General features: G+C 37.4%; 1 protein-coding gene and 1 long non-coding RNA gene across 3 annotated transcripts; both read left to right on the top strand.

The window, feature by feature from the left end:
• The first annotated feature begins 37,902 nt into the window (after positions 1-37,902).
• Positions 37,903-41,023, top strand: LOC110915819. Of its 2 annotated transcripts, XR_004884475.1 has the most exons (6): positions 37,915-38,305; positions 38,393-38,467; positions 38,631-39,214; positions 39,740-39,862; positions 39,944-40,026; positions 40,198-40,914. It is a non-coding gene; the product is annotated as an uncharacterized LOC110915819 (long non-coding RNA). The 2 variants fall into 2 exon arrangements; XR_002579292.2 differs by having other exon boundaries at positions 37,903-38,305; positions 39,944-41,023.
• Positions 41,024-41,736: 713 nt separating this feature from the next.
• Positions 41,737-46,532, top strand: LOC110919895. Its single transcript, XM_035985614.1, has 4 exons — positions 41,737-41,844; positions 45,080-45,229; positions 45,308-45,511; positions 46,186-46,532. The coding sequence occupies exons 1-4, from the start codon at positions 41,737-41,739 to the stop codon at positions 46,330-46,332; spliced, it is 609 nt and encodes a 202-aa protein (XP_035841507.1). The 3' UTR covers positions 46,333-46,532.
• The last annotated feature ends 25,557 nt before the right edge of the window (positions 46,533-72,089 follow it).

Raw genomic sequence — 72,089 nt, 5'->3', positions numbered from 1 at the left:
GCTTAAGACGGTCTTGATTTTACATAATCGGGGACACTGCTTAGTATGTTTCATATTTATATGTAAAATTATTAGTAAGTGTTTGTTTAGGGAAAAAAAGATCAGAATTAGGGGTGTTTTGATGTAAGGCCCCCAAATCGGGCATCTTACTGTTGGGTTAGATCATAGTGTACTGTTTTATAAGTAATTCTCTCAGAAACACACAGCGGAAATAGATTAAAAATAGTACAAAATTATTTTTAAACTACATTTATTTATAAACCTCAAAATGCAGTGAACGTTTTCCACCAGTATCATGAGTAATTCCATACGCTAGCCAAGAGCAACACCGACTCGAATTATACATCTGCAAAACAATCTAAATACATGCAAAAGTTAGCTACGTTAAATGAGTTATAATAGTTTAAGTTAAAGCATTTAAAAACACATCGTAAACACTTAATTTTTAAACTAAAACACCATCGTTGTAACATCACCAACGTTGTATTAAATTATGCTAAAATCAATTTAAAGATTCACAACTCCAACCCCCACCCAAATGACCCGCAACTCCATCCACAACTTGAATCCAATAATTCTACAAGTAATCCTTTCTGATGTGGATCTGATCACCTAAACACCAAAGGACCACCCTCAATGCATCTTAATACGTAAGTCGATTAACCAAACCGACCCATATCCAGGACATAACAATTAATTGCCTAAAAGACTCGTTTCTCGTTAAGTATGTTTACCCGTTAAAACTCACCCCCCAAAAATACTAGATATTCCTTAGAATGAACTCAGTTGTTACTTAACCCCCTTCAACAACTACATAATTTGACATCATACGACAACTACATAATTAATAAACATCATTTGTCTACTGCATTAATTAATAAACATCATTTACCCACCATTTAACTACCGCGAAAACAAAAAAGCATACAAGGTGGGAACCTAACACATAGTTTTGTTACCCGTAGGACTTTCATTGTTACCCTCTTAAGGCACCCTCGTCATGGTTTCGTCAGCGTCAAATGACCTCGAAGGGTCCATCACTCGTTATAGTTCGTCGTGTTACTAGGAAAATGACTATTTGAACTCATCATACCCAATGAGTAATGATGGTTCGTATCTCGTTTAACTGGCATCAAGCACCTCAAGGATGCTAAATCTCATAAAAGCACATAGACACACATAAAAGGTCTAAGACCCGACAACTACTACCTTCATACTCCTGTCACCATTAAGGTTTGAAACCTAATGATAGAATCATAGGTCGTGCTATTAATACCGACACCTACAATGTCTCATAAGTCATACCTCTATGACCATATCACCAATAAAACGTCATACGTCTACACATGACTAAAAAACCCAATTAACCCATTTAATAAAAACTCGCTCACGATGGGAAAAACGTTTATAAAACATTTTGATTGCAAAGCTTGTTAATCTACAAAAGCTCGTAATACGTATGAAAACATGTAATGATAAAAGCATGCATGCCAGGCCCGAAAACATTTTGAAAGAGGATTAGAACTCACTGGTTGCGAAGCTTCCAATCCACAAGTTAACTGTCCTATAAACACATCCTCATGCAAACCTTTAACCGAATAATTCAAGGTTACTAACCAAATATATATACAACGTGACACCCCACCCTAGGTCCAACTTATCGGGTACTTAAGGTTTACCTCCCACATAATGCATACACACATGCACATGTAAATTAACCCATGCATATCACTTTATAACCGAACCCAATTTGGATACTATTCCGCACCAAATCAACCACCGACATTTTTTCAACAAACCCAAAACATACCAAAAACCCACAACATACCCGAAACCCAACCCACTTCATCAAGAGGTGGACGTGTAAGAAGGCACCATAAGATGGATGAGAATGACGAACATACTCCTAAAACGATCGAGAGGTGGACGCCTAACGAAGAACTAGCATTAGCATGAGCATGGCTCGACATGTCGGAGGATCATATTATTTGTAATTTTTTTCTCCATTATATATATATATATATATATATATATAAACTAGTTTTATTTTTATTTTTATTTTTATTTTGTTGGTACTAATTTCAATTACTTTTTCCAAATTATAGGAATTAGCGTCATCTTTTGGAGACGTAAACGTGATAAGTTTTTCACCACTATGGATCTTGGTGAATATCGTTCGCCCGATTAGTTTTGGGGCAAGAGGACTGCAATGCGCGAGAAGATCACCAACTTCAACAACATATACAATAACCACGCCAACAATCACTCAAGAAGAAGCGGTTCAAACGACGTGGACATCATAACCGCCGCCCACGCCGAATAGGGATCGTATCATGGCTCGGCGTTTACGATGATACTTTCTTGGGAGTTTCTTCGCAAATCTCCAAAATGACATCGTGTACCACCGTTTGACCCAACGACCCATAGCTCAAAACAATCAAAATCAACAACACCTAGCATACCATTGTCGTCTAATGCTCGTTCTACTATTAACTTAATTGACGAGTTTGATGAATTGAATTTTGAGGAACCCAAAAAGTTACCACGACCAATGGGTAGGGATAGAAGAAAGGCAGCAACACGAGCACGAGACATCTCCTCGATAACACCATCGGATGGTCCATCAAGATTGGACGAGTTCGACGTAGGCTCACTCGGCTTCTCTAAATCAAGGAAAAGGAACATGAAATTAAATTGGAGAACCAAATCGAGAAAGACTTTTCCCACCTACCGAAGGAGAACCGAGCCATTTTAGAAGCTCGTAAGACAAAAATCCGAGCAAAATATATGTAGCTTTTTAGTAGGTTTTTATTTTTATTTTTAAGTTGGGTAGTTTTTTTTTAATTAAGCATGTAGTTTTTTTTAAGTAACATGGTAGTTTTTCATTTTTAAGTAGTTTGCAGTTTCTATTAATTTTATTGAAATCATGTTTGTAATATTTGTTTAATTTTGTTTTAAATAAAAAGGTATATAAATTAAAAAACAAAATAAAAAAATAATTAGTTAATTATGATGATAGAGGCTTTATACCATTGTATTGTATGCAAGTTAAGATAAGTGGTTTTAAAGCCACTTATGTGACATGGATTCTAAGTGACGGTGATATGACATTATAAAGCTTTTAGTGGCTTTATACCACACCACACAACCTAATGACCAATAATAATATTAATAACAACTAGTAATTTATGCATATTAAAAGTTAAATAGAAAAGAATCAAATCATCTATCATCTATACGTAACAATAAATTACTAACTAGTTATGCTACAAGTCACAATTATGTGAGTTTAGGATGTTTATATCGTTTAGTATATTAATAATCTTCTATACCTATTTCTTTTTTTTCAGTATTTCTTTATTAATAATTTACCAACATGTATTTTACTAATTAACCATTTGATATACTTGTGTAAAACATATGCAACCAGTACTATCATCGAACCAAACCAATCCAGTATCATATTATATAGTACCGATATCGATATTTAGCTAAAACCAAAAAATGAATGTTGTATCGTATGTGTTCGGTTGATACCAATATGGTACATTATCTTTAAAAGTTTTGTACTAGTACTAGCATATACGTACCGATTAATTCAAAACCGAATATGACCCATATATGTTCGGTCAGTACAATATTACAGATACTTTATCGGTACGTTCGGTCAGTACATCACATATACTTTATCGGTACGGTGTCAGAATTGGATAGGAATTTTTATTTATTTAATTTCTTTGTAAAGTGGGTAGGAAATTTCTGACCACTAAATAGGGCCCTTCATGAACCGAGCCAGGGTAAGCTCGGGGCTCGGCTCGATTATAAACCGAGCTGGCTCGACTCGGATTTGAAACCGAGCTGAAAATCTAAGCTCGGGCTCAGCTTGGTTTTAAACCGAGCTGGCTCGGCTTGGCTTGGTTTGGCTCGATTTTAAAAAGAAAAATATAATATATAGTTCTCAAAATTCAGTAGCTTAAAATATTACTCAGTACTTCAAAAAAACATATTCAAAATAAGTTTATCCTAATACATTACAAGCCAAAATCATGTTCAACAACAAAAAATAAGTTTTAAAATTCAATGAAATACAATATTAGTTCATTAGCAAGGTAATTAAGATTCAAATATGTCATGGATATCAAATTACAAGCTTAAATACATATAAATAATAACAAGCTTTTTGTAATATATTGTAATGTATATAAAAATAAATATATTATAAAGAAAACAATCCGAAGTAAGCCGAGCTGAGCTACCAAGCGAGCCAAACCGAGCCAATTCAGCTCGTTACGAGCCGAGCCGAGCTGGCTCACTTTCTAACCGAGCTGAACAGGCTCACTTTCAAACCGAGCCATCTCGAGCGAGCTTTTTCCGAGCTTCGAGCGAGCTCCGAGAAGCTTTTTGAACAGCCCTACCAGTAAAACAGGTTTCTAACCTTGTACCTGATAAAAACAAAATAAATTAATTAGGTAAGTATAGGAAATCTTCTATACTACATAATAAAAGAAACCAATGAATGGACACATGTCATTCATTGGAGACATCTAATTTTTCTCTCCTAAATTAATTATAGATAATTAATATTAATTAAAAGATAATTATAAAATTAAATTTAATATAAATTTAAACAATTCGTTTTGAAGATAATGTAATATTAATATTAATTAAAAGATAATTATAAAATTAAATTTAATATAGATTTAAACAATTCGTATAGCAGATAATATAATATTTTGAAATACTTATTAGATTTTAAAATTATTTATCCTAAAATTAAAAAAAAAAGAGGTACACTAAATATAAATTAATATAATGTAAATGATTTGTTTATTTTATTAAACTAAAGTGGTTAGTGATAGAACTTATTTCAAAAATGTTTATAAAGGGTAAACAAAAACATTAATAAATGTTTATTGGTTCTATACTTTTATTTTCGTGTTCAACTCTCAACTCAAATACGATATTCACTATGTTTACGTGGCATTTATAAGAACCATCACCGCAATCACCCCATCCATCATATATCGAGTATATTCGTTCAGTTTTTTAAAAATATAATTTGTTATTATATTCATTTAATAAAAGAGGTTTTTTAAAGATATAATATTTTTATTATTTATTATACAAAATTGATTTATACAACTCGTGTAATACACCGGGTTTTAAAAAATATAACTTTTTTTATTATGTGGTATATAAAATTAGATTTATTCAATCCGTATAATACATAGGGTTTATAAAGATATATCAAGATAAAACTTTTGATTGATTGATATATAAAATTACATGTGCTCAACTCATACAATACACGAGTTTCTTAAAAATGTAACTTTTTCATTATTTAATATGTAAAATTAAATTTACTTATCCCGTACAATACACGGCGTTTTTAAAGATATAATTTTTTTATTATTTAATATATATAATTACATTTATTCAACCCATGTAATAGACGAGGTTTTAAAAGATATATTGTCTTATTATTTGATATATAAAATTACATTTCTTCAACCCGTGTATTACACGGGGTTCTAACATAGTGTAGATGTATATGTACGCCAGGGCCGGCTCAAGGGGGAGTGAAATAAAGCAAGAGCTTTAGACCTCCATTTTCCTAAGGCCTCAAGTTCTAAGAAAATATATTATATTTTGGTAATTTTGGCTTTGAAATTGTTAACATTAAGATTTGTGATCTATAATTATGCGTATACAAAGATGATATATGAATAATAGATTCATAGCAATTTTTTTCGTTTACAAAAAGGACCTCAATTTTGCTATTACTTTAGGCCTAGAAAAAATTAAAAATTTTTGAGCGGGCCCTTGATGTACGCTTGTACGAAGAAATAATAATGGTAGAGAAAAACAAAACAATAATAAATAAAAATCGTAGTGATAGAAAGATCTCATTGGCTACACATATTTGACCGAATCAAACCCTTCATCTAAAGTCTGAATACTCTTCATGCTTTAACCCCACTTCTTTATATGTGTCGACCATAACATCTCTCACTCTCTCATCTTGTCTCCATTGTTACCGACGAGACATTGAAGTTTTCGGCCACAGCAGTAATCAGCCCGAAACCCATGTTACGCAACCTAATGTTCCGACAACTGTTTACAATTTCAAACTGTTTAGGTAATGAAACAAACCCTAACGTTCTTATGCATTATATACAACTTAAATTGTTTGCATTTCCGATTTTGGATGTTTCGAAGTTGTGCGACTTTGTTTTTTTTAAGGCAAACTTCATTAGAAACACCAAACCCATGAAACGGGGCGGCCACACAAGAAACGCTACAAAATTACATAATTACAAAGTTACACCACTCAGTCCACGAAACACGAAACGAACCTCTTTTTCAATCTACTACTACCCAAAGATACCCCACAGCACTTGATCTCGTAATGTTGTTAAACTCGTATCTCAATACCTTTACCATGCAATAGATTTATTGATCATATACTGATGATTGTATGTTCTCATAAAGGATGAGATTTCGACGCTAATGTGATATGACTTCAGATGTATTAAGGTGGTTGTGTTATATCTCAGACTTTTGTATTATAGTATCCGTCTAATAGTCCAAAATAACATGGTTCTAACGTGCAAATGATCACAAGATGAAGAAATTAAAGATGAACACACACAAATCATGAATAAAGACTCTTGGATAAATATCAATAAAATTCGGTGTGTAACACGTGTTAGGCAAAAAAATGCTGAAACTTGTTTATTTTTTTTTTAAAATCCCTTCCGCGCTTTTTTGTTTTTTTGCCCAAAAGTGTTAAAAACATGTATATTACATATATAGGGTTAACCTAACCATATATATATATATATATATATATATATATAGGGGAGGGTTATCTTGAGAACGCTAAATATGGCGAGAACCGTGAGAACTAATGAAAAATCAATCAAAACCAATTTTTTTTAATACAAACCTCATTGTAATTAATATACAACATCAAAAAAAGAATTTACTACATCAAATAATTCATTTGTCCTTTCAAAATCACTCTTTTTAGATTTTTTACACATGTGTAAATATAACAGATTTACAAAAGTGTAAATCGCAAACTTACACATGTGTAAATTTTCTTTATTTACGAATTCACGTAAATTTAAACGTGTAAACTAAATTTCTAACATTGTATTCGAATAATAATGATAAGTGTAGATTTTTTTTTTGAATTTGAATTGTTTTTGACCAAGTTCTCGCGATTTTTTCATTTGTTCTCACGGTTCTCACAATATTTAGCGTTCTCATTTAAACCTTCCCCTATATATATATATATATATATATATATATAGGGTTAAGTTAACGTACCAATACCCTTATCGTACATTACGTACGCGATCATCGCAGCCGTCAGATCTTCATCCCACATTGAAATCGCATGTTGGTTTTTTGTAACAATTTCGCATGTTGGTTTTTTAAAATGCGATTTCATCAAATTTACCACATGCTAAATTGTTACAAAAAACAAATATGCGATTTCATCAAAATTATCACATGCGAAATTGTTACAAAAAACAAACATGCGATTTCATCAAAATTATCACATGCGATTTCATCCATGCTGTTTTATAACATGCGATTTCACTATATTGTAGGTAATGTATGTTAAGGGATATTGTACAGTACACTTTATATATATATATCTTATGTGTCATGTTAGATTTTCTTTGGTTAAATTTGTGTATCATCCACTTTCGGCATATTTGTTCACTGCAATTTGCTTAGCCATATTCTTTCTCCATGATAGGTTTTCCATGGTGTCTGAGTTACAAGCAATGTTGTAGAAGGCGCTAGGCGCTAGTCGGGCGGTGAGGTACCGCCTAGGGATTTATCGGATTGGACTTTTTAAGTATAATTTTACAAATTTATATATATATATATATATATATATATATATATATATATAACTTTATACTTTTTATTAATAAATTTACAAGTTTAGGAGATAATTTTATATTTTTATTAATAAATTTAAAAGTTTAGGAACGATATGTAAACTAGTGAAAGATAGAGGGGGTTAAATGTTAAAATACCTAAATTTAAATGTTAAAATAGGTTTATAACTAAAATTTGGGCTTTAAACCATGGGCCAGGTTTCAAAAATTGGGTTTTTTGGGTCAAAAACATGGGCCCGATTAGTCCGATTTTGTCCGACTTTTACCGACTTTGACCATAGCCGATTTTTTGACCGACTAGCTTAAATTTAGGCAGTAACCCACCGACTAGCACCTAGGCGCCGATTAATCGGCCGCCTAGGCCGATTTCTGCAACATTGGTTACAAGTGAAGAGTGCGCACCTTTGAAGATGTCAGAAGATATATTATATTTAAGGCAAAGTTAATTATTCTAATTGGTAGTGTATATCCAATAACTTATAGTTTACTTGTCTATGAATACTGTAAATGCGACACTTTTGCCAATTCCGGGCTGGAGTATTACAAACAAGGGGCTCAGTGGATGAAGCATCAATTAGGAGGATTTAACCGGCATCTACCTTTGCTCCAATCTTTCGAACTCATCAACAAGGAGCTTGAGGAACGAAGCCACATCGTTCTAAACATAACTGATATGATCCCTTTGTTACCCTCCTTGGGTACACCATCTACAAGACAACCCACTTGCACACCATCCATATACGCTCGACATGCCTTCACAATATCAACAACCCTATTTTGAAAATGACCAACCACGTAGTCCTCAAAGTTCTGTATGAATGCATCGTTTACAAAACAAGTAGACAAGCTAACAAACAGACAAAAAAAGTCAAAATATTACAGTAGGTGGTTTGTTCATGATAGTCACTAATGTTTTGACTGCCTTTATAAAGGTAAGCTCGTTGTAGAACAACGGATGAACTCCATCAACTTAACTAAGATCATTATACATGTAGTTGTTTAGCAAAGGCTCTGCGCAAAACAAGTTCATTAAGAAGCCTAGAAAGTGGAGCATATTCGAGGTGCCATGCACCAAAAAATTTTCATTCCTTTGCGGGCCGTCATTTCGTTTAGTTTGGTACAAGCACACAGAGCCACTCGTGTGCACGTTTTCATGGATAGAAAGACCATGTGAGTAATAATGCACCCACTGCAAGAAAAAAGGAAATCATTGACACCTTTTTTGAACACTCTCTACGACTTGATTTTGGTTTCTACACCAGTTTAAAGTACTTCCTGCTCCAGCTGATCTTGAACACTCTCTACGACTCGGTTTTGGTTTCTAAAAGAGGTTTTTTTGCCCATCTCCAACTTTATCATTGATTTAACATAGCGGGTTGCTTTGTGACAAGGCATCTATAAAGGGCAATCCAGAGAAAAGCTTTTAGACCATATTGTCCTCGTCACTGGGTTTGGCAAAACCCTAATGGGAGAATATTATTTTGAAATACAAAACTCATATGGAAACGTTTGGGGAATAAAGGGTGTGCCCGTATGCCCCAGTATCATATCCTTAATGAAGGATGTTTCAACCTCGCAACATATGCCTATTACCTAACCATGAAAGGAATTAAGTCCCCTTTTGATACCCTGAGACCAAAAGAGATTCCTATTGTTTGTGTCTTTGTGAGATTTGTCGGCCTGACCTCCATAAAGGCAAATGTAAATGTGTCTGATTACATTTTACTATGATAAACTTAACAGCTACATTTTGTTTTGCTGATATGGTAATTCATGGAATGAAGCCCACAAGTTGGTGATGTTGCTGCATTAGTTTATGCATGTGTTTTAAACGATTAGTTGCGTCTTAGTTTTTCCATTATTTTGCCATTGTTCACGTGAATAAAGAGAAGTGAGGTAGTATGCATGTTCTTGAAAATAGTGTGTAGTGGAGTAGTGACTAGTTCATGCCTATTCAATTATTCTTATGTCTTGTCAACTCCCTTTATCTCTCTCCTGACCATGTGTCTATTATCTTCCATGTCCTTTTTATGTTTTAATAACGTAAGGTTAAATGGTCAAACATGACCATAACATTTTTTTTGTATACCTCTAATTCATAAACCTTTTAGTTTCTACTCATAATTAATCTACACATTTGTTTACTATGGATGTTTAAACCCTTATCCACTTTGGAGAATGACACATTTTCTATCCACATTGATACTGACGTGGTATCGGAGTGAATATGATTCTTATTATGTTTTTAAGTACTTCTCACTCTTTTATCAAGTTTTAAATTTATAAAACACGATATAACACTATCAATCTCTACAACACGGTAGGGCAAGTGTACCCATCGTTGGTGTAGTATAGTGATGGTAAGATACCGAGGTCGTCCAAGGATACAAGGGCTTTTAATACCGGAATAGTGTTGACGTCTAATTTTTAGCAAAGATTTTTAATAAGTAAAATAAAGAAACAAATAGACAAGATAGAACCACTTGGTTCCGACTCATCATGTATGTATCTTTTGATAATTTCTGCACTTTGTGTTTTTAAGAGATTATCTTAGTTATACTGGCATATACCTATTTTGGAGGTAACGCTACCCTTAGCGTATTGGTCTGAGTCAGCAGGGATATAGTCCCACAAGGCCGGAATACTGAAAGATAATTAAGTAAGTTATTAATGCAAAATGTAGCATGTCCTTCTTTTGGAGGCAACGCTACCCTCGGCCATATTGGTCCGAGTCAGCAAGGATACACTCCCGCAAGGCCGGTTTAAAGTTTTAATAGTAGTTTATCTATAAGGGATTCAAGTCGTTCTTACTTCCCATGATTTGATGTTATCTGCCTCAAAGGAAGTCCTAATAAGCTTAAATCAAGTTCTCGCAGAATCTATACACTAAACGAGGAAAGAACTTTACCCATAACACCTTTCTAACCCCATTCCAGGCAGTTAACGTGCTTTATATAGACTGTAAAGACACGAATGAGTGAATCAACAAAACATGAAGAGATGATAGAAGAAAGTTCACTTTCAATATAAAAAAACTAGTTATTAAAGTCATTAATACATACCCAATTAAAAAGTTTACCAAAGCTTGGAAATCAAAAGTAATACATAAATGATTTGTCTTCAACAAGTGATGTAAGAGATTAGCCAAGCATGGTCTTTGTTTTGTTTGACAAAAACTCTTACGATCAATCTTGGATCCCGAGACTAACACACACACTCTAAGGATGGATGATGGATAAATGTGGTTGATGATGGTGGTATTGTGGTGGTGGGGTGGTGGCAGGTGTAAGAAAAGTGGTTTGTCAAGGGATGAGTTGCAAGTGAACCAAGCACCTCTATTAATAGATGAAAACAGAAGGGTTACACGGCTCCGTGCCTGGTAGGCACGGCCATGTGCCCTTCTCCTTCTATGTCTTCAATTAATGAGCTTGTCAGGCCAGATGCTCACATGAACCTGTGTGTCAACGACACTGCCCCTTGGCCATTGTACTTGCTGTACGATCCAACATTTGCAAATCTGAGAGTTGACCACGACCCATGTCCATGAGACATAACCCTGTGTTCCTTTTCTGCTTCTATTTGTGTCACACCCCGATTTCCACGTGTCTCACCGGTGGGCCCGGTGGGGGATTACCGTGACGATGTTGGCAACAATATAGTCAAACCACACAATTATATAATGCACAGCGGAAGCTTAAAGATAAATATATAAACTTCAACCTCTGGTTGTAATATCAAATGTATTACAGAAGTTGAATATATCCACAGCGGATCAAAATAAATAAATATTGTTCATTCAGATACGGCATCAAGTTTGCGAGACTATTCGTGATGCTTAGGCAGCTAATACCAGCCAATTTTCGTCTAGTACCTGCACTTAATCTTTTTGGGGAAAATACGTCAGTTTACACTGGTAAATACATTCAACTGACACATTTGAAAATGTTTATTAAAATTGATTTGAATGCACAAGGCACAAACTCTTTTATAACTTGGGAAAATTATAATAAAATCTTGTGAACGTTTTACATGTTCTTTTATGCGTTCAGTAGCCCGGGTCGTGCCGGGTTAAAGATTTATAGACACACCACGTTTGCGTAAAACCGTAGTATAAAAACCAACGGCTACGTCTTTTAATTTAATGTCGACACTTTATACCGGGTGTACGCCTACACCGGGATGTCGATGGTCGTGGCCATTTCGTAAAATGATGCCAAGGATATCCGGGACAACGGTCATTAAACCCCCCAAAGGCTTATAAGAAACAAAACTATTTAAATGAGCCGATCATATTATTTAATTAACCACCTAAGCGATGGAAGAATATAATGCTCAATCAAGCGGTATTAATATACCGTAACCCAAGCCCATATAGGGGAAATAAGTTAAAGTATTTACCTTTGCAAGTATTATTCCTTAGTTTGATTAAATCACCGATAGCTTTTACCGGGGCTCCTAATCTGGAACGAAGGTTTTAATTAACCTCTTAGAATCCTAACGGGTCTTTATATTGGCCGTAGCCTAGACCGGTTGGTTCCGGAATATAAATATGGTTTAATCGCGCGAAAAGGCGAAAACCGAGAATGGAGTGTGATTCTGACCCAACAAGTTCAGAGACTTGTTTTATATGGGTTAATGGTTCACACTCTGGATTTTGGGGTTCAAATAATATAATTTGACCCGTATCGGCTAATTTATGAAAACTAGTTTCATAAGCCGAACCGTGCGCGCAATAGGCGAAACGGTTAACCATGAGAGTCGTATGCTTATTTCCTAAGTCAATATGCCTTAAATGGGTTGTGGTATCAGTAGGATACCTTCCGTGACGCCCGTAACGAGTTTAAGTTAATATTATGCCCCGTAGGGGCTTTTCGGTCATTTTAAAGACTTTTAAAAAGCTTTTCGAGTTCTACAGGAAATCTGAGTTTCCCGAACAGCTTATAAAGCTTAAAATACTTTATTTATTATTTAAAACCACTAGCAACTGGAATCGGGTCAAAAGACCTTGTAGAACTCATGTTTTGGCCGAAAAGGGCATATTCGGTATTTACCGAACCGTAGCCATAACCGCAGGTTATGAGCGAGGTAAAAATTATTAAAAATCTTTAAAATTCCCAAAATATTATTTTAATACAGTGGGTAAAAGTTTTGGTGACGAAATCTTAGTTTAGATAGGTGTTATGTTAATTGCGCCGTTTATTACAAAAGTTTACTTTAAATGCGCTATTTAGCATAACTCTCATTCTAGACCTCGGATTGACGTGAAACTTTAAGGACATGCTTATAATTTAATAAGCAAGGTTTTGGTCCGTTCACGCGTCCGAAATACTCGTTTTAATTTCAAAAGGCCGTTACGGTCAACTTTTAGGCGAATGACGGAAATGCGCAAAAGACTCGGATAACTCATGAACCGATCACAGAGGTTTATACCAACATGTGACCTGGTCCTAAGAGAGTCCTAAGGCATATTCATACCTCACTAAAACGGGTCAGAACTGAAGTCAAAGCAAAAGTCAAACTTTTGCGACATTCGGCTCCGAACCGGTTCAATATAGCAAATGGTCGATTCAAACGAGCGCGAACAAGTTTATATACTTAATATCATATTTTATAAGTGTCAAAATAGGTTTCATAACATATACATTACAGATTATGCATAAATCGCTAAAATAGCTTTCTGTTGACTTTTTAACCGCACGTTTGACTCGATATTTGTCATAGTTAGAGTGGTGATCAGGGGGAACCCTTTTAGAGGTTTATTACCCACATAATTACCTACTCAAAACTACTTTTGATCCGTCATAAGACTGAACCATTTGCAAGTTATGGTAATGACAACCGTTAGTTACGACGGTTGTGTTTATAGGCTAAAACTATGGAAATGTAAGCCTAAAATGGTTGTGAACGACTTACAGAAGTGTGTTCTTGCTTATAGAGCAGAGAAGGATGCTAGAGAGCTCTTGGAATGATCAGATGAATGTGTTTTGTGTTGTGTGAATGTTATGCACATAATGTGGCTATTTATAGCCAAGGAAAGCTCTCTAGATCACTACACAACAACCTACACTGATCATGATGATGGGTAGATGTCTCCTGAGTGATATGGGTCAAGTGTAGGGTGCCCATGCCTCATTTATTGAGGTTTGATCGTTCACAATGCTCAAAAGGCAAGAAACTACAAAGTTTCTGCATCTGGGCACTTTACGCGACCCGCATGGAAGTTCCATGCTCCTTTAACGCGGGTCGCCTAAAGTTCAAATATCAGGCGTGTAATTTAGGAGGCTCGCGGCCCGCCTACACTTAAGCTTAACCTTCACGCGGGTCGCGAGAGGTCTGTTTCTCAGATTTTTAAAATCTTTTGTAATGATTATCAGAATCCGGTAATTAATAACGAAATCTTTCGTAATGATTTACCTGACCTTTCGGGTTTGAAGGGGTAACTTTGCGGTTTGGCCCTCGGTTATTTACCGATAGGGGCGTCGTGTTATATACCCGCATTATAAAGTCCCCGGTTAATTTATTAATTATTTTGGAAAGCCTTAACTTTCACTGTTGACGCTTTTAACCCTTCTCATACGAATTTGAGTATAACTCTCTTGTTTTAAGACGGAACTTCGCGGAATTTATACAGTATATTCTAGTGAGCTTATAATACTGTTACGAAGCCTTGGGAACGTTAAAGGGTCACTCAGAGGTATAATTAAACATGTTGACACAGTTAACCCCTGTAGCTCGTAATCTCTCACTTTCTTCCGCGTTTCGCTTCCGTACGATTTATGATTTATTCGTTTGAAGGTACAAGCATTTATTTAGGGTTATTATACAGTATATTTACCCTTGTTGACATTTATAACCCTCGAATTTATATACTTTCAAGGTTTGTCAAAATTAGTCCTTTATTTATTATGGATGCCACGTGTATTCAAATGACACGTGTTAACACATCATTGGACACAAAATTCGAGGTGTTACATCCTCACCCCCTTAAAATAAATCTCGACCCGAGATTTACTTAAATAAATAGGGGTACTTTTCTTTCATTGTAGCTTCGACTTCCCACGTATATTCAGGACCTCTACGAGCATCCCATTTGACTTTTACGATCGGTACGTGTTTTCTGCGAAGCTTCTTTACCTGTCGATCTTCAATCGACAAAGGTTTTTCTATAAACTTTAAGCTCTCATCTATATGCACATCTGTGTGTGGAATCACCAATGATTCATCGGCGAAGCACTTTTTGAGATTGCAGATGTGGAACACATTATGAATTCCATTGAGCTCTTCAGGCAAGTTCAACTTATAGGCGACTGACCCGACCCGTTCGATGACCTCAAAAGGTCCTATGTATCTCGGACTCAGTTTGCCTTTCTTGCCGAAACGCATCACCCCCTTCCAGGGTGATACCTTAAGCAACACTTTTTCACCTACTTCGAAGTGAAGATCCTTACGTTTTGGATCAGCGTAGCTTTTCTGCCTATCACGGGCAGCCTTGAGACGTTCCCGGATCTGGACAATCTTGTCCGTTGTCTGGAAAACAATCTCTGGTCCTGATAATTGGACCTCTCCTACTTCCGCCCAACAAACAGGCGATCTACATTTCCTACCGTATAATGCCTCGAAAGGCGCAGCCTTTACGCTGGTGTGGTAGCTATTATTGTAGGAGAATTCGATCAGGGGTAGGTTCTTATCCCAGTTACCACCTAAATCGATCGCACATGCACGAAGCATGTCTTCTAGCGTTTGGATAGTACGCTCACTTTGACCGTCCGTCTGTGGATGGTAAGCCGTACTAAAGTTTAAACGCGTGCCCAAAGATTGCTGGAAGCTTTTCCAGAAGTGAGATGTGTATCTAGTATCCCTGTCGGAGATAATAGACACAGGTATGCCGTGTAAGGCTACAATCTTATCTACATAAAGTTGGGCTAACATATCGGAGCTATACGTCTCCTTGATGGGCAGAAAATGAGCTGATTTAGTCAGCCTATCGACTATGACCCATATTGTATCGTTTCCTTTCCTGGTTTTGGGTAACTTGGTTATGAAGTCCATAGTTACGCATTCCCACTTCCACTCGGGAAGCTCAGGCTGTTGTAGCAAGCCAGACGGCTTTTGGTGCTCGGCTTTGACTTGAGCACAAGTCAAGCACTTTGCTACGTGGGCGGCCACAGACTTCTTTAAGCCTATCCACCAATAATTTGCCTTTAAGTCTTGGTACATTTTGTCTGTACCTGGATGGACTGAGTATTTGGAACTATGGGCTTCCTGGAGAACAACATCTCGTAGTCCTCCATAAATCGGAACCCATATATGTCCGTTCAGCCTCAAGATTCCATCCTTTCTAAGAGTCAACTGCTCCTCAGTTACTCCTAACTTTTCATTAGGATAATTAGCTTCCAACACAGCCTCTCGCTGTGCAGCCAAAATCCTTTCAATTAAATTGTTCTTGACCTCAATGCTTTTGGCATTGATTCGAATAGGTTTTACCCTTTCTTTTCTGCTCAAGGCATCGGCGACTACATTCGCCTTGCCGGGATGGTACTTGATTTCACAATCGTAGTCATTCAAGGTCTCCATCCAACGGCGCTGCCTCATGTTCAACTCCTTCTGGTTGAACAGGTGCTGGAGGCTTTTGTGATCAGAATAAATCACAAATTTAATACCATAAAGGTAATGCCTCCATAATTTCAGTGCAAATACAACGGCACCCAACTCCAAATCATGGGTGGTGTAATTCTTTTCGTGCACCTTTAATTGCCTTGAAGCATAGGCAATCACCTTGCCCTTCTGCATAAGTACACACCCCATGCCCGTGTGTGATGCATCGCAGTAAACTACGAATTCATCTGTACCTTCAGGTAGTGTCAACACAGGTGCGTTGCTTAGCTTTTGCTTCAGTATTTCGAAGGACTCTTGCTGCCTTGGGCCCCAAATGTACTTTTCTTTCTTCTTGGTCAAGGAAGTCAAGGGCGCAGCAATCCTTGAAAAATTTTCAATAAATCTCCGGTAGTATCCTGCTAACCCCAGGAAACTACGGATTTCGGTAGGCGTCTTTGGCTCTTGCCAGTTCATGACCGCTCCTACCTTAGCGGGATCCACTTGGATACCACGCTCGCTCACAACGTGACCTAAAAATTGGACCTCTCATAGCCAGAATTCACATTTCGAGAATTTGGCGTAGAGTTTCTCACGTTGTAGTAATTCGAGAATGCAACGGAGGTGCTTCTCGTGGTCAGCTTGGTTCTTGGAATAGATAAGGATATCGTCGATGAATACTATGACGAATTTGTCCAAGTACGGCTTGCAAACGCGATTCATGAGATCCATGAACGCAGCCGGTGCATTTGTGAGCCCAAAAGGCATCACTAGGAACTCGTAATGACCATAGCGAGTCCTAAATGATGTCTTATGTACATCTTCATCTCTGACCCTTAGTTGATGATAGCCCGACCTTAAGTCGATCTTTGAGAAGTAGCTTGCTCCTTGCAGCTCATCGAATAGATCATCGATCCTTGGTAAAGGATATCTATTCTTTATGGTAACTTTATTTAGCTCTCGGTAGTCGATGCACAACCGCATCGATCCGTCCTTCTTCTTTACAAATAGGACTGGTGCTCCCCAGGGAGATGAACTAGGTCTGATAAAACCTTTTGCCAGCAGTTCATCCAACTGGGTCCTCAGTTCTTTCATTTCCGTCGGAGCTAATCTGTAAGGTGCTCTTGCTATCGGAGCTGCTCCAGGAATGATGTCTATTCTGAACTCCACTTGTCTATCTGGTGGCAAACCAGGTAGTTCTTCAGGAAAAAGCTCGGGATATTCAGAAATGACAGGAAGATCCTCGATCTTCGGCTTAGGTTCTTCAATTATCACCTGAGCCATGTAAATTACACAGCCTCTGTTTAAACACCTTGAAGCTTTGAGCATAGATACGTCCTCGGGTAACCCGTACTGCGTATCTCCTCGAATGGTAAGCGATTCACCACTCGGAGTCTTTAAAACTATCTGTCTCTTGCCGCAAATGATTTGGGCCTGGTTATGGGATAACCAGTCCATGCCTAGCACAATGTCAAAACCCGCTAATTTGAAGGGAAGTAGAGATAAAGGAAAAGAATGGTTCCTAATGGACATTTCACATCCTTCTAAAACAGTAGAGACGGTTTCGATCGTGCCGTCTGCTAACTCTACTTCGTATTTCACGTCAAGGGTTCTGATTGGCATATTTAGTAGTTGGCAAAATTTCTGGTCTACAAAGGACTTATCAGCGCTAGAATCGAATAGTACTCTTGCAAATATATTATTTACGAGAAAAGTACCTGTAAGCACATTGTCGTCCTTAACCGCTTCCTTTGCATCCATGCGAAAAACTCTCGCATTTGACTTCTTTGTCTCTTCCGCCTTCTTGGCATACTTTGGGCAATTACTCTTGATGTGCCCTTTTTCATTACAACCATAGCAGGTTGCATCCTTGATCTTCTTGCACTCCACAGTCTTATGATCCTTGGACTTGCATAGTCCACAGGAAGGAGTCTTTGATTGTGATTGTGAGTTAGATGCAAATCTGCATTTCCCAGAGTGGGGTTTCTTGCATATCTTGCAGTTGGGCCTGTCACCAGCTTGCCCATCCTTCTTTGCCTCCGACCCTCTTTTGCCTTCACCGCTTCCACGGTGCTTCTTCCCTGATCTTCGTGAGGTATCATCCTCACGTTTTCTCTTCTCAGCCTCCTTGTTCCTTAGTGTCCTCAGACGGACAGCGTCTAAAGTTAGAGACAAGGAGAGGTCAGTAACTGACCTGAAGGTCGTCGGCCGAGAAGCCTTTACGCTAGCCTTTATTGCAGGCTCTAATCCCCCAATGAAACGGGCGATTCTTCTGGGTTCTGGTGTCACCAGGTATGGAACTAGACGAGACATGGTATTGAAACTCGTCAAATACGCCTGGCAGTCCAGGTTCGTCATCACCAGTGAGACAAAATCAGCCTCTATCTTCTCAACCTCGTGCTGAGGGCAGTAGTTTTCTTTAATGAGAGCAATAAATTCCTCCCATGTCATCTTGTACAAAGCAGACTTACCAGATGCCTGCACCAACGCCCTCCACCATGCCAGGGCCTCGCCCTTAAAAGACTGGGACACATACTTCACCACATCCCTCGCTGCACACCCGCTGATGTCCACTATAGTGTCCATCTCATCCAGCCAGGTGATGCAATCAACAACACCTTTCTCCCCTGTAAATTCCCGAGGCTTACATGATACAAAGTATTTGTAGGTGCAACCCTTAGCACTGGATGCGTCAGTATATTCTCTATCGCGATGAACGCTGTGCTCAGTGGACGAGTGTTTGTCGTCATCTTTCTTGGGTTCAGAGGGTGGTTTGGAGTGTGTCTTTGGTTTAGAGGGTGGTTTTGACACGGTTCTGCCTTGGGACTCAGTATATTGACGATCAATAGCTGCCTGAACAGCATTGTCAATCAGAGCCTTCAGTTGTGCGCCTGTCAGATGCACTAGCGTATTGTCATAGTCATCTTCATTTGTGTGGCTGTTCTCTCCATTGGGATCCGCCATTGTAACTTGAATCTGTTACAGAAGATAACAAAATTTTATTCAGAAGATTATTGTATAATTGTCGTTTATGACAATTTGTCAACCATGGTACAGAGGCCATATTTGGTTAACTTATTATTTCGTTACATATTAGGATTTGAATATATCCTATTTCAGCTATATAAATAGTATTGGCGGCATAAAGCCTAATCATGATGATGTTTTATAATACTAGCCGAGATTTCAGAGAATCAAAGGCATAGAGAATTGAACCGCAGTTCTTTTATCTCTTTCTGACAGGGAGTCATAGACTACCACTGCCCTTTTGTCTTTATAAGACAATTATTACGGCCCATAGGCACTACACCTCTAATGGATGTTTTTAATATGGTTGACCCGTAGGCACTACATCTCTAATGGATGTTTTAATAATACTAGCCCGTAGGCTCTACATCACTAATGGATGTTTTAATAATACTGGCCCGTAGGCACTACATCACTAATGGATGTTTTAATAATATTGATCACCTTCATTGGTGATTTAACCCACGATTTATAAATCATTTAGTTGGGTTTTGAAATCCTTAAAGGATTATTGCATAAGAATGACGTGCGTGATTTTAACGAATCACATCTGCCATGATTGTTAACATGCGTACAGAGGTTAACAGGGAATCAGAATCTTTTCAATTAGGTCGTACCATCTTGACTGGATCTTAAAAGACACCAAGCTAGGTTTCACCTTTTAAGATTCTTTATCTAGGCAGATCAATATAAAAGGAATGGTTTTGATTTATTTTATACTTTATTAAAATAAAACTCATAACATACATTCCAAAATCTCAAATAAAGTTACATATTGCCCTAAACGGGTCTTTCAAATAATACATACCTCCATAGAGGTTTAAAAATAAATGACAAGTCCACGCAGGGACTAATACAAGATAGGTGTCCATGCAAGGACTAAAGATAAGTCTTCGTAGAGACTGAATACGATAAATGTCCACGCAGGGACTTATTTCAAAGTAGAAATTACATTAGTACAACTATTAAGGGCTAATGGTCACGTTTCTTCTTTTTGCCCTTTAGTAGGTTTGCCAAGCCTTTGAGAAATCCTCGGTGGCTTTTTTTCTCTTCCTCGAACTCTCTCTCCACACGATCTAGTCGATGGAGTATTTCTTCCTGTTCAGGAGGAGAGAAACGTGGTTGTGGCGCTTGATGCGGAACAGGAGGTCTGGGAGGTATTGGATACCCATGAGCTGAGTAGTCCGGTGGTCCCATGTTTCCATGTGCTCCGTCAGGGTAGCGCGCATTATATCTTGCCGACACCACATATGGGTCGCGCTCATAGCCGTAGTTGTATTGTGCTTGTGACGGTTCGAACGGGTTGTAAGCCGTTGGACCCGTATAAGCAGGTATGGGTTGGTCATACCCAAATGGTGGCGAATTTTGTGCAGCTGGTGCGGAGTTCGCCTCCTGTATAGGACTTGAAGGTCCTTCTTCTTGTAGTGGCGGATAGTGGCTACTACTAGAATGTCGAGGAGTGCTGAAGTGGATACCCCCTCCTCCTCGTGTAGACATACGAGCATTTGTCCTCCTACGCCTTGGCGGATCAGGTATTACTGGTTGTGCCGGTGGCGGAGGTGGTGGCGTAACTGCCTCAAAGCGTGAATCCTCAGAGGGATCCTGTGGATGTCGCGGTTGTTGAGAGGTCTGTTGAGGTGGCGTGTAGTACCACTCATGTCGGTCAAACAATGCTTGGAAACTGTCAGGTCCTTGATAGGGCGTTCCATGGAAGGATAACCCATCGGAAACTTCTATCGGATGGGTGGGCGTACCACGAGCTGGTTCAGTAGGATCCTCATCTTCCTCCATGGGATCTTCAGAAAAGTGGTCTTGTGGCCCTAGTGGAACAAAACCTGAAGGTTCCTGTATGTAATCAGCCGGATTAAACTGACCTATGTAGTATGGAGTAGGGTCGTCATAATTCCGGGTCGATACCGAACGTTGTAGAGGTATGAAGGAAGGTTGTGGGTTGTTGGGATCATTTTCTGAGTTTGGCCCAAAGGAGTGCCGGTAGGATGGCGTCGAGCTATGCGAAGTGGAATGCCTCGCGGGTTCGTAAAGATCTCTTCGTCGTTGTGGCTCTTCGCTCCGTGTCATCGAAGGATGTCTTGTACCAGATGGTCCAGCTTCGTTATCGTGATGGGTCACGACTTCTCCTCTGCCTCTTCTTCCCCTTCCTCTTCCTCGGAATATAACAGGTGGCATTTTCCTGCTTAATAAAACTTTAAATACAAATAATAAAGGGAAAGACAAAATTGGAATAAAAATTCGAATTTGTCCTAAGTTCTTGTCTAGACTCAAGTATGTGCAATTGTGTCATTGAGATTAAACACATTAGGATAGTGTTTAATTCACTCAATGTTGGCTCTGATACCAACCTGTCACACCCCGATTTCCACGTGTCTCACCGGTGGGCCCGGTGGGGGATTACCGTGACGATGTTGGCAACAATATAGTCAAACCACACAATTATATAATGCACAGCGGAAGCTTAAAGATAAATATATAAACTTCAACATCTGGTTGTAATATCAAATGTATTACAGAAGTTGAATATATCCACAGCGGATCAAAATAAATAAATATTGTTCATTCAGATACGGCATCAAGTTTGCGAGACTATTCGTGATGCTTAGGCAGCTAATACCAGCCAATTTTCGTCTAGTACCTGCACTTAATCTTTTTGGGGAAAATACGTCAGTTTACACTGGTAAATACATTCAACTGACACATTTGAAAATGTTTATTAAAATTGATTTGAATGCACAAGGCACAAACTCTTTTATAACTTGGGAAAATTATAATAAAATCTTGTGAACGTTTTACATGTTCTTTTATGCGTTCAGTAGCCCGGGTTGTGCCGGGTTAAAGATTTATAGACACACCACGTTTGCGTAAAACCGTAGTATAAAAACCAACGGCTACGTCTTTTAATTTAATGTCGACACTTTATACCGGGTGTACGCCTACACCGGGATGTCGATGGTCGTGGCCATTTCGTAAAATGATGCCAAGGATATCCGGGACAACGGTCATTAAACCCCCCAAAGGCTTATAAGAAACAAAACTATTTAAATGAGCCGATCATATTATTTAATTAACCACCTAAGCGATGGAAGAATATAATGCTCAATCAAGCGGTATTAATATACCGTAACCCAAGCCCATATAGGGGAAATAAGTTAAAGTATTTACCTTTGCAAGTATTATTCCTTAGTTTGATTAAATCACCGATAGCTTTTACCGGGGCTCCTAATCTGGAACGAAGGTTTTAATTAACCTCTTAGAATCCTAACGGGTCTTTATATTGGCCGTAGCCTAGACCGGTTGGTTCCGGAATATAAATATGGTTTAATCGCGCGAAAAGGCGAAAACCGAGAATGGAGTGTGATTCTGACCCAACAAGTTCAGAGACTTGTTTTATATGGGTTAATGGTTCACACTCTGGATTTTGGGGTTCAAATAATATAATTTGACCCGTATCGGCTAATTTATGAAAACTAGTTTCATAAGCCGAACCGTGCGCGCAATAGGCGAAACGGTTAACCATGAGAGTCGTATGCTTATTTCCTAAGTCAATATGCCTTAAATGGGTTGTGGTATCAGTAGGATACCTTCCGTGACGCCCGTAACGAGTTTAAGTTAATATTATGCCCCGTAGGGGCTTTTCGGTCATTTTAAAGACTTTTAAAAAGCTTTTCGAGTTCTACAGGAAATCTGAGTTTCCCGAACAGCTTATAAAGCTTAAAATACTTTATTTATTATTTAAAACCAGTAGCAACTGGAATCGGGTCAAAAGACCTTGTAGAACTCATGTTTTGGCCGAAAAGGGCATATTCGGTATTTACCGAACCGTAGCCATAACCGCAGGTTATGAGCGAGGTAAAAATTATTAAAAATCTTTAAAATTCCCAAAATATTATTTTAATACAGTGGGTAAAAGTTTTGGTGACGAAATCTTGGTTTAGATAGGTGTTATGTTAATTGCGCCGTTTATTACAAAAGTTTACTTTAAATGCGCTATTTAGCATAACTCTCATTCTAGACCTCGGATTGACGTGAAACTTTAAGGACATGCTTATAATTTAATAAGCAAGGTTTTGGTCCGTTCACGTGTCCGAAATACTCGTTTTAATTTCAAAAGGCCGTTACGGTCAACTTTTAGGCGAATGACGGAAATGCGCAAAAGACTCGGATAACTCATGAACCGATCACAGAGGTTTATACCAACATGTGACCTGGTCCTAAGAGAGTCCTAAGGCATATTCATACCTCACTAAAACGGGTCAGAACTGAAGTCAAAGCAAAAGTCAAACTTTTGCGACATTCGGCTCCGAACCGGTTCAATATAGCAAATGGTCGATTCAAACGAGCGCGAACAAGTTTATATACTTAATACAATATTTTATAAGTGTCAAAACAGGTTTCATAACATATACATTATAGATTATACATAAATCGCTAAAATAGCTTTCTGTTGACTTTTTAACCGCACGTTTGACTCGATATTTGTCATAGTTAGAGTGGTGATCAGGGGGAACCCTTTTAGAGGTTTATTACCCACATAATTACCTACTCAAAACTACTTTTGATCCGTCATAAGACTGAACCATTTGCAAGTTATGGTAATGACAACCGTTAGTTACGACGGTTGTGTTTATAGGCTAAAACTATGGAAATGTAAGCCTAAAATGGTTGTGAACGACTTACAGAAGTGTGTTCTTGCTTATAGAGCAAAGAAGGATGCTAGAGAGCTCTTGGAATGATCAGATGAATGTGTTTTGTGTTGTGTGAATGTTATGCACATAATGTGGCTATTTATAGCCAAGGAAAGCTCTCTAGATCACTACACAACAACCTACACTGATCATGATGATGGGTAGATGTCTCCTGAGTGATATGGGTCAAGTGTAGGGTGCCCATGCCTCATTTATTGAGGTTTGATCGTTCACAATGCTCAAAAGGCAAGAAACTACAAAGTTTCTGCATCTGGGCACTTTACGCGACCCGCATGGAAGTTCCATGCTCCTTTAACGCGGGTCGCCTAAAGTTCAAATATCAGGCGTGTAATTTAGGAGGCTCGCGGCCCGCCTACACTTAAGCTTAACCTTCACGCGGGTCGCGAGAGGTCTGTTTCTCAGATTTTTAAAATCTTTTGTAATGATTATCAGAATCCGGTAATTAATAACGAAATCTTTCGTAATGATTTACCTGACCTTTCGGGTTTGAAGGGGTAACTTTGCGGTTTGGCCCTCGGTTATTTACCGATAGGGGCCTCGTGTTATATACCCGCATTATAAAGTCCCCGGTCAATTTATTAATTATTTTGGAAAGCCTTAACTTTCACTGTTGACGCTTTTAACCCTTCTCATACGAATTTGAGTATAACTCTCTTGTTTTAAGACGGAACTTCGCGGAATTTATACAGTATATTCTAGTTAGCTTATAATACTGTTACGAAGCCTTGGGAACGTTAAAGGGTCACTCAGAGGTATAATTAAACATGTTGACACAGTTAACCCCTGTAGCTCGTAATCTCTCACTTTCTTCCGCGTTTCGCTTCCGTACGATTTATGATTTATTCGTTTGAAGGTACAAGCATTTATTTAGGGTTATTATACAGTATATTTACCCTTGTTGACATTTATAACCCTCGATTTATATACTTTCAAGGTTTGTCAAAATTAGTCCTTTATTTATTATGGATGCCACGTGTATTCAAATGACACGTGTTAACACATCATTGGACACAAAATTCGAGGTGTTACAATTTGTCTTCTTCTTCATGGAATCCTTGGTGGGACACGACCCGTGCTTGGCTTCTGATTTGTTTTTCTTGGTCTTGGGGTGAAGCTCGGAGGGTTGGTATATTGTATCAATTTCCCTTCTTCTTTATTTATGTTGGTTTTTGCCTTTAATTTGTTCCTTTTTTACATTTAAGCTCTTTTAATCCTGAAAATCAAAAGTATACCAAGAAACGCACTTTTCCAACATTAGTACTAAAAGGGTTGTTTTTATACCTTATTTGATATAATTTATATGTTGCATTTGGTGCATATCAAATAGCCCTGCACTTGAATCTTTGTGTGTCCTCAAGCAAAACTCTTTAATATTGGTTACACACCCAAATGGAATAGGTAGAAGAGAAGTTTTCGGGTCTTGTTTGTAGAGTGTCGGGAATCCAAGTTCTTTTTATTCTTGTTTTATTTTATTTACAATCCTATTCGACATGATTTATTTAGAACTTTTTAAGAACAATAAATATTTTTGGGGCATAATATCACTTTTTAAAATTTCCTTTAGCGATATACAAATTCACACACCTCACAAGTGATCACTCAACACTCAACTGAATATGTATGAGTGAAACGTTCGGTCCCGGTCTGTGTCACACCCTCAAAAATCCACAAGCGGAGTATTACCACGAGGCGTGTGACTGACCAGGAACATACCACCAATCATAATAAACAAGTAATTAACGTAAAGTAAAACCATAGCAAACCAATTTAAAAATTCACCAAACCAAAGTCCAAAACCAAATTTAAAAGTCAGCGGAAGCATAAATTCAGAACCCAAAATAATAGTTTAACGTTTAATAAGGTAATCATGAACAACAACGGTTCATGTCCCACGACAACTCTTGCTCCAATGCAAGCTCCAGCTAAAAACCTAAGGACCTGCAAAGCATGTGGTAACGTGTCAACAAAAAGGTTAAGCGAGTTCACAGTTGGTTGTCAGTTTTACAGTTGTTCTAAAAACCATAAGATGTTTCGAAAACCATAGTTACCCAGTTCCTTGTTTCCCAAACCATATACCATGGGGGCTACCCCATGTTGTAAACCACTAGACGCGTTACCATATCGACTACTGACTTTAGTCATGTTTATGTGCCATGCGTCAATGTCTATCATCATCGACTAAGTGCCCAAGTACATTAGTCCACTCCCGTCCTCTGCGGCATGGTGTGAGGCTTGTCAGACCTAATAGCGCTATTTAACTAATGACTCGTTCGCCAATGGCCCGACGATTAAGTCGATATAAAAATGAGGGACTTCATGATAGAGTTTTGTCTAGTAAGTCTATGTTGTCATCCTTCCCAAGACGGATGGAGGTACGAATTCTACCCAAGGAGAATACGCAGGTTTCAATGTTGTCATCCTTCCCAAGGAGTATGGAGGTACGTATCCTACCCAAGGAGGACACGCAAGTTTCAATATTATTCCTTAACCCATTCCCAAACCACCGGGAATCTCATGCTTTGTAGAAAGTGTGAACTCACCTAGATTAGCTCGGCAGATTAAGTTATGGAAAGAAATATGTGAGGTGGAACTGGTCAATCACGTCCTAGCATGATTACCATTTAAGGGTTAGTGGGCGTGCTCACACGGAAACACGAATCCTACACGTATCTAGCACGTAGCACATTATATCATACAATACTAAATATCATGCATGCATTTATCACGACACAGCTTAGCGACAACACAAGTCTCACAAATGACTTAAAAAACTCTACAATAAAAATTTCAGCAACATAGTGCATTTTCGGCAGTTTTCGGATTGTTATCCGGAATAGTTCGTGTACAACAAAATTCCCAAAAAAAATACAGAATGTTTTAAACAGTCCAAGTATTATTGTATCAAAATCTCGGGATCCAATTCATCACCAATTATTTTATAAACATTCATTTACCGGGCTGCAATCAGATTCGTCACTTTCTGAATACAGTCCACGGAAAAAATCATTTAAAATTCATCGTAAGTCTGATTGACAAAATTCCAGTTGGAGAATTACGACATCAGTGGCCATCTACAGTACAAATTTCGTGACCTGACTCTATCCAGATTTCAGGTTATGATGAAAAACATAACACACATTTTCTGTAGAAAAAACGCAGCTTTTGCTGCTTTACAAAACGGACCTTTAAAAATAGCAAACGACCTCGAAAAAAATATGATTCCAGTGCCATTTGATTCGTTTTTCAAAATGCCATGTTATAGACTCAAGAAAATCCTGTTTTCATTAAATTATGACCCAGTTATAGCCACCCGAATTTGGCTGTAAACGCTTGACAGCTTACCGTTTCGTTACCCGGAACCTGTAAACACACCATCAGCGAACCCGTTCAGATGTGAGATTAATCACAGCAGGTTTCAGATTATTTATGTCCAGTTTATTACTATAACTCGCTAAACTTATCAGGTATACCGACCCGAGATTATCATGCAGACAACTTAACATAATCAACATAATCTCCAACATATTATTTGATTCATATGCACATAATCGTGAATCACATCAACAACAATTTATCATTATAATTCAATTCCATGCACATCATCTATCACAGTTCATTCATATACTACTATACATGTATGGCTATTAACATTTACATGAAAACCACTCAATCACGGGTACATACACAGTCACAGTTCGTTCATATATACTCGACATCGTCAACCCGTTTCGTGTTTACACACCTTCATGTATTCTACGACTATATGTTTACATGTATATTCAGATCAACAAGTTCCGGTTCATCGTAACCGTTCAGGCGGTCACGTTTATACAGATAATCCCTTATATAATTTCATAACCTACATGTCTACTAACATATGTATTTACGCATGCATACAGACTCGTACACCCTAACCAAGTTTGCAAATACATATATATTATGGCATGGTCCCACGTAACATGAATTCACAACTCAAATGAAACCGTGACCGAGAAACCTTAATAAGAACTACGGAGTGTGTGGCACTTACCGGTTACAATGAACGTTGCAAGATGTTCAAGTGTTGCGGTCGTCAACTGAGAGAAACCAGGAAGAAGGGAAGAGGCGACCGGCAGAGACGTGAGGATTGAGGATTGAGGATTGAGGGTTGAGTGCACGTATAAAAGGGAGAGCGGTTAGGGGCGGTTTAAGTTTTAGTGGGTGTTAGGCCGTTTAGGTGTCTAGGCCGTAACCACAGTGTATGGACTGGGTTTGCTGGGCCGGAACAAGGCAATGGATGAAAGATATTGTGCTAAGCCGAAGGGTTAGTGAGGGTGGTTGAAGATGACAAATAATTTGGATGTTGAGGTGTTCACGTTTTGATGAAGCCATGAACTGGCTGATTTTTCTTCATATATATATCTTTTTTTTTGCACATTTTAAACGTCAACTGGTAGATTTTTAAGAACTCTTATATTAAATTAGTAAATAATAATAGCTACAAAAATCTAATATATTTCAACATTATTTATTATACATTATCTGTAAATTACACACACATCATGCCATGCCCACTAATAGTGAGACTGAACCACTTTTTAGATGTGAAAGAGAATCAAAGAGACTGATATTGTTACGTTACGTAACATATAATTGCTTAGATTGTGTTGTATCAAAAAAATGTTATGTTTTATGAGGCATAACCACTTTTTGGAAGATTAGGTTATAACACATGCTTATATTATTATATCATTTTAGTGGTGATAAATAATAATAGAGTTATATAATTATAATCTAAAAATTATAATTAGATGGGTTAGTGTACGCTAATAACATGTAGAATACCTATTCGTCCAGACACGACGTGGTAATACGAAAGGAACATAATAAAACATAGTCGTAGATAACAAACGTTTTACCTCAAAAATACGGGTTGTCACATTCTCCCCGTGTTAAAGGAATTTTGTCCTCGAAATTAAGCTAAAACATACGACATGCTCTTATTTATAAATTCGTTAATAACTTATTGTCATATATATAAAATATACGTAGTTTCATGAAAGTTTGTCAAAACGAATCATGTAGGCCACATAGCACGTAAAGTCACGTAGTTCATATAATATGAAAATTCACATAACATGGAATTTCACATAATTTATATCTAATTGTTCAAGAATACGGTATCATGAGTGTATGTGAAATTTTTGAGACACTTGGTTTACTCGAACTTAAACTTAATGCCTAAGTTGTATGGGTTAGCAGGGTTAACAGGGTTTGTGTTCACCCTTTGAGGGCCGGGTGTCACATCATCCCCTAGTTGAAAGAATTTTCGTCCCGAAAATTTAATTTACTCCACTCTAAAATGATGAGGGAAGTTTGCTACTGGAGGGGGGCGTCAAGATGTAAGATGATACATCGAGACAAGTTAATTTCGAACTGCAAGATTTGAGGCGACAATCGATGATAATTTGAGATTTGTCATTCGTACGAGTAAGCTACTAGTGTTACACAAACTTAAGCTATGGAACGTTCAACTGTCGGGCAACAAATCAATCTAGTGAGAGTGAGTGCACCTAAGTGTGACCACCAGGAATCATGAAGAGTTGCTTATAACGCAGGTATACACGGGGTTCGAGAGATGGCAAAATTTTCGAGATTGCGTCGCGGTATAAAAGTTCGAGAATCTAGTTTCCTTTCAAGAATTAGATAAAATAGCATGTCGTTTAGTGATCAGGTATAGCTATCGTCGCAGGGGGGGGGCTCAAACGTTAACATTTGTAGTAAGGAGGATTATTATGACTTGAAGAGGCCGTGATTTATCTTGTCAAAGACTAGGGTGTATCAAATGTCGAGACTAGAGTGTTTCGTCCTTTATAGTTCTCGTAGATTTATGCACGAGCTATTGGTGCTGCTCCAGGAGCTAGCTCGATTTGAGACTCGACCTGACGATGGGGCGGAAGACCAGGTAATTCCTCAGGGAATACCTTAGGAAAGTCGTGTACGATAGGAATGTCTTCAATCTTCTTCTCTTTCGCTGAGGTGTTAGTGACGAGGGCTAAGATAGCGATGTGGCCCTTTCGCAAACAATTCTAAGCCTTAAAGAAAGAGATGATGCCCACAACAGCACCACTCTTATCGCCATGAATAACCAGGGGCTTTTCACCAGAACGAGGAATGCGGACAATTTTCTCCTTGCAGAGTATTTCCGCTCGATGTTGGGATGACCAATCCAACCCAATGACAACGTCGAAACTACCAAGAACGATGGGAATAAGATCGATAGAGAAGGTCTGACCAGCTAGAGTGAGATTACAACCCTTAACTATGTGTGTGGCCTCAATAATTTTACCGTTTGCTAGTTCTACAATATGCTTGGAATCCAGAGGAATTGGGGTACGCTTAAGCATCTGGCTAACCCTTAGGGACATGTAACTAGTATCGGCTCCCGAATAAAAAAAACAGAAAAAAAGTAATCATCTAGTAGAAACTTACCCGTCACAACGTTGGGATCGTTTCTTGCTTCACCCTAACCAATTACGAACGCACGTCCCCTGGCACCATTACCATCATTGTTGTCTCTGTTGTTGTTTCCATTGCCCTGATTGTTGTTATTGTTGTTTTGTTTCCGATTTAGCTGTGGGCAGTTCCTTTTGAAGTGGCCTTCAGCTCCACATTGAAAACACCCTCTGTTGTTACCTGTTGTTGTTGTTGTTGTTGCTGGTGGTTCTGTGGAGCTTGTTGCTGTTGCTGTTGGCGATTCTGATTTGCAGGATATGGGCTCCTGCAATCCATTGCTACGTGACCAGGCTTGTTGCATCTATGACAGCGACCCTTGCTGCACAGACCGTCGTGGTGTAAGTTACAACGGTTGCACTTAGGTTGGTTTCCCCTGTACCCACCCTGACCATGATTACCAGAAGACTGTTGACTGGGGCTCTTGTAGTCGTCGGTCCTTCGCTGCTGAGACTGTGGCTGAACAGAACTTGAACCCTCGTTAGAATTCCCATCCCATTTGTGTTTGTTGTCACTTGGAGCATCTGATGTGGTAGCACTAATCCGCTTAGGCAGCTAGTTTTGCTCAACGGCCTAATCAGTGAGGCGGTGCGATAGTCGTATTATCTGCTGGATCGTAGGAAGATTAGCTGAAGTCACCATGCTCTGAATATCTGGCACTAAGCCTTTGATGTAGAGCTCGATATACTTATAAGGAGGATTTGACATGTTGGGACAAAATGGAGCCAATTCGTTTGAACGCTTCGCGTAGGTTTCAATTTCTGACCCTACTATCTTGAGGTCGTAGTACTTTACCTCCAACTTATGAATGTCATCATGGTGGCAGTATTCTTCTTTGATCAGCTCTTTAAAATCCTTCTAGGGGGTGGCATTAGCAGCGCCCAACCCTAACATCTGCACCTGTGCGTTCCACCAGGAGAGCGCACCACCTTCAAGTGTTCCAATTGCAAACTTCACCCTACTAGCTACAGGGCATTCACACATCTCAAAAACAGACTCGATCTTCTCGAACCAGTGAAGAAGACCTACAGCTCCTTCTGTGCCACTGAAAGTACTAGGTCGAAAATCCATGAAAGTCTTGAACGTACATGCTCGAGGCTGAGCATTTTGACCTCCTGCCTGAGCTGCTGCTAGTGCCTCAGCAACTCGTTCGTTGATTAGAGCCATCAGTTGGGCCTGAGTCAAGTTGAGACATCCACTCATGATCTTCACATCGAGAAAAGCACAAGGAAGAACGGTTACATAGAGGTGTAAAAATTATGGGGTGACAGAAGAGAGTAAGCATACAGGGTTTCAAACAACAGTTGTTACGTTAATTAAGCATACCATGAACAATGCACTATGTAAACTAACAGGAAGGTAATACAACATAAACCATATCACCTATAGTGTTGAGTCTTGCACGTGGAGCGAAGCATCGTTGTGGATCGTTGAGCACTGTACAGGTTATAGTCTGGTTTTTGTCAAAAAGCTTTTTCCTTTTTTAAAACCAACTTCACTATAACCAATGGCTCTGATATCAATCTGTCACACCCTCAAAAATCCACAAGCAGAGTATTACCGCGAGGCGTGTGACTGACCAGGATCATACCACCAATCATAATAAACAAGTAATTAACGTAAAGTAAAACCATAGCAAACCAATTTAAAAATTCACCAAACCAAAGTCCAAAACCAAATTTAAAAGTCAAAGCATAAGTTCAAAACCCAAAATAATAGTTTAACGTTTAATAAGGTTATCATGAACAACAACGGTTCATGTCCCACAACGACTCCTGCTCCAATGCAAGCTCCAGCTAAAAACCTAACGACCTACAAAGCATGTGGTAACGTGTCAACAAAAAGGTTGAGCGAGTTCACAGTTGGTTGTCAGTTTTACAGATGTTCCAAAAACCATAAACCATAGTTACCTAGTTCATTGTTTCCCAAACCATATACCACGGGGGCTACCCCATATTGTAAACCACTAGACCCGTTACCATATCGACTACTGACTTTAGTCATGTTTATGTGCCCTGCGTCAATGTCTATCAACATTGACTAAGTGCCCAAGTACATTAGTCCACTCCCGTCCTCTACGACACGGTGTGAGGCTTGTTAGACCTAATAGCGCTATTTAACTAATCACCCGTTCGCCAATGGCCCGGTGATTAAGTTGATATAAAAATGAGGGACTTCATGATAGAGTTTTGTCTAGTAAGTTCTATGTTGTCATCCTTCCCAAGAAGGATGGAGGTACGAATTCTACCCAAGGAGAATACGCAGGTTTCAAGGTTGTCATCCTTCCCAAGGAGGATGGAGGTACATATCCTACCCAAGAAGGACACGCAGGTTTCAATATTATTCTTTAACCCATTCCCAAACCACCGGGAATCCCATGCTTTGTAGAAAGTGTGAACTCACCTTAGATTAGCTCGGTAGATTATGTTATGGAAAGAAATATGTGAGGTGGAACTGGTCAATCACGTCCTAATATGATTACCGATTAAGGGTTATTGGGCGTGCTCACGCAGAAACACGAATCCTACACGTATCTAGCACGTAGCACATAATATCATACAATACTAAATATCATGCATGCATTTATCACGACATAGCTTAGCGACAACACAAGTGTCACAAATGACTTAAAAAACTCCTCAATAAAATTTTTAGCAATATAGTGCATTTTCGGCAGTTTTCGGATTGTTATCCGGAATAGTTCGTGTACAACAAAATTCATTGTAAGTCCGATTGACGAAATTCAAGTTGGAGAATTACAAAGACATCAGTGGCATCTACAGTACAAATTTTTTGACCTGGCTCTATCCAGATTTCAAGTTATGACGAAAAACATAACACACATTTTCTGCAAAAAAAAACGCAGCTTTTGCTGCTGTACAAAATGGACCTTTAAAAATAGCAAATGACCTCGAAAAAATATGATTCCGGTGCCATTTGATTCGTTTTTCAAAATGCCACGTAATAGACTCAAGAAAATCTTGTTTTCATTAAATTATGACCCAGTTACAGCCACCCGAAGTTGGCTGTAAATGCTTGACAGCTTACCGTTTCATTACCTGGAACCCGTAAACACACCATCAGCGAACCTGTTCAGATGCAAGATTAATCACGGTAGGTTTCAGATTATTTATGTCCAGTTTATTACTATAACTCGCTAAACTTATCAGGTATACCGACCCGAGATTATCAGGCAGCCAACTTAACATAATCAACATAATCTCCAACATATTCTTTGATTCATATGCACATAATCGTGAATCACATCAACAACAATTTATCATTATAATTCAATTCCATGCACATCATCTTTCACAGTTCATTCATATACTATTATACATGCATGGCTATTAACATTTACATGAAAACCACTCAATCATGGGTACATACACAGTCACAGTTCGTTCATATATACTCGACATCGTCAACCCGTTTCGTGTTTACACACCTTCATGTAATCTACGACTATATGTTTACATGTATATTCAGATCAACAAGTTCTGGTTCATCGTAACCGTTCAGGCGGTCACGTTTATACAGATAATCCCTTATATAATTTCATACCCTACATGTCTACTAACATATGTATTTACGCATGCATACAGACTCGTACACCCTAACCATGTTTGCAAATACATATATATTATGGCATGGTCCCACGTAACATGAATCCACAACTCAACTGAAACCGTGACCGAGAAACCTTAATAAGAACTACGAAGTGTGTGGCACTTACCGGTTACGATGAACGTTGCAAGATGTTCAAGTGTTGCGGTCGTCAACTGAGAGAAACCAGGAAGAAGGGAGGCGGTGACCGGCAGAGACGTGAGGATTGAGGGTTGAGGGTTGAGTGCACGTATAAAAGGGAGAGCGGTTATGGGCGGTTTAAGTTTTAGTGGGTGTTGGGCCGTTTAGGTGTCTAGGCCGTAACCAAAGGGTATGGGCTGGGTTTGCTGGGCTGGAACAAGGCAATGGATGAAAGATATTGTGTTAAGCCGAAGCGTTAGTGAGGGTGGTTGAAGATGACAAATAATTTGGATGTTGAGGTGTTCACGTTTTGATGAAGCCATGAACTGGCTGATTTTTCTTCATATATATATATATATATATATATATATATATATATATATATATATATATATATATATATATATATATATATTGCACATGTCAAAAGTCAACTGGTAGATTTTTAAGAACTCTTATATTAAATTAGTAAGGGTTGCATTTTTAGTTTTTACAATGCAAATTTTCAAACAAAAGTTGCAAATTTCAGGGAAGTTTGCAACCTATTTTTGCAAAAGGTTGCATGAGATCTTCTAATACAACATTTTTTTGAAGGGCAAAAAATTCTTACGTGTAAACCTACCCTGCTCAGGATTATGTCTAAAGTAGATTCCTTGACTGCCATGAGACCGAACCCCCGATGCACGGAAACCTGATAGAATCCGTAAACCCTCGCCCCCATAGGTTTGAAACGGAGATTAAAGCCCTGATTCATCCTTTCACCTAAATGTCCATCGAAAATGGCCCAAGCAGGAATCAAACCTGCGTCTCCACTAGGTAGGACAGACCAATTAATCGTTGAACCAAATTTTCACGACATGTTCTCCTACAACCTATATGCTCAACGAAGTTGGATTATAGGCAAATGCAACTCAGTTGAAAAAGATTGTTTCTAAAAAGTTGAATCAAACCTATTTTCCGGTAGTGATTTTTCATTAAACATACAAATGTAGATATTTAATAGCAAATGTAGTTGTAAACGCTTTAAGCGGAAAAGGTCGAATGAGTGTCGTATACTTTAATATTCAATCCAGATTGTCGCCAATCTAGACAAGACGGGATCGACATCCAGGATACCACAAATAAAATTTGTAAAAGTAGTCTTGCATAAAATGGAAATTCAAGTAGAACTTAACGTTTTCCTGATAATATATATATATATATATATATGTATGTATATATATATATATATATGTATATATATATAGGGAGAAGATCATGCGAGAACCACCTCTTATTGTGAGAACCGCGAGAACCAATGTGAACACACCAAAAATGCCTAAAAATAGCTAAAAATCACACAAAAAAATTTTTTTTTTGAATTTTTTAATATTTTTTATAAAAAAATCGCTACTTTTCGAAGCCAAAAAAAAAAAATTTAATTTTTTTAAAAAAAAAAAATTTTTTTGGCTTCTAAAAGTAGCGATTTTAACATAAAAAATATTAAAAAATTCAAAAAAAAAATTTTAGATTTTTTTTTGATTTTTTTAGATTTTTTTAGATTTTTTGGGGGTTTAGTTTTTAGCATTTTAGCTTGGGGGTGGGGGGGGGTTTAGGTTTTTGGGGGGTGGGGGAGTGGGGTTTAGGTTTTTTTTTTGGGGGGGGGGGGTGGTGTTAGGTTTTTTTTAGGTTTTTTTTAGCATTTAGCTTGGGGGGGGGTTAGGTTTTTTTTTTTTTTTTTTTTTTTTTGGGGGGGGGGTTAGGTTTTTTTAGGTTTTTTTAGCTATTTTAGGTTGTGTTCACATTGGTTCTCAAGGTTCTCACAATAAGGGTGGTTCTCGCATGAGCCCCTCCCTATATATATATGTATATATAGGAGAAGAACCCGTTAGGAACCACCATTTATTGCGAGAACTGCGAGAACCGGTGTGAACACAACCAAAAATACCTAAAAACTTTAAAAAACACAAATTTTTTTGGATAATAAAAGTAGCGATTTTTATAAAAACATGTTTAAAATTTTTTTGTGTGTTTTTTAGATTTTTTTAGGTTTTAATTTGGGTTTATCTTTATAGTTTAGTTTTTAGCATTTAGCTTGTGTGTGTGTGTTTGGGGGGGGGGGGGATTAGGTTTTTGGGGGTGGGAGGTTAGGTTTCTTTTTAGTTTTTTTTAGGTGGGGGAGGGGTAGTTTTTAGCATTTAGCTTGGGGGTGTTATGTAATATACGAAAATTCTAAAACTCTAAAATAATTACTTTTGAATTAAGATGTCGGATCTTATCTTAAATGAGTACAATCAATTAAATGATTATCGTACACACCGAACACTTTATTTAGTAAAGAGTTAATTACAAAAATCGTCCTTTATGTATGTCACTTATTGCAAGCTGTGTCCTTTGTCTTTAATAATTATAGAAAACGCACTTGATGTTTGCAAACTCTTGCAAGTTATGTCCTTTAGCCCTAACTCAGTTAATTTTTGTGGTTAAATCTGACCAAATGGACCAATATGAGGGTATTTTTGTTGTTAAATCTGATCAAATGGACCCCACATGAGAGTAAAATGACCAAAATACCCTCATGCTGGGTCTATTTGGTCAGATTTAACCACAAAAAAATTAACTGAGTTAGGGCTAAAGAACATAACTTGCAAGGGTTTGCAAACATCGAGTATGTTTTCTGTAATTATTGAAGACAAAGGACACAGTTTGCAATAAGTGACATACATAAAGGACGATTTTTGTAATTTATTCTTTAGTAAATATTATTTAACAATATTGTAATTTTTTTATTAGTAATAGTTGTATCATTTAGTTTGTTATAAATCGTATTATAACTAGTATTAAGCACCCCCGCGTTGCGGCGGGGGCGTAAAACCATGCCAAATAGTATCAATGTGATACCACCGCGAGCGACCATCAACACTGAATTTGCGCCGTGTTAATACGGAGCAATTAGACCGAAACGGAAAACATAGAAAATAATAACTAAGTCGATTGAGGACATGCACGTTATAACAAACTTGTCAAACGAGAAAAAATAGACGACGTAAAAACGTTGAACCACACACGCACGTTGCGTCGTGTTAACTCGAAAAACTTAGAACGAGACGTAAAAACGTTGAACCACACACACACTTTACCCCGTGTTGACTAGCGAAATTTAGAATGAAGCATAAAAAGAAAAATTTGCGAAAGATGAAAAATATAGGGGACTAAAGTTGAATGTAAAAAGGTTGTAAGGTTAAATTGTAAAAGATGAAAAGTTTTTGGATTAAAAGTAAAAATTCAATTATATATATCTATGGAACCCATTAAGTCTAACCAACTTTTAAGATAATCTTAGCCATCTAAACTCATAAACTTTTGATCTTGACCCTTTAAACTCAAATAAAAAACTGCAATGGAAGTTATACTCTCTCTCTCTCCTAAAATGAGGAAGTTTTGAACGGTTTTCTGATTTAATCTCTCCCACGTCGTCTCCTCCCCACGTTCCTGTAACTTCCATGTACACTTCCTTTTAAAGCAGACCCGATTCACCGGTTTAACCTACGGTTCTAGACTACCGTCCTCCCCACCGTCGTCTCTCTCTCCCAATTGATTGACCCGTTTAACATAGGGTTCGAGACTACCGTCCAACACACGTTCATACATTCCAATTCACCAAAATTTTCCAATCAATCGGACAAATTTCATTCAAACGATGCCTCCGAAAACCGCGAAAAAGTTCGTCGGTCCAGGAAGAAGAGGCGGCAGAAACAGAGGAGCGGCGGCAAAGGTAGCGGCGGCGCAACCTGATCCGCCGGTAGCACCAAGCCGTCGATTCACGTAATTTGTTCTACCCGATCAATTTTTGTATCTATTTGATTTAATTTGACCTAATTTTAACTTAATTATTTACATCTGATGTTGCAGCGTTCTATGGTTTAAAACAGAGAAATTAGGGATCAAGATGGAGCCAACAAAAATAGTAGATGGAAGTTCGTTAAGGTAATTTGCATAAATCGTTTATTTCACATCACGATTTTGTTTCTTTGTCTCATAACCTAAATGGGTTTAATGGATCTTGAAGATTATTAGAATGTTTTATGAAACAATCTATATAATTTGATATTTCTTATTGAAATTCTAAGGCTTTGTTTGTTGATTGTAGCATGGTTAATGTTGGATTGGGGATGAAACATTTCGATCTTAATTAAGTGGGAGAAGCAGAGTTGCTACTGTTCATAACCAGTTTGAGCAGGCAAGTTGTTTGTAAGTTTGTAATAAAGAGGTACTAAATTGAAAATTTTAAATGTGATCTTATATGATATATCATTACTCTAGAGATCAATGAACTGTAAGTCTATAACCCTTGCATTTCTTCTATGATATATCATTATTCTAGAGATCACAGGTCAGTTCAATCAATTGTTCACACACCAGATGGTGGTGGTTTTGTGATTGGAAATACAGATCATGGTGTTAACTTTTGGATGTATCCAACAATAGAGGTTTGAGGATTCTGGTCAGGCGTGTATATAATTTGAAACCACAAAATTTAGCGGTTTTTTTAACTTTAGAGTTATATTATTTGATCATTTTAGCACATGGCTTTATGTTTTTGATTCTTAGGATTTGGTGCATTTAACAGTGTCAAATTTGAGAACTTTACCAATGAATGATGATGTTGTAGTGGTGGCAATAAGTCCTGATGGAAGGATAACTGTGGCTGCTCTAATGGATTGCACTGTCAAGGTCAGATTTGCTTATTTATGATTTTGGTTATTAAGGAAACTTTTAGTTAGTAGATTGTTAGGGTGTAAGGGGCACTCCCCTAAGAGGGGAGTCCCCTCTCTTACGCTTAACCAATCCTCGTGTGCCACGTCAACTCCCCTCTTAAACTCCCCTAACACCCTAAATTGATGGCGCCACTCCCCTCTTAGGTGACTTGGTTTTTTATTAAAAAAAAAAAAAATTTTGATTGGTCCATCTCCTCCCTCTCTCCTCCCTCTCTTCGGTGACTTCCCACCGATTTTGGTCCCCCAAATACCTCACCGCCTTGATGGCGGCACCCCCTCTAATCGGTAAGCATGTTCCCGCACGGGGTCACCGAAGGTGCCCCGATCCCCGTTATGCATAAACATATGTCAAATATTGATGAAACTATAAACATGCTTAGTGTCAATTGAAAGTAGCTTAAATATTGATTTGAATGTTTTTCTAGCATTTGTTTATGTTATATATGTATTAATTGCTAATTATCTCATTAAAAACTTTCAGGTCTACTACATGGACACTTTAAAAGTTTTTCTTGCACGTACCAATTGATGATGTTTCAGTTGTTGACTTGAGTGTAAGGCTTGAAAAGAAGGCTACCTATGAACAAATTAAAGCTGCAATCAAGTAAGTGTTGAAACAAATATTCACTTGAATTAATAATATCAACACTCGGGAACCTTGTAATAATGTCTTACATAATCCCAGGGAGGAATCAGAAGGAAAGCTTAGGGGATTTTGGGATATACTGAAGATGATCTTGTATTCACATACTTTGTGAGTGACACCAGGTAAGTTTGTGAACATATTTAATCTCTCAAAAGTCTTTTCAAATTGGACCCAAATCATGTGTCGTGAATGGGGATGCAGGTACGTGTATGATTATATGATATATCGACCCTGATATCTTTCCACATCTATAAAATTCATGCTCTCATTGATATTAGTTTTTTTCTTTACAGCTTTCGCGTTATTGATTTAATTTGCCACATTGCATCGGTGCAAGCCTAAATCTTATATGGCCGGTTTCATTTGCTTCTTTTGTTTTTCTGCTCATGTTTTGAGAACTCCATTGCGAAGTCGATGACGGGTTTCAGTGGTTAAGAACAGTTGGTTAAGGGGATGGGACGTAATAAGGGATTTCTATCTACAAGGATGCACTTGCAAAAACCATTCTGGGACTGCCCTTTTCGACGGTTCCCATTGCAGGTGAATATGCTTGGAGGGTACTAATCTACTATGATGCAGGTGCCAATGTGAAGTTTAACTTCTCAGTGGCGTACACAACAACTATGTTGGCATGGAGTGTATTGGAGAACTTGAAGTCGTTGGGCCCGCTACCAGAGAATGTACGAGTGGCGATCAGGTGGGAGACTGACTACGTCATCAAGCGCGCTATAGGAACCCCATGTGCTTTATGTGGGTGTTAGGAGAGACCCGAGGACGTGCACATCATTTGAACCGTCTACTCTGCCTCCAGAAGAAAACCAAGGTCTAATTTAGTTGGCGAAATAGGAGAAATAGGAGCCGTATTAGCGGCTTCTTCCTTGGTGTTTCGGAAAGTGGATTCTAATACTCTAAATTGTTGTTAAGAACAACGAAGTCTGTTTCCCAATTTGCTACACAGTACAAGGGTGCTTATAGTGTAAGTTTTTTTTTAATTTATTGTTCTTATTTAGGATATAAGGTAATATTTTATGTATAATTAACTGGTTTTGTGGACCTTTTACTGGTAGGTATATTATTCTTATGATATATATTCTAAATAGGAATTTAATTTTGAAGTTATATATCTTTCTCGAAAATCTATTTCTATTAAAGATATTTTAGAACCATCAATAGTTTTATTATCACTTTTTTTTTTCAAACACAGCAACACTTTTAGCCGTTCATCTTTTGGTCATCTAATACAGCTAATGTTTCACCTTTTGGTCATCTATCAGTTTTATTTTATATTATTTTGTGGTTGTACATTATTCACGTTCATTTTCCTTTTATAGATTAAAGGATGGTGCTTTTGTTTGTAATATTGTTTAGATCTGTGTCCACTTAATGTGGGTGTATGCGATTACTTATTTTGAGCTCCTTTTAACTTTTAGACTTCTTAAAAGTTAGAGTTAATTACATAGTTAGTCCGTGGTTTACACAAACTAACAATAACTTTCTATTTTTTAACATGTGGGGGTCTTAATTACATAGTTAGTCCCTATGGTTTACACAAACTAACAATCTAAGGTACTAATAGTTAACCAGGGAATTAACGTTAATACCCCCACATGTTAAAAAAAATGGAAAGTTAGTACCCTAAGAAGTGATTCTAACCTATTAGTACCTTAGATTGTTACTTTGTGTAAACCACATGGTCCACATGGACTAACTATGTAATTAACTATGAAAGTTAATAAGTAATTTTTGTAGTGTTTGGATAATCTGTTTGAGAAGTAGTTTTTGTGGTTTGAAAAGAAGAAAAGGAAAAGTTAGATGGTCATGACTTTTTCAAAATGGAGAAAAGGATATTGAAAAGAAGAAAAGGCGAAGCAATACCAAACACCCTCAATATAGATTATGTTTGTTTCTTACGTTATTTGTGTAACCCGTCCACCGGACGGGTATTAAACTAGTTAGTTTTTGGTTAAAAGTAATTAATAGAAAACTTTAGGACTAAAAGTAAAATACTCAAATAATTTTGAAAAACTCCAAAAACTCTAGATACAACCCTTCTATATGCACATACATGAAATGGTTTAGGACCTTTTATAATTCAAACTAAACAAAAGGGTTTGTTTGTAAATTTGCCTAATCCTCTAGGGTAGGAATTCTAAAACGTAATTATATAAATTATATCATCTTCTTCATTGGGATTCCTGGTCATAACCTAAATCGTCGCCATTCAGTTTCCGACTTCGTAACCGGCAACTAAGTTTCTGTTCGCTCGCTGACAACACAGTTACCCGCCATCGTGCCGCACAACCCGTAGCACCACCATCGGCTGCCGTAAATCAGGTAAGAACCAAGTCTCATGTATGAGTTTCGTCTCCGTTATCCTCTTGTTCTCACCTCCGAAATCTGCAGTCGTGCCGCCGCAGTCACCGCCATCAACGCTAAACATAATCGCTATCACTATTAGTTAGCATCTGTATATCAGCGCTTGTCTCACATTCTGGTTGTTTTTTTTCAACCATTAAGGTACCAGTCAAACATCTCCTTTTGATTCAAATTTAAACTTAGAAATCAGGGTGTCGTTTCGATTTATCCCGGCGACTAGTGGATTGTTTGGTTTTGGTCCGACAAGTTTTTGGATCGGATTTATGAATGCGTATGTGTTGCATGTGTACCTGCCGAACGAAGATTATGTGCGATGTATGTGTGTTTGAAAATACTGAATTGATGAGTGTATGGTGTATTTGTACACGTATGTATATATAGGATTAGGATCAAATACAAAGGCTCCTAATTGTAAGAAAAGTACAAAGACTTTAAAAAAAAACCACTACAAAAAAAAAAAAAAAAACCCTAAACACCCACCACCACCCAAAAACCTAAACCCTCTACACAAAAGCTCCTACTTGTAAGTTTTTGGGTGGTGGTGGGGTGGGGGTCGGTGTTTAGGTTTTGGGTGGTGATGTAGTGGGTTTAGGTTATTGAACACTTTTTATTTTATAAATCTTTCTTACACTTCTTACAATTAGGAGTATTTGTAGAATAACTTAAGTCTATATATTTGTTGTAATGTTCCGTGTATACATATCCAAGTTTGTGTGTTATCTTGTGTGTGGCTATTGTGCACACGTTGCACTACTAGAAATCTGGTAATTTCTGACCAAAATTTCCGACAAAACAAATTTGGTCGGAAAATTCCGACCATTTTCCAACAGAATACATACAAAAAGAATAAACAAATTTTAGCGACTGCTTTCCGACAATTTACCGACCAATAAAAAAATGGTCGGAATTTTGTAGGAAAGTTCTGACGAAGTTCCGACAAAAAAAAAACTATAAAAGCAAAAAATAAGTGGTCGGAAAATGGTCAGAAAACTTAAGTAAATAAAAAAAAATAGAAAAACGTTTGTTATACTACCGATCCTAATAGTATACACATACGTCCGTATATGTATAATACATATAAGTTGGTAAAATAAAAAATATTTCATGTATAGTTACGGTGCGCAAAGGGGGGACCAAAAAAATAATGTTTAAAACTCGAAAACGAAAATTAAAAAACAATGGTCGGAAACTAGTCGGAAACTTCCGACCATTTTCAGACCAAACATTTATATTATTCTTAATTTTTGGTTTTTTATAATGATTGATCGTGATATCATACACATACCTACGTATATGTATTGTGTGTGAATGTGTGCACTTGTATCTACGTGTGTGTATAGGTATGCATGTGTCTCAATGTATACACACATGTATAGTGAAACAGGCAAGTTCAAGTAACTAACCCCGATGGTATACACATACGTTTGTATATGTATAATACGTATAAGTTGGTAAAATAAAAAAATATTTGATGTATAGTTATGGTGCGCAAAAGGGGGAACCGAAAAATTAACGTTTAAAACTCGAAAACGAAAATTAAAAAAACAATGGTCGGAAACTAGTTGGAAACTTCCGACCATTTTCCGACCAAACATTTATATTATTGTTAATTTTTGGTTTTTTTATTAATGATTGATCATGATATCATACACATACCTACGTAGATGTATTCTGTGTGAATGTGTGAACTTGTATCTATGTGTATGTGTGTGTGTGTATAGGTATGCATGCGTCTCAATGTATACACACATGTATAGTGAAACAGGCAAGTCTAAGTAACTGATCCCGATAGTATACACATACGTTTGTATATGTATAATACGTATAAGTTGGTAAAATAAAAAATATTTGATGTATAGTTATGGTGCGCAAAAGGGGTAACCGAAAAAATAACGTTTAAAACTCGAAAACGAAAAATAAAAATATAATGGTCGGAAACTAGTCGGAAACTTCCGACCATTTTCCGACCAAACATTTATATTATTGTTAATTTTTGGTTTTTTTTTAATAATGATTGATCATGATATCATATACATACCTAGCTATGTATATGTATTGTGTGTGAATGTATGCACTTGTATCTATGTGTATGTGCGTATGTGTATAGGTATGCATGTGTCTCAATGTATACACACATGTATAGTGAAACAGGCAAGTTTAAGTAACCGATCCCGATAGTATACACATACGTCTGTATATGTATATACGTATAAGTTGGTAAAATAAAAAATATTTGATATATAGTTATGGTGCGCAAAAGGGGGAACCGAAAAAATAACGTTTAAAACTCGGAAACAAAAATTTAAAAAAAAAGTGGTCGGAAACTAGTCGGAAATTTCCGACCATTTTCCGACCAAAAATTAGGTAATTGTTAATTTTTGTTTTTTTAATGGTTCGGTGTACGGTATCGTTATTTACCAGTATTGAAAAAATGAGGAAATAGGTACCTTTACCTAATACCAAATGCTTATCCTTAGGTTCAACCCATCAATCCACGAGCATGACCAGTTTAACGCCCTTACTTTGAGATAATAATAAGCATTGTGTATAATTTTTTATTTTTATGTTATCCAGCCAAGGCATGTCTCTCAAATCCCAGGCAATATTAATGTATGTCCTTACAAATCCCAAGTAGCTTTTCACAACTTTCCTTATCCCCACTTACATTCGTTTCTTTGAACAAAGACAAGAAATATTAATGTATGTCCATGCAACTAGTGAACTAACTATGAACATAGTTTTAAAAATACTTATAAACTTTAGTCATTGTTTTTACTTAAAATTATGTTGTTATTATAGGAACGGGCATTGGGCCGGCCACCCACATTTAGGGAACTCTTCCTTGCAACCCACCTTACCAAAGAGTCCAAGAAAAATTTTTGGGACGGATTGTATGATGAAAGCTTGGACGGGGCGGAGTTTTGTACTGCTCGATCTAGAAAAGCATATGTAAGATCCTGTATCATTTTTGTGTATTTATTGTATCAACTTTTAGCAAAATAGCAACCGTGTTTCTATATATTGTAGGAAGCATATGAGAGATCCATGCTCGAGAAGTATGGGGAAGACGTCACGCTACATCCGGTCGGTGATGCTGACTTGTGGGAACGTGCGCAGGGAAGGAGAGGATTTGGGATAGGATCTTCGGATCCTCATTTCATCGTTAACGGCACACCATCTTCATCGTCGGGGTCGGCGTCGTATGCGGAATACCAGCGCTCACAAGAGCAGGTATTATTAAATATTCTTTGTTCCCTGGTTTTAAGTTTTAACATTTAGTTTTAAGTTTTAACATTTAGTTTTCAGTCACGAACCACTGACCAGTCTTTTGTTACTTGGTTCGAACTAGGATTTCATTTATATGACACCTTATATGAGATGCACTGGTAATAAATTTAAAAGATGAGTATAAGAGATAAGAAAAGCATACACTCTTTTTAAGAAGAGATAAGAAAAGCATACACTCTTTTTAACTTCATTCCCTGACTTTAGAAAACAAATAAAAATTATAGAAAATTGTATAAATATATTGAAATAATGTATGTGCTGATTATTTTGGGCTGCAAAATTTATTGTTTTAACTTCATTCCCTGCAAAATACTTGGTTCGGAACAGACCATATTAAAACGATGATTATTTTCGGTTGTCTGTCTGTGTCAGACTAGTTTAAGGTCAGAAAGGGTTATATTGGGCTGCAAAATAGATTGTTTAGGAATTTTTGGGGGGTTATATTGGGTATGGGTTCGGTCATTTGGGTCGGGTTTGGTTATTGGGTACAGGTGAAAACGGGCGGCCCTACCCATCATGCGATACAGATTAAAAAAACAAGACCCAAATTAGTTACTTGTGATTGTTTTGACATCTCAATTTGTTTACTAATATCATGTATACTAAACATTTTTTAGGTGAAAAACTTGCAAGCTCAAGTGGATATGTTGCAAAACCGTGTTGAAGAGGCTCAACAACAAGTGAGAGAAGAAATGAAGGAAGAAGTGCAACGACAAATAACCGAGCTACTAAAAAAATTTGGTAATCCAGGCAATCCGTTGTAGTCTAGTTTAAGTTTATCATCTTTTGTGGTTGAACTTGTAGTTTTATAACCGTGTCGTATTTTTGTGGGAAACTTGTAATTTGACAACGGTATCATATTTTGTGGGTAAGCTCGTAATTTGATAACAGTGTTGTATTTTGTATTGAAACTTTTGAACGGGACGTGATAATCATATCTTAGTTTGTAGATTTTTGTTTTAAACATGATTTTTATAGTTTTTTCCTGCATTTTTAGCAGATTTTTTTGTTATTTTTATAATTAAAATTGTTTGGTCGGAAAATAGTAGGAAATGTAGCTCGGAAAATGGTTGGAAAAGTAGAAAAGAAATAAAAAACTAATTATTAAAATTACTTGGAATTTTGTCGGAACTCTGAACATCGTTTTTTGTCGGAAACATGTAGGAAATAGTCGTCGGAATGTTGTCGGAAAAATGTAGTCAGAATTTACTCGGAATTTCGTCGGAACTTCTAACATCTTTTTTTTGTCGGAAACATGTAGGAAATAGTCGTCGGAAACATGTAGTCAGAATTTACTCGGAATTTCGTCGGAACTTCTAACATCTTTTTTTGTCGGAAATATGTAGGAAATAATCATCGGAACGTTGTCGGAAAACTTTACCGACTAGATTTTTCCGAGAAAAGCCAGTTAGTCGGAAATTGGTCGGTAACGCCGTTTTCCGACCAATTTCCGACAAAAAACTTTGTCGGAAATAGGCGTGTTTTTTAGTATGGTGTGTGTAGGTATGGTATAAGGTGATGTGTATGTATTTAATATTAAGTGCATATATGCGTGTCTTCTTTTATTTTAGTGATGCATGTATGTGTGTGCATGGAGTAGTGCACGTATGGATGTGTGCATGGTGTGTTAATATCATGTGTATATTTAATATATAGTATATTTAGTGTTGTTAACCTTTGTCACAAAATAAGGGTATATTTCTATGATTTAGTGTTTTGAAACATATATTATACATATTAATAGAAAATGCCAATGAAGAGTAGTTTAAGTTTTTTTATAGTATTGTTTTTTTTTTACTTTTTATTATTTTTTGGTTTTAGCACTTTAATTAATTTTAGCATACGACTTTTAAGATGCGATCAAGTATCTGTTATCAAACAAAAACCATAAAATTAATGCATACCAATATTGATGTTGTTCGGTTCAGCTCGATATGGTATGGTAGCGATACGCTATCAGTTTATCCATAGAAAGAACAATAAAAATAAATATTGGTATCCATATAGATGTTATTCGACCGGTATTGATTCGGTTTTGTACGATAGCTTGCGCACTATCCATTTTCATAAAAACTAAATATCTGAATGTTGAAATAAAATAAACATAGAATGCAAACAAACCTGATATCGTCAACTGAACAACAATGGTACAAATATCAATATTTGTTGTTATTGCATGCGATCGATGTAATGTTTTCTCTTTCGATTATAATAGTAAGTGTTGTTACCATAACCATCCGAACTGATACCGACTGAATTCCCGCCACGAAACACGGGGGAATTTCACTAGTTATTATTAAGTCACAAGGAGTTAAATCAATATTTTTTCACATATTTTAACGATTATGCTTTTAATTAATCACGCACATGATAAACTTCTTTCATATAATGGGTTAAATAATTGTGTGTGTGTTAACTCGCGAGTGTATTTGGGTAATTGTTACAAGTAGGTTTAAGTCATGTTAGGTTTGCTTAATTTTTGAGGAGGCCTTTACTTGTGGATTTTGTTTTGCTTGCTAACTAAGGTACGGATTCTGTTTTTTTTTTCATCATAGTGTAAATTTGTTTCCGTTACTTTGTAGTACGGATTTTGTCATCACTGGTCAGTCTTCATTATGTTATTGTGATATCTTTAGTCTTTTTGAAAATTGTCCGTTAGCTTTGTTCTTGTAAGTATTGTTGGTTTTGGTTATTAGCATGTCATACCTCAGACTTGTACTCATGGTCGCATGCTCCTATTGGTAAATTAATTTTAGTTGTCTATAAATAATTTACATGGCCTAAGCTTTTGTACTCTGTCATCCGAGCGTTTCAGACTTTTCGTTTGGGCGTCAACGACATGAACACTTTCCGTGATAGTGCGTAATCAAAATCACGGCATCTCTGGCTTGTGCTTGTGTAGCACCTTGGCCACTTAGAGGCATATGGATCGATCCTAGTTCTGTTACTGACTTCTGGGGGATGGAATAATGGGTGCACGCACCACTCACCATCTCATTGGTGCATAGAGTAGCTACCTGTGTACCCCTCTGTTTCTTGTTTCTGGCTTTGGGTGCTTCTATGTTACACGACTTATTTTGTTGATATATCTGTCGTGTAAGTTGGTATATGTTCCGGTATGTGAATATGTTCTGTTTCTGATTATGTTATGATAAGTTATGTGTTCATCTGATTATATATACTCTGACTATGGTTCCGATTATGTACCGGATTATGTTTTTGATATGTTCAGTATTTGATTCTGTTTTGTATTAGTTATAAGTGTTTTGACTCGGTATCGGTTTATAAGACGTCCGTCTCAATATCAGTTCGATTTGGATTAAGAATTTGTGTTATACGTTTAGTTTGTATCCGCCAGAATCTTTGTTTAATATTGGATCTAAGGTCTGTTCTATATCGTCATCGAATCATGTCTTTGTTTCATGTCGATTGTCCAGATCGGTTCAAAGAAACTCTGTAAGGATTAAATTATTACACTTTTAAACTCAAGTACTCTAATTTTTTTTGTTTATTAAATATAATCTCCAAAGCTATGAAAATAATTATCTTGATTATTATAAATATAATCTCAAAAGCTACGAAAACAATTATCTTGATTAAATAGTAACTTTTGAAATATGAACAATTAATAGAAGTAATTTTAATCCAAACATTTGTTTAAAAATAATATTTTTGAATGTTCGTTTCTTTTAAACGTTATAGGAGTTTTAAACCGTTTTTAAAACGTTTCGGTCAGTGTATCTGTTTTTGTTTCTGCATCGGTATCCCATGTCGGTTTACAAAATTATCATAAGTATTACGTTTTGAAAACCAATTTATTTGATTCATTCTATTCCTTAGATTTAACTTTTCAGTGTTAGATAATTAGTTATTTGTCTAATTATGATTTACTATGAAGTACGATAAATTATTATATTTTGATAAGATTCAAACCTTCGATAAAAGAATATAGTTTCGCCCCTCGTATAAAACATATTAGCATTATGAAAGGATGTTCTAAAATGAGTTCGTTTTTAAAAAATGGTTTTAATCATCATGGTCAGCCATGTATCAGTTCTCTACATTGGTTTTCTGCCGGGTTCGATATCAGTTATGCATCTGAATGACTTTTGTTCCATATCAGTTTCCATTATAGTTCAGATCGGTTTGTGTATCAGTCAAGTGTCTTCATCTATTTTTAGTACCCGTGTCAGTAACCGTTTCAGTTCGGTCTCAATTATGTTATGTTATATTGTGTTCTGTTTCCGCTGACATGACTTTACTTGTACGGTTGATTTCTCCGTTACTGAGCAATTTTTGGCTCAGCCGTATTAGTTCTTTTTGTGTTTTTCCAATTTGTTTTACAGGTAATATGGGATGATCGGATTTTAGTGAGGAGCGTTAGGAAGTTGCTGGCCAAGATTATTTATTTCAGTAATGTAATAAATGTAATTAGAATCTTTTATTTAATGTTATGGATTGGTTTTAGTTTTGATATCCGTAAGAGTGACACGTCGGCCCTAGTGGGGTTGGGGTGTTACAGGTTAGGTTTTTTTTTTTTTTTTTTTTTTTGGGGGGGGGGTGGGGATTTAGGTTTTTTTAGGTTTTTGGTGGTGTAGTGGGTTTATTTCGTAGTGTTCACATTGGTTCTCGCGGTTCTCGCAATAAATGTGGTTCTCGCATGAACCCTAACCTATATATATATATATATATATATATATATATATATATATATATATATATATATAGGGAGAGGATCATGAGAAAACTACATATAAATGAGAAAACTAGAAAACTAACTAAAAAACCTAAAAAGAGCTAAAAAAACATACCAATTTTTTTTTACAATTTTTTATAAAAAAATCGCTAGTTTTTGTATATAAAATAAATTAAAATTTTTTTTGTTGTACTGCACATGTGCATTAATGTGTACTACACATGTGCACTATATTCATAATAGTGCACATGTGCAATACAACAAAAAAAATTATTTATTTTTTTTTTTTGAATTTTTTTCCATGCATAAAAACCTGCGAATTTTTTATATAAATTAAAAAAAATTGGTATGTTTTTTAGGCTTTTTTAGTTAGTTTTTTGGTTTTCTCATTTAAACTAGTTTTCTCATGATCCATCCCCTATATATATATATATATATATATATATATAGGCGAAGTGTAGGACACAAATTCCCTAATCGTACATTACATACGCGACTGTAGTGGTCGTACACGTGTCCTGATTCGTTTTTCTTTGATAAGGTTAAATCAGACAATTAATTCAATTATCTGAGGGCAAATTCGTCTCTTCATTCAATCAGCGAGAAGTTCGTTACACTAATATCCCGGTAATTATCATTCGAATCAGTTTCAAATTTTTCATAATTCTCTTGCAGTTTTCGTTCTTCTGCGTTAGGGTTTGATTCAATTGTTTTTTTTCAATGGATCCACAGAGCAGCACCGGACGAAATACAGATGTTGATTTTGAAGAAACTCGACCGATCGGTGATCATGCTCAATTATCTGCATATCAGAGAGTTTCGATTGAGGATTTTTAAATCCGCAACCTGCAAATCCAAATCCAAATGCAAGTACAAGTGCTGTAAACGAGTGTTCTAATGGTAATTATGTTAATTCAGATCTTTAAATTGTTCGTAGACTTGTTTTGTTTAATCGTAGCAATGATTTTGCATTGTTGTAGCTGTTTTTGAAGTTTGAATGTTGAGTATATTTTTTATATGAAAGCAACATGTACAAGTTCGCATGTTAAGAGTCTTTCAATTCGCATTTGATGTTTATTCTGTTTACGGAATTTCGCATGTTTATGGTATAATAAATCGCATGTGTAAAAGATATTAATCAAAACCATCATTTTCGCATGTTATTGTTCATACAATTCGCACGTGTTGTTGTTCTTACGATGAAATTATGCAGTTATTAATATATCACATGTAATGAGTTCGATAATTCGCATGTGTTTTTTCTATTTGATTTATGTAGACGAAATGGTTTACATTCCGGAGGTTGAAGCATCAGCTACACCCGTGGTTGGAATGCAATTTACCTCTATTGAACAAGCACATGCGTTTTACAAATCATATGCTAAGTTAGGTGGTTTTTCTACTCGGAAGGGTGGTGAAGTACACAGTGGTGGTATAATCAAAACTAAGTATTTTGTTTGTTCTAAAGAGGGTCATAAGCTATTGTGTATTGAAGATCGTTATTCGAAGTCAAAAAAGTAATTCAAATCAAGGAACAGGGGGACCATCAGAACCGGATGCAAAGCTTAACTTATGATTTGCACGGTGGATGGTAGATTATATACAGTAAAGAGATTTGTTGGTGGCCATAATCATAAGTTTGTATGTCCACATGATATTCATATGCTGCCAACGTACAGACAAATGTCAGATGTACAGGAGGAGATGATATGGGAACTAGGCACTTTAAACCTTGGTCCTGTCAAAGCTTTCCATATCATGAGGAAACGTTATGGTGGTTTCGAGAACGTTGGCGCCACGGTTGATGATTGCAAAAAATTTTAGGAATCGAATTAACAGCTATATAGGAGAATATGACGCTGGCATGGTGATTAATAGGATGACCGACAAAAAACAGTATTTTGTTGATTATTCGTTTAAATATTCTGTTGATGATGACAAACGGTTAACTGGTTTGTTTTTGGCTGATGGGTTATGCAAGCTTAACTTTATGGAGTTTAGGGATGTGATATCGTTCGCTGCAACTTTCTGGACAAACAGGTAAGTGTTTCAAGACAAACATGTTTTTTATTTATTTTTCGCATGTTATATGATTTTCCTAAATTGTAATATCGCATGTTATTATATATTGAATAGCAGGTGTTGAATATGTCGCATGATACACTATATATTTCCGCATGTGATATCTGTATATTTCGCATGTTTTAAATGTGTACTTCGCATGTGTTTGTTCAGGTACAAGATGGTGTTTGTTCCGTTCACAGGGATTGACAATCACTGTCAAAATGTAACCCTTGGAGCTGGGTTATTGGCATCGGAGAACATTGAATCATATAAATGGCTTCTGAATTCATTCGTAAAGTCATTTGGTCGGCAGCCAAAGGTTGTAGTGATGGACCAAGACCCTGCTATGAAACAGGCTATTGAGGAGGTTTTTTCTACCAGCAGACACCGATTGTGCATGTGGCACATAATGAAAAAAGTGGCAGATAAGGTATAGTATGCTATATTTTATTTCATTAGCGATTTTTTTATAATATAGATTTTGTTATAGGCTGATATAAAAAGCATTTATCGGTATAGGTTGGACACGAGTTGTGAAATAATGATGAGTTTAAAAGGAGGATGTGCGATATTGTATGAACTGATTCCATTGAGCCTGAAGAATTCGAGAGACAGTGGAAGTTGGTGATGATTGAGTTCGGTCTCACTGAAAACAAATGGATAGATGATATGTATTCGATGAGATACATGTGGATTCCGGATTTTTACCAGCATGAGCCCATGTCTTGTCTCATGCGAACAACTTCGAGATCAGAGAGCGAGAATCATTTTTTTTTTTTGCCAGGTGTCAAATTCACAAATCACTCTTGTAGAGTTTATGAATCATTTTGACGGTGCAATGGATGTCCAAAGGTTCAATCACAGATAGAATGATCATATTTCAAGATATACTGAGCCTGCTGATTGGAGCGAAACTACTTTGGAAAAAGATGCTGCTATGATATACACCAGGTCTATATTCTTTGATTAGCAAATAAAGATATATTGAACAATTACCGAATGTCTGCCGATGGACACCAAAATCGAGGGTCCATAGATCAGGATATCGTTGAAAGACTTTAAAGCTCATGGAGATGGTTTATTAGAGGTATTGTAGCATATATATTTAAAAAATACGATTTTGAAAACCTATATGCGAATTTCATTTCAGAACATGATTTTGCAATATGCGATTTTGATTTACGCATGAGATTTTGTATTAATACAATTAAATGATTTTTAGACATGCGAAATTGTTAATTTACACATGCATTTAATATTTAATATATTTTTTTTGGTTTTCTTAGGCGTGGTTCAAGAATCTTGAAAATGATGTAACTGCACAGTGTAGTTGTTACGTTTTGAGCAGTATGGGCTGCTATGTAAACACATCTATTTTCTTTTCAAGATGTTTGGTGTTAAAGAAATACCAAACAAATATGTTATGAAGAGATGGACAAAGGATGTGGTGCCGAATGAATTAAATGTGAAGTTCGATATAAAGGTGGGTGACAAGGATGTGCAACACAAGGCTAAACGGATTGCTCGTGAAATCATCCACACAGGGGAGTATTTGGTTAACAATTTGATTTCCGACCTTGATCAACTTGTTTTAGTGAGGGATCATGAGGCAGCTTAAAGAGAGATTTGATCAGAGTCGTATAACCAAGCAACTTGATCCAAATTTTAACCGAATTTCAAAGTTGATTGGTTACCAACAACCAGTAACTAATGCACCTCCTACTGTCCGTGTGCCGGCTGGTATAAGAAACAAAGGTCGTGGCTCGCATAAAAGGATTAAATCCAAGAAGGAACAAATGATCAGCCGCAAAGGAAAAAGGTCAAGGACATGTAGTGTATGCAATGAAAAAGGTCATGATATTCGGACTTGCGAGATACTGAAAGGCAAATAACAAGGCAAACAACAAAAGAAGATGAAGGGCGTCCAGATTGAAAAAGATCCCAGAGACAAAGACAACGAGGTCGAAGACGATGAAGAGGAAGATGAGTTTGAAGATTACAGTGGTAGTAGTGATGATGGCTCTGAAGAAGAAGATCAGTGGGAGGAGGTTTGAGATGAAGAAGATTAATTTTTTTTAATGTACATGTGATTTTACAGGCAAACATGTGATTTCATACATGTGAATTTATTTCATACAACTATGCGATTTAGTTTGTAAAAATGCGATTTCATATGCAAAATCATATACGTAGGTTACATGCGATTTTCATTTTTTTTTTCAATTTAGTACATTGGATTTTGAGTTATCTTATTTTTTGTGACAAAGATGTGTAGATAATTCATGCGTTTATATTATAACGAAGCATAAGATGTATTCAAAACATGTACCTAAAACATAAATTTAAAGTAGTTGTTATTGTCTATCACAGCTAAAACCATAAAACGATTAAACAGAAATTTAGTTACTTAAAACAAAGATTTTGTCACGTTCAGCTGAGCTGAACTCCATCTTCTCCTTCATAGTGTTTAGAGCATCTTTCAGGAAAAAGAAGGCTAAGTCATCAGCTCGAGATTGTTCCTTTATGTGATTCAAAGTTGCGTCTCTGAAGCTTGATGGTGGTTCTTCAAGTAGTCTCTCCCACATCTCTTGATTTTTCTTGATTTCTTCAAGAATCTTCCCCTGCACATCAAGAATCAAATGAGAAGAGGTGACATCAGTGCTTATTTTTGTCAACGTGCAAGTTGACAATAGTTCTTTAATTGCAATGTTTTTTATTTTTTCTGAATCTTCAGATGCCATTTTTTGTGGGTGTGTTGTGTGTGTTTTTGTGTTCTATGTCTTAATATGGAAGGTAGTTACTTGGGTATTTTATATAAAAATAGTAAATTTATTATGTAGGTATGGTGGTAAGTTTAGTAGTATTTATTGTAAAATTGATCATTACATGTCAAATTACAGTCAAATCGGTAATAAATTAATTTTTTTTATATAAAATAGTTAATTTTTATTTATTTTAGTTATTAATTCGTAATTTCTTTTTTTTTTTTTTTTGCTTTTTAAGGACAAAGTTATTTGAAAGTATTAGCAACATTTATTCAAAATCGCATATGATTCGAAAACGAATTCGCAAACTATAAGACATCTCAAAGATAATTAACTTTTTTTGAAATCGCATGTGTAAAATCCTGAATTCGCAAACTATAAGAAATTTCAAAGATTATTTACTTTTTTTGAAATCGCATGTGTTTAAATCATGAATTCTCACATCATAAGACATCTTAAACATTATTACCTTTTTTTATAATCGCATGTTATGTTATATGATTTCGCAAACTTTACAAAAAACACAACCTTTCTTTTTGTCTGTAATGTTTTTCGCACGTTTGATGTGTATTTCGCATATTTTATTTGATTTTCATCCTGCATCATCTTTTTCGATAGACGGTCTATCGATTTGTTTCAGTTCTGAACTTCCAAATTTAACAGAAATTCAATTCGCAGAAGGAGTTAGTGAATAAGAATCGATCGATTTTTGACTACTTGTTGGATTTTTTAATACGATTTTGAATAAGTGTAAGACCCTTGTTATTATATAACGGTTTTACATGTAAATACCAACAATTAGATGTGTAGTTAAGACTACACATACTATAAAAATACGGATTTATTAAAACTTTTACAAATCATAAGTTATCCAACAATTAGATGTGTAGTTAAGACTACCATGTTAGGTTCTAATTGCGGGTTTCTTATATATTTTAACCCGTTTTCGCTCGTATGCTTATTTTGACCCGTTAAGGGTATTTAAGCACTTTAAAACTTGAAATCGTTTTCATTCATTTCTAGCATCTTATTCCTACATTTCTTATCAAGTAATCTTCCACCACAACTATATGTGCGTTGGATTTAATGTGGATATCTATATGTTCCGAGTTTTACCCCTCGGATTATCATTTTGCGGCAAAGACTCATATAAAGTCATTTGACCCAAAAATTTACATCTTTCACTATCTATACTTATTCTAAGCATTTATTTAATCCTAAAACTCGTTTCCGAACCACCTTTAAGGGTTGTTCGTTCGAATTAGCTTACAAGGGCAATTTGGTCAATTTTCATCCCTCTTTTACTACAAAGGACCTTTACATACTTGTTTGACCCAAAATCCGACCTTTTAACTATAATCTTGTTTATAAACCCATGTGCTTCTAAAACACTATAATAATAACTTAATTTATTCGGTTTACCTAAAAGATAACCGAATATCTATATTTTAACCTTTTCTGACTCTTATAGAACTCCAAATTCTACATGATGAGTTGTGTTATTATACATACCTGGCTCGGATCAATATATTGACCCGTTTCAATACCTTGCCTTAGTGGCTGCTAAGTGATAGCGTTGTAAACATCCATGTGCTATTTATTCCCTAAAATCATACAACTTGATAACCCATTAGTCGATATTGTCAAAGGGTGATAATTTCACCTTTTGACCTGTTTGGTCTAAATGACCAATTTTAATAGCGAGATGACATTTATTACCACCTCGTATATATGACTCGCTCCGATTTACAACGTGCGGTCATTTTACTTATAATTCCATTCCTTAACACTTTTTGGCCTATTATGGATTACGTCATAATTGGCTTTCAAAACTAACGGTTATGGTCAACGTGTGACCAAATTACCATTTTGCCCTTATTGGTTATTATGATTTACCTTATATGGTAACCATTAAAAGTACACGTTTCATTCTTCATAATATGATCGAATTACCGATTTAACTCATTTTTAGCCATCACTATGGTTTCTCATCATATTTGATTATCTTGTTCCGTACGACTACACGCTGGAACACCATATCTCAATTAGGTATTTGTCTTTTACGTAATTAATACGACAAAAGGATATTCTAAAATATATGACTAGTGTAAGATATACTTACCTTGCATCCGAATTATGGTTTTCCTCCATTCATGATTTGTTTGACCCGCTTCCTTTCCCAAGCCTCCACCTAACTCGTTAGGCGTCAAACTATTTTCAATCATTTACAAGGCGGTTAAATTAGTCATAAAAATCATGACTATTCCACCTCACTTATTTTCTATGCCGAATCTACTATTCGACTTCATGATTAGTTAACTTAGCTTATCTAAAGTTAACTACTTTTTGATCACATGGGTTACAACATTAAGTCTAAATCAACATAATATTTAGAACCCTTATCACTTCATATTACGCGTAATTGCCATTTCATTCAAATACACATTTTCACTCTAATTTCAATACTTCAGTTCTCATTTAGGCATTTTAACAAACACCTTATGTGCATAAATTTTTACACATTTACAACTAGTTCATAACTAGTTATTTCTACTAAACATAAACATAACTTCAATTCCATTATGTTTAGCATGCATACTATTCTCTTGTTCATCTCATGGAAATCAGTTAATCACCATTTTAATAGTCATAATTCTAGGGTTCATCTTATTTCTACAAAACTCATTTAACACATAAATGGATAATCATGAAATTCACAATTATGAACCTCAATTCAACAAGTAAATGACTAGGGTTTGCTCCTAGACATAAAAATCATTCCTAATTTCATCCTTGGATCATAATCCATCAATTTATTTACAAGTAACCTACTTGTCTCAAATTTCAACTTCAACCAATCTAGGTTTTGTGACATACCTTGTGATCCCCATGACTTGGTGATCGTTTCTACGCGTTCATGCACGAATTTGAGACCCAAATACTCTTCAATTTGGTGATCTTTGATGAACAAGGGTTTCCCCTTGTTTGGATAATCATGAAATTCACAATTATGAACCTCAATTCAACAAGTAAATGACTAGGGTTTGCTTCTAGACATAAAAATCATTCCTAATTTCATCCTTGGATCATAATCCATCAATTTATTTGCAAGTAACCTACTTGTCTCAAATTTCAACTTCAACCAATCTAGGTTTTGTGACATACCTTGTGATCCCCATGACTTGGTGATCGTTTCTACGCATTCATGCACGAATTTGAGACCCAAATACTCCTTCAATTTGGTGATCTTTGATGAACAAGCGTTTCCCCTTGTTTTCTCCAGCCGTAGTCGACACACACACACACACACTTGGTGTGTGTGTTGTGTTTTGTTTAATTAATAAACCCAATCTTTTAGTATTTCCCTTTTTGGTCCCTCAAGTTTAGTTAGTTATTAAGTAGGACACAATTTAACTATTTCTAATACTATTCCCACTTATTAACTAAGTTAAATATTCCTAGTTAACTTAGTGGGTTCGGGGAAATTATGACTCAGATTATTTTAAGTCCCGTTAATTCACACTTCTTATAAACTTTATTTCCTTAAAAGCATTTATTCACGTTGTATTTAATATTAGGATTATTTGTTTAAATCCTAATATTTATCGGGTTACTCTTACCGCTAACGGTACTTTACCCGTCTTTTAGTATTAACGGGGTTTGATTACCAAACCCGTTTTCGGGGTGTTACAATAAGAATCTTACGTTTTGATTTTGAGTTTTTGTTTGCTGATTATCCGGGTGTTTTGATTTCGTAATGGACGATTTTAACCTTGGCGGTTTCATATATATATATATATATATAGGGAGGTTCATTTGAGAAGAATGTTCTTGCAAGAAGAAAAATAAATTAATCTAAGCCCTACATTTTTGTGATCAATGGTTGTGAATCAAGATATCATTTTGTCCTCTTTTAATTAATGCTTTAATTAATAAGGGTATGATAGACAATTTGATATAGAATACTAATAAATATTATCAAGAGTTACTCAAGTCTCATTAATGACACAATAATTTCTTCTTCACCACCATTAATGTGTTAGGTCATACACCAATTTTATTAGGAGTGACAAAAGTATTTAAAAGTGTTAATGTCCTACACATATTTTATTATGTGTCGCAAATTTATGAAAAATGTTGTGGTCCTACACATTCTGTTGCCTACACCCAAACATTTTTTTATGGTGTAGGAAATGTTATGTTTATGGTGTAAGAAAAGTTGAATATGTAGGATCATGTGCATGATTGTTTTTATTGTGTAAGATGCACATTTTTTTTACTAGGATAGACTCATTAGATGACTAGACATTCATTAATTTGAATAACAAAAATAAAGGATAGACTCATTAAATGATTTGTTCAAATTACATTTGTACCCTTTATTCTTTTTATTCTTAATTTGTAATTTCTTCTCATTTGAACTCTCCACTATATATATATATATATATATATATATATATATATATATATATATATATATATATATATATATATATGTATAGAGAGAGAGAGAAAGTATAATGTACTTTACGCCTTAACGTACATTAACGTACTTCACGAAATATATAACATGCGTAATTATTTTTTTGACCAAAATAACGTGCGTGATTTTGGATCCCATGCGTGATTATGTGGTCCCATGCGTGATTATATGTTCCATGCGTGATTATACCCCTAATCCAACGGTTACCATTGTCTCCTACGTGAAGTATGATAAGCCGTGAAATATGTTAACCTTCCTCTATATATATATATATATATATATATATATATATATATAGGTGATGGATCATGAGAAAACTAGTTTAAATGAGAAAACCAAAAAACTAACTAAAAAAGCCTAAAAAAACCTAAAAAACATACCAATTTTTTTTACAATTTTTTATAGAAAAATCGCTACTTTTTATGTATGGAAAAAAATAAAAAAAAATTTTTTTTTTTGGTTGTACTGCACATGTGCACTAATACGCAAAGCCTAAACCACTTAACCCACCCCCACCGACACCCCCCAAAAACCTAAACCCCCCACCCCCACCCCCCAAAAACCTAAATTCACCCTCCCACCAAAAGTCTAACCCCCCCCACCCCCCAAAAACCTAAACCCCCCACCCCCTACCCTCCCGAAAACCTAAAACTAAACCCTAAACATAAACCTGAAAAAAACCTAAACCCCCCACCCCCCAAAAACCTAAACCCCCCTCCCACCAAAAGCCTAACCCCCCCACCCCCCCCCCCCCAAAAAAAAAAAAAAAAAAAACCTAACCCCCACCCCCCACCCTCCCGAAAACCTAAAACTAAACCCTAAACATAAACCCGAAAAAAAACCTAAACCCCCACCCCTACCCCCCAAAAACCTAAACCCCCACCCCACAAAAACCTAAACCCCCTCCCCCCACACCCAAAAACCTAATCTTAATCCTAAACCTCCAAAAAAACTAACCCCAAAAGCTAAACTAGACTCAAAAAGCTAATTTTAAGCATGTAATGCACATTATAGTACATGTTATATTGCACATGTGCACTACTGTAATAATAGTATTGAAAACAAGACGACACCATAAATCCTAAACCTGCCATTTTTGTTTTAAAATGATAACGTATGGAGAAATGAGAAATGTTTGAAAAGTTATATATTTTTTGTTCCAATTTTGCCCCTCCTTCATTAAAAGTCCCCCCTCCATTAAAAGTCTCCCCCCCCCCTTCTTTTTAGTGGTTTTTAGTTAGTTTTCTAGTTTTCTCATATATATGTAGTTTTCTCATGATCCTCTCCCTATATATATATATATATATATATATATAGGGAGAGGATCATGAGAAAACTAGATATAAATGAGAAAACTAGAAAACTAACTAAAATCCACTAAAAGGGAGAGGGAGGGAGACTTTTAATGAAGGAGGGGGGACTTTTAATGAAGGAGGGGTAAAATTGGAACAAAAAATATATAAATTTTCAAACATTTCCCATTTCTCCATACGTTATCATTTTAAAACAAAAATGGCACCATAAGATCACAAATTTTCTTATCTTTCATTCAAGTATATTCGAGCATATTTTTTATGACATAAAAAAAGATTTATGGTGTCGTCTTGTTTTCTACACTATTATTATAGTAGTGCACATGTGCAATGTAACATGTACTACAATTGCATTACATGCTTAAAATTAGCTTTTTGAGTCTAGTTTAGCTTTTAGGGTTAGTTTTTTTGGAGGTTTAGGATTAGGATTAGGTTTTTGGGTGTGGGGGGAGGGGGGTTTAGGTTTTTTTGGGGGTGGGGGGGTGGGGGGTTTAGGTTTTTTTTCGGGTTTATGTTTAGGGTTTAGTTTTAGGTTTTTGGGGGTGGGGGTGGGGGGTTTAGGTTTTTGGGGGTGGGGGGTGGGGGGGTTTAGGTTTTTGGGGGTGGGGGAGGGGGTTTAGGTTTTTTTTTTGGGGGGGGGGGGGTGGGGGGTTTAGGTTTTTTTCGGGTTTATGTTTAGGGTTTAGTTTTAGGTTTTTGGGGGGTGGGGGGTGGGGGGGGTTAGGTTTTTGGGGGGTGGGGGGTGGGGGGGTTAGGCTTTTGGTGGGAGGGTGAATTTAGGTTTTGGGGGGTGGGGGTGGGGGGGTTTAGGTTTTTGGGGGGTGTCGGTGGGTGGTGGGTTAAGTGGTTTAGGCTTTCCGTATTAGTGCACATGTGCAGTACAACAAAAAATTTTTTTTTTTTTTTTTTTTTTTTTGAAAATTTTTTCCATACATATAAAGTAGCGATTTTTTATTAAAAAATTGTAAAAAAAAAAAAAAAATTTTGGTATTTTTTTGGTTTTTTTTAGGTTTTTTTAGTTAGTTTTTTGGTTTTCTCATTTAAACTAGTTTTCTCATGATCCATCCCCTATATATATATATATATATATATATATATATATTAATTTGATTAATTTAATAGTTAAGCACGGGGTTTAATTGAGATGATCTGACGGTTGTGGTTATAGCGTACGTAATGTACGAATAGGAATATTGTATGATAACCGGCCTCTCTATATATATATGTGTGTGTGTGTGGGCGCTCATGGGGTAAAAAGTGTAATTGCACTACTTTTAACGTTATTTTACTAATTTCATGAAAATAATATTAAAAGCAGCAGACGGTTAATCTTATGCATCATGTGGTGACGTTGATAGCCAAAAGACCAGGGAGTACATGCACCATTCGGCCTTCGTCCGAATTGCTAATTGTTATGTGCCTTAGGTCTAACTTTCAAGGCTTGATGCAAAACTATTATTGAGTTGAGGGTTTCACGAAAAGCAGCCTCTCTTTCTTAGGGGTAGAGCTTGTTGGAAAAATAGGTGAAAATAGCATTTTCACAAATATAGGAAAATGATTTTTTCCTATTTTTGGACTATAAATACATATAATAAAATGAGCGGGTTTTATATATTTATTTGTGGGTTTGTGTTCTATGTAGCAAGAGCTTCGCAACGAACTAAACCACGTCCAAAGCGGAGCTAAGATAAATGAGATATCGATGCTCAAAGTTGGGTGTTTGGAACATTCAATGCTGAAACTAAAGGGAAAGTAGCAACTTGTCCCACATAGGAGGAGAGATGGAACTTAAATGGGTGTTTAAGGTGGAACTCTTCATCCTTATTGTTTCATAGAAGCACACACTAGTGTCCTCGCGAAGGGTGCGGAGCACCCTAACTCGCACTCGCACACGCTCGCGCGCGCGCGCGTGGCGTGGGCGATGAGGCGCAATGTGGCGCTTTGGTGGCGCACTTTGCACTACGCACGCTCGCATCGCCGCGAGCTGCTTGAGAGCCGCCTTTGTATTTTTGACCGTGCGCGCGTGGTGGAGCACAAGGGTTGCAAGGACCAAGTGGTAGGTGATGCGGCGCATGACGTGGCAGTCATGCGCATGCGCGCGCGAGTACACATGGTACGGAGGCGCGTGGTTGCGCATGGTGCTTGGGTCCTGCTGAGTCGTGCGCGGCGCACCAGAGTGAGCCAATACGGCGCGACTGCGTGGTGCTCTCATATGGGTTCACAGGTGACGTGGCCCACGCGCGCATGGACTTGAGCCAGTGTGGCGCATGCGCGCATGGCAGTGAGCCAAGAGGACGCACCGCGAATGGGCGCGCAGACCTGGGCCAGGGTGACTTGCGCGCGCACGCGCGCGCAGAAGCTTCCAGCATTGAATGACAGTGTAGTTTCAGTCCAGCTTCGTAACTGACGAGTTAATAGGCTTTGACTGAGAATTAAATGACGTATTAAATTGCATTGAATACGTTTAATGCAATTTAAACCTCTCATTTAATTCGTTTTTTACTGTTTCAACCTAGGAGCTATATAAATACAGCTCCAAACCCACATTAGAGGGACACCAGCAACAACAGCAATATGCAAACAATTCTCTACACACTTCTGATTATCTTCTTCCTGCAAGTTTCAAGGTAACCTTCGGGTTGTAGGCGAACTCTGGCAGTACCGCTGCTTCGGCTGTTGTACCCTGGGAAACAAAACGAGTACTCCTGGGAGACTCGGAATTTGTTTTAAGGGAAGCGTGTTGAACACGTGCCTCAGTCAATTCTGTTTCTACTCTTTCTTGTATTTTAGTTTATTTCAGTTGTAATTGTACTAGAATTTTAGCTTTCTTATTTCTGTATTGTAATCGTTTAATAAAATTTGTTTTATTTTATTTAATTTACGCGAACGGCTCCTACAATTTTAAAACAAATTTTTAAAACCGTTCGTGTAATCAAAACCATTTTGTTTGTGATTCAAACCAGTGTTGTTTTAACTCAGTTTGTGTTTTAAAAACAGATTTTTTTTTGGTTTTCATCTTCAAAGGAGCGACTTTGGTTAAAAACCATTTTTGGTTACATCTCAGAATCTGTCCTAACTTGCTAAAAACTTTCTGACTTGGTCTTCAAAGTTGGACTTAGAAGCCAATCAGTAGGTTATAATTATTAAAAATTTCTGTTTTTTGGTCTTCAAAGTTGGACTTAGAAGCCTAAACAGTAAATTTGTGGTAAAATTAAAGTTTAATTGTTTACTTCTGGTTTTTGCGTAAATCAGAATTTTTTGACTAAACTTTTAAAGTTTTAATTTTTTCAGCACGTCGAACGAAAATGTCAACGTTAACAACACCACAAATGTTGTGACGGGAACCCCCTTGAACGCCACCACTGTGGGAGCGTCCACATTGGCTAATCACGCTGAACGACCCGAGAAGTTCTCTGGTCTACACTTCAAGCGGTGGCAGCAGAAGATACTTGACCACCATGAACCTTTCGAGGTTCTTAACGGAAACCGCTCCCCAACCTATGGAAGGGGAGACCGACGCACAAAGACGGTGCGCGGTAGATGCGTGGAAGCACTCGGATTTCATATGTCGAGGCTATGTGTCACACCCCGATTTCCACGTGTCTCACCGGTGGGCCCGGCGGGGGATTACCGTGACGATGTTGGCAACAATATAGTCAAACCACACAATTATATAATGCACAGCGGAAGCTTAAGATAAATATATAAACTTCAACCTCTGGTTGTAATATCAAATGTATTACAGAAGTTGAATATATCCACAGCGGATCAAAAAGTAATAAATATTGTTCATTCAGATGCAGCATCGAGTTTGCGAGACTATGTACGATGCTTAGGACGCCTATACCAGCCCATTTCGTATAGTACCTGCACTTAATCTTTTTGGGGAAAATACGTCAGTTTACACTGGTAAATACATTCAACTGACACATTTGAAAATGTTTATTAAAATTGATTTGAATGCACAAGGCACAAACTCTTTTATAACTTGGGAAAATTATTAAAATCTTGTGAACGTTTTACATGTTCTTTTATGCGTTCAGTAGCCCGGGTCGTGCCGGGTTAAAGATATATAGACACACCACATTGCGTAAAACCGTAGTATAAAAACCAACGGCTACGTCTTTTAATTTAATGTCGACAATATATACCGGGTGTACGCCTACACCGGGATGTCGATGGTCGTGGCCATTTCGTAAAATGATGCCAAGGATATCCGGGACAACGGTCATTAAACCCCCCAAAGGCTTTTAAGAAACAAAACTGTTTAAATGAGCCGATCATATTATTTAATTAACCACCTAAGCGATGGAAGAATATAATGCTCAATCAAGCGGTATTAATATACCGTAACCCAAGCCCATATAGGGGAAATAAGTTAAAGTATTTACCTTTGCAAGTATATTTCCTTAATTTGGATTAAATCACCGATAGCTTTTACTGGGGCTCCTAATCTGGAACGAAGGTTTTAATTAACCTCTTAGAATCCTAACGAGTCGTTATAATGGCCGTAGCCTAGACCGGTTGGTTCCGATATGTGAATATGGTTTAATCGCGTGAAAAGGCGAAAACCGAGAATGGAGTGCGATTCTGACCCAACAAGTTCAGAGACTTGTTTTATATGGGTTTATGGTTCACACTCTGGATTTTGGGGTCCAAATAATATAATTTGACCCGTATCGGCTAATTTATGAAAACTAGTTTCATAAGCCGAACCGTGCGCGCAATAGGCGAAACGGTTAACCATGAGAGTCGTACGCTTATTTCCTAAGTCAATATGCCTTAAAGAGGTTGTGGTATCAGTAGGATACCTTCCGTGATGCCCGTAATGAGTTTTAGTTAATATTACGCCCCGTAGGGGCTTTTCGGTCATTTTAAAGACTTTTAAAGAGCTTTTCGAGTTCTACAGGAAATCTGAGTTTCCCGTACAGCTTATAAAGCTTAAAATACTTTATTTATTATTTGGAATCAGTAGCAACTGGAATCGGGTCAAAAGACCTTGTAGAACTCATGTTTTGGCCGAAAAGGGCATATTCGGTATTTACCGAACCGTGGCCATAACCGCAGGTTATGAGCGAGGTAAAAATTATTAAAAATCTTTAAAATTCTCAAAATATTATTTTAATACAGTGGGTAAAAGTTTTGGTGTCGAAATCTTGGTTTAGATAGGTGTTATGCTAATTGCGCCGTTTATTACAAAAGTTTACTTTAATTGCGCTATTTAGCATAACTCTCATTCTAGACCTCGGGTTGACGTGAAACTTTAAGGACATGCTTATATTTTAATAAGCAAGGTTCTGGTCCGTTCACGTGTCCGAAATACTCGTTTTATTTTCAAAATGGCGTTACGGTCAACTTTTAGGCGATTAACGGAAATGCGCAAAAGACTCGGATAACTCATGAACCGATTACAGAGGTTTATACCATCATGTAACCTAGTCCTAAGAGAGTCCTAAGGTATATCTATACCTCACTAAAACGGGTCAGAACTGAAGTCAATGCAAAAGTCAAACTTTTGCGACATTCGGCTCCGAACCGGGTCAATATAGCAAATGGTCGATTCAACGAGCGCAAACAAGTTTATATACTTAATATCATATTTTATGAGTGTCAAAACAGGTTTCTTAGTATGTACATTACAGATTATGCATAAATCGCAAAAATAGCTTTCTGTTGACTTTTTAAGTGCGCGTTTGACTCGATATTTGACATAGTTAGAGTGGTGATCAGGGGGAACCCTTTTAGAGGTTTATTACCCACATAAATACCAACTCAAAACCACTTTTGATTCGTCATAAGACTGAACCGTTTGCAAGTTATTGTAATGACAACCGTTAGTTACGACGGTTGTGTTTATAAGCTATAACTATGGAAATGCAAGACCATATTGATTGTGAACGACTTACAGAAGTTGTTTCTTGCTTATAGAGCAGATATGGATGCTTGGGAGCTCTTAGAATGATCAGAGATGTGTGTTTGAGGTGTGGTGAACATGTGCTCACAAGTATGCTATTTATAGCCAAAGAAAGCACCTAAGATCATCACAACTCAGTCTACATTTGATCATGGATCATGGGCAGGTGTCCCTAAGTGATATGGGTCAAGTGTAGGGTGCCCATGCCTCATTCATTGGTGTTTTGATCGTTCAAAGGCTCCAAAAGGCAAGTAGTTACAACTTTCTGCATCTGGGCGTTTTACGCGGCCCGCATGGGAGTTCCATGCTTGTTTAATGCGGGTCGCCTGGGATTCAAATAACAGGCGCGTAAAACAGGAGGCTCGCGGCCCGCCTACACTTAGGCTATTACTTAACGCGGGTCGCGAGAGGCTTGGTTTCCAGAAATTTTAAATCTTTTGAAATGATTATCAGAATCTGGTAATTAATAACGAAATCTTTCGTAATGATTTACCTGACCTTTCGGGTTTGAAGGGGTAACTTTGCGGTTTGGCCCTTGGTTAATTACAACTAAGGACCTCGTGTTATTTACCCGCGTTGTTAAGTCCCCGATTAGTTTATTAATTATTCAGAAAGCCTTAACTTTCATTATTGACGCTTTTAACCCTTCTCCTACGAATTCGATCGTAACTTTCTCGTTTCATAACGAAACTTCGCGAAATTTATATATTATATTTTGGTGAGTGTATAATATCGTTACAAAGCCTTGGGAACGTTAAAGGGTCACTCAGAGGTATAATTAAACATGTTGACACAGTTAACCCCTGTAGCTTGTAATCTCTCACTTTCTTTCGTGTTTCGCTTTCGTACGATCTATGATACATTCGTTTGGAGGTTCAAGCATTTATTTAGGGTTACTATTCAGTATATTTACCCTTGTTGACCTTTATAACCCTCGAATTTATATACTTTCAAGGTTTGTCAAAATTAATCCTTTATTCAATATTAATGCCACGTGTAAACAAATGACACGTGTTAACACATTATTGGACGCAAAAATTCGAGGTGTTACATCCTCACCCCCTTAAAATAAATCTCGACCCGAGATTTACTCAAATAAATAGGGGTACTTTTCTTTCATTGTGTCTTCGACTTCCCACGTATATTCGGGACCTCTACGAGCATCCCATTTGACCTTTACAATCGGTACGTGCTTTCTTCGAAGTTTCTTCACCTGTCGATCCTCAATCGACAAAGGTTTTTCTATGAACTTCAAGCTCTCATCTATATGCACATCTGTGTGTGGAATCACCAATGATTCATCGGCGAAACACTTTTTGAGATTGCAGATGTGGAACACGTTGTGAATTCCATTGAGCTCTTCAGGCAAGTTCAACTTATAGGCAACTGATCCGATACGTTCAATGACCTCAAAAGGTCCTATGTATCTCGGACTCAGCTTGCCCTTCTTGCCGAAACGCATCACCCCCTTCCAGGGTGACACCTTAAGTAATACCTTTTCACCCACTTCGAAGTGAAAATCCTTACGCTTTGGATCAGCGTAGCTCTTCTGCCTATCGCGGGCAGCCTTGAGACGTTCCCGGATCTGGACAATCTTGTCCGTCGTCTGGAAAACTATCTCTGGTTCTGATAATTGGACCTCTCCTACTTCCGCCCAACAAACAGGCGATCTACATTTCCTATCGTATAATGCCTCGAAAGGCGCAGCCTTTATGCTGGTGTGGTAGCTATTATTGTAGGAGAATTCGATCAGGGGTAGATTCTTATCCCAGTTACCACCTAAATCGATCGCACATGCACGAAGCATGTCTTCAAGCGTTTGGATAGTACGCTCACTTTGACCGTCCGTCTGTGGGTGGTAAGCCGTACTAAAGTTTAAACGCGTGCCCAAAGATTGCTGGAAACTTTTCCAGAAATGAGACGTGTATCTAGTATCCCTGTCGGAGATAATAGACACAGGTAGGCCGTGTAAGGCTACAATCTTATCTACATAAAGTTGGGCTAACATATCGGAGCTATACGTCTCCTTGATGGGTAGAAAATGAGCTGATTTAGTCAGCCTATCGACTATGACCCATATTGTATCGTTTCCTTTCCTGGTTTTGGGTAACTTGGTTATGAAGTCCATAGTTACGCATTCCCACTTCCACTCGGGAAGTTCAGGCTGTTGTAGCAAGCCAGACGGCTTTTGGTGCTCGGCTTTGACTTGAGCACAAGTCAAGCACTTTGCTACATGGGCGGCTACAGACTTTTTCAAGCCTATCCACCAATAATTTGCTTTTAAGTCTTGGTACATTTTGTCTGCACCAGGATGGACTGAGTATTTGGAACTATGGGCTTCCTGGAGGATAACATCTCGTAGTCCTCCATAAATTGGAACCCATATACGTCCGTTCAATCTAAGGATTCCATCCTTGCTAAGAGTCAACTACTCCTCAGTTACTCCCAGCTTTTCATTAGGATAATTAGCTTCCAACACAGCCTCTCGCTGTGCAGCCAATATCCTCTCAATCAAATTGTTCTTGACTTCAATGCTCTTGGCATTGATTCGAATAGGTTTTACCCTTTCTTTCCTGCTTAAGGCATCAGCGACCACATTCGCTTTGCCGGGATGGTACCTGATCTCGCAATCATAGTCATTCAAGGTTTCCATCCAACGGCGCTGCCTCATGTTCAACTCCTTTTGGTTGAACAGGTGCTGGAGGCTTTTGTGATCAGAATAAATCACAAATTTAATACCATAAAGGTAGTGCCTCCAAAATTTCAGTGCAAATACAACGGCACCCAACTCCAAATCATGGGTGGTGTAATTCTTTTCGTGCACTTTTAATTGCCTTGAAGCATAGGCAATCACCTTGCCCTTCTGCATAAGCACACACCCCATGCCCGTGTGTGATGCATCGCAGTAAACTACGAATTCATCTGTACCTTCTGGTAATGTCAGCACAGGTGCGTTGCTTAGCTTTTGCTTCAGTATTTCGAAGGACTCTTGCTGCGTTGGGCCCCAAATGTACTTTTCTTTCTTCTTGGTCAAGGAAGTCAAGGGCGCAGCAATCCTCGAAAAATTCTCAATAAATCTCCTGTAGTAACCTGCCAATCCCAGGAAACTACGAATTTCGGTAGGTGTCTTTGGCTCTTGCCAGTTCATGACTGCCTCTACCTTAGCGGGATCCACTTGGATACCACGTTCACTTACAACGTGACCTAGAAACTGAACCTCTCTTAGCCAGAATTCACATTTCGAGAATTTGGCGTAGAGCTTCTCACGCTGTAATAATTCGAGAATACAACGGAGGTGCTTCTCGTGGTCAGCTTGGCTTTTTGAATATATAAGGATATCGTCGATGAAGACGATGACAAATTTGTCCAAATACGGCTTGCAGACGCGATTCATGAGATCCATGAACGCAGCCGGTGCATTTGTGAGCCCAAAAGGCATCACCAGGAACTCGTAATGACCATAGCGAGTCCTAAATGCTGTCTTATGTACATCTTCATCTCTGACCCTTAGCTGATGATAGCCCGACCTTAAGTCGATCTTCGAAAAGTAGCTCGCTCCTTGCAGCTGATCGAACAGATCATCGATCCGTGGCAAAGGATATCTATTCTTTATGGTAACTTTGTTCAGCTCACGGTAATCAATGCACAACCGCATTGATCCGTCCTTCTTCTTTACAAACAGGACAGGAGCTCCCCAGGGAGATGAACTAGGTCTGATAAAACCTTTCGCCAGCAGTTCATCCAACTGGGTCCTCAGTTCTTTCATTTCCGTCGGAGCTAATCTGTAAGGTGCTCTTGCTATCGGAGCCGCTCCAGGAATGATGTCTATTCTGAACTCCACTTGTCTATCTGGTGGCAAACCAGGTAGTTCTTCAGGAAAAACCTCGGGATATTCAGAAATGACAGGAAGATCCTCGATCTTCGGCTTAGGTTCTTCTATTATCACCTGAGCCATGTAAATTACACAGCCTCTGTTCAAACACCTAGAAGCTTTGAGCATAGATACGTCCTCGGGCAATCCGAACTGTGTATCTCCTCGAATGGTAAGCGAATCACCACTCGGAGTCTTTACTACTATATGCCTTTTGCCGCAAATGATTTGGGCCTGATTACGGGATAACCAGTCCATGCCTAGGACTATGTCGAAACCCGCTAGTTTGAAGGGAAGTAGAGATAGAGGAAAAGAATGGTTCCTAATGGACATTTCACATCCTTCTAGAACAGTTGAGACGGTTTCTATCGTGCCGTCTGCTAACTCTACTTCGTATTTCATATCAAGGGTTTTGATAGGCATATTTAGTAGTTGGCAAAATTTCTGGTCTACAAAGGATTTATCGGCGCCAGAATCGAATAGTACTCTTGCAAATATATTATTTACGAGAAAAGTACCTGTAAGCACGTTGTCGTTCTGGACCGCTTCCTTTGCATCCATGCGAAAAACTCTCGCATTTGACTTCTTTGTCTCTTCCGCCTTCTTGGCATACTTAGGGCAGTTACTCTTGATGTGCCCCTTTTCATTACAACCATAGCAGGTTGCATCCTTGATCTTTTTGCACTCCACAGTCTTATGATCCTTGGACTTGCATAGTCCACAGGAAGGAGTCTTTGATTGCGACTGTGAGTTTGATGCAAATCTGCATTTCCCAGAGTGGGGTTTCTTGCAGATTTTGCAGTTAGGCCTTTCACCAGCTTGCCCATCTTTCTTTGTCTCAGCCCCTTTCTTGCCGTCACCGTTTCCACGGTGCTTCTTTCCAGATTTTCGTGAGGTATCATCCTCACGTTTCCTCTTTTCAGCCTCCTTGCTCCTTAGGGTCCTCAGACGGACAGCGTCTAAGGTGAGAGACAAGGAGAGGTCAGTAACTGACCTAAAGGTCGTCGGCCGGGAGGCCTTTACACTTGCCTTTATCGCAGGCTCCAAGCCCCCAATGAAACGGGCGATTCTTCTGGGTTCTGGTGTCACAAGGTATGGGACCAGGCGAGACATCGTATTGAAGCTCGTCAAATATGCCTGGCAGTCCAGGTTCGTCATTACCAGTGACACAAAGTCAGCCTCGATCTTCTCAACCTCATGCTGAGGGCAGTAGTTTTCCTTAATGAGAGCAATAAATTCCTCCCATGTCATCTTGTACAAAGCAGACTTACCAGATGCCTGCACCAACGCCCTCCACCATGCCAGGGCCTCGCCCTTAAAAGATTGGGACACATACTTCACCACATCCTTCTCTGCACACCCGCTGATGTCCACAATAGTGTCCATCTCATCTAGCCAGGTGATACAGTCAACAG

This window comes from Helianthus annuus, chromosome 16 (assembly GCF_002127325.2).
Source record: "Helianthus annuus cultivar XRQ/B chromosome 16, HanXRQr2.0-SUNRISE, whole genome shotgun sequence".
Classification (NCBI taxonomy): domain Eukaryota; kingdom Viridiplantae; phylum Streptophyta; class Magnoliopsida; order Asterales; family Asteraceae; genus Helianthus; species Helianthus annuus.
The sequence above is the reverse complement of the archived record's forward strand: the minus strand, read 5'-3'. Positions and strand labels throughout refer to the sequence as shown.

Coding starts and splice junctions, on each gene's coding strand:
- LOC110919895 (XM_035985614.1), top strand. CDS start 41,737: ATGGAGAAAAGGATATTGAAAAGAAGAAAAGGCGAAGCAATACCAAAC. Junction 45,230..45,307: donor CTCGATCTAGAAAAGCATAT/GTAAGATCCTGT, acceptor TATATATTGTAG/GAAGCATATGAGAGATCCAT. Junction 45,512..46,185: donor ACCAGCGCTCACAAGAGCAG/GTATTATTAAAT, acceptor AACATTTTTTAG/GTGAAAAACTTGCAAGCTCA.